Source organism: Oreochromis niloticus, linkage group LG3 (assembly GCF_001858045.2).
Source record: "Oreochromis niloticus isolate F11D_XX linkage group LG3, O_niloticus_UMD_NMBU, whole genome shotgun sequence".
NCBI classification, from domain to species: Eukaryota; Metazoa; Chordata; class Actinopteri; order Cichliformes; family Cichlidae; genus Oreochromis; species Oreochromis niloticus.
Window position 1 is genome coordinate 81,764,850 of NC_031967.2, and position 71,579 is coordinate 81,836,428.

General features: G+C 41.7%; 5 protein-coding genes and 1 long non-coding RNA gene across 6 annotated transcripts; 3 read left to right on the plus strand and 3 right to left on the minus strand.

Moving 5' to 3' along the window:
• Positions 1-7,165: 7,165 nt before the first annotated feature.
• LOC109201534 (uncharacterized) lies at positions 7,166-11,356 on the minus strand. Its single transcript, XM_019357251.2, has 2 exons — positions 10,883-11,356; positions 7,166-10,790 (listed from the first exon to the last, which is right to left on the minus strand). Exon 2 carries the CDS (start codon positions 10,452-10,454, stop codon positions 8,886-8,888), a length of 1,569 nt encoding a protein of 522 aa, XP_019212796.1. The 5' UTR covers positions 10,455-10,790; positions 10,883-11,356; the 3' UTR covers positions 7,166-8,885.
• Positions 11,357-16,389: 5,033 nt separating this feature from the next.
• Positions 16,390-16,915, plus strand: LOC102082080 (uncharacterized). Its single transcript, XR_268489.4, has 2 exons — positions 16,390-16,663; positions 16,747-16,915. It is a non-coding gene; the product is annotated as an uncharacterized LOC102082080 (long non-coding RNA).
• A 23,011-nt stretch (positions 16,916-39,926) lies between these two features.
• On the plus strand, positions 39,927-44,834 carry LOC109201538 (serine protease 48-like). Its single transcript, XM_019357278.2, has 5 exons — positions 39,927-40,034; positions 41,258-41,420; positions 41,585-41,850; positions 41,932-42,071; positions 44,375-44,834. The coding sequence occupies exons 1-5, from the start codon at positions 39,977-39,979 to the stop codon at positions 44,591-44,593; spliced, it is 846 nt and encodes a 281-aa protein (XP_019212823.1). The 5' UTR covers positions 39,927-39,976; the 3' UTR covers positions 44,594-44,834.
• Positions 44,835-55,052: 10,218 nt separating this feature from the next.
• On the plus strand, positions 55,053-56,715 carry LOC109201537 (uncharacterized). The gene is made up of 2 exons (XM_025905436.1): positions 55,053-55,653; positions 55,810-56,715. The coding sequence occupies exons 1-2, from the start codon at positions 55,530-55,532 to the stop codon at positions 56,613-56,615; spliced, it is 930 nt and encodes a 309-aa protein (XP_025761221.1). The 5' UTR covers positions 55,053-55,529; the 3' UTR covers positions 56,616-56,715.
• Positions 56,716-57,200: 485 nt separating this feature from the next.
• Positions 57,201-61,465, minus strand: LOC109197008 (uncharacterized). The gene is made up of 3 exons (XM_025905428.1): positions 61,438-61,465; positions 58,868-59,301; positions 57,201-58,630 (listed from the first exon to the last, which is right to left on the minus strand). The coding sequence occupies exon 3, from the start codon at positions 58,541-58,543 to the stop codon at positions 57,323-57,325; it is 1,221 nt and encodes a 406-aa protein (XP_025761213.1). The 5' UTR covers positions 58,544-58,630; positions 58,868-59,301; positions 61,438-61,465; the 3' UTR covers positions 57,201-57,322.
• Positions 61,466-68,841: 7,376 nt separating this feature from the next.
• Positions 68,842-70,459, minus strand: LOC112846152 (uncharacterized). The gene is made up of 2 exons (XM_025905457.1): positions 69,991-70,459; positions 68,842-69,222 (listed from the first exon to the last, which is right to left on the minus strand). Exons 1-2 carry the CDS (start codon positions 70,426-70,428, stop codon positions 68,896-68,898), a joined length of 765 nt encoding a protein of 254 aa, XP_025761242.1. The 5' UTR covers positions 70,429-70,459; the 3' UTR covers positions 68,842-68,895.
• Positions 70,460-71,579: the final 1,120 nt, after the last annotated feature.

The following is a 71,579-nucleotide window of genomic DNA, read 5'->3' on the forward strand; positions in this document are numbered from 1 at the left end:
TGTACACAAGTTGATCCATTCATGCACACCACCCTGGCTGCATTCAGTATGGGAGTGTATAAAACACTGTTTCTGCCTAGAGACACGCTCACTCTCACGTATGATGGTGCATACGTTGAGCAGAATAAGACGTTTTCAAACATCTCTGTTGAATATGTGTCACACACCACCAACAGTGGTAAAACACGCTCTCAGAGGAGGTGAAGAGGTTTGGGCCGTATTTTGTGGACGGCTTTGACCCCACAACTAACACAGCTTACGAATTTGCAGGATGTTTTCACTATGGCTGTGTTAAATGCTACCCCAAGAGTGAAGTAAATCCTGTCAGCAAAGCATTCTATGGACTGCTGCATCGTATGTTTTGTGACAAAGTGGATGCACTGAGTTCGCAATACAGTTTGAGCGTTGTTGTGTTGTGGGAGTGCGAATGGACTGCCTTGAAGCAGACAGACCCTGCAGTTGTGGCTTTCATGCACACATACAGAAAGCCAGAACGCCTGAATCCCCAAGACGCCCTTTTTGGCGGTCGCACAAATGCTCTTAAACTATACCACAAGGCTGCATGTGTTGAAAAAATATTTTACTATGACTTCACCAGTCTATCCCACAGTGCAGTCTAAAAAAAGATTATCCTGTAAGACATCCTCAAATCATTTACAGCAACTTTGACAAGCTAGAAAATTATTTTGGCTTTGTTAAATACACAGTACTGCCACCAAGAGGGCTTTTTCACCCCGTCCTACCCTACAGGTGCCACGGCAAACTGATGTTTCCACTCTGCATCTTGTGTGCTGAAGACCAGAACCAGCACACTGCATGCAGGCACAGTGACAGTGAGCAGGTGTTGAAAAGCACTTGGGTCTCATTTGAGCTTGAAAAAGCTGTTGAGAAGGGATACAGGGTTCTTTCTATTGATGAGGTGTGGCATTTCCCCAATAAGACCGACACATTGTTTGAAGACTATGTGAAAGCCTTCCTAAAACTAAAACATGAGGCCTCTGGGTATCCAGAACATGTGAAGACACCTGACGAACAGCAAAAGTACATAGCCGAGTATTATGAAAAGGAGGGAACAATGCTAGATCCGTCCAAAATGTGTAAATAAAGCTGTTCGAGACTGCAACAAGCTGTTGCTAAACTCGTTATGGGGTTTTTTCAGTATGAGGTCAAACATGGCGTCATCTGAGCTCATTACAGACCCTTCCAGTTTTAGCCAGCTAATGTTCAGCGACCAGTACGACAGTTTTGTTTCATCTCTGACGACATCGCCATGGTGCAGTGGCGCCATGCCGATGGTGGAGCATCCCACGTGAAGGATGGTAATGTCTTTGTGGGTGCCATGACCACTGCACACGCCAGACTCATGGTGTATGGTTTGTTAGAAAACTTGCAGCAGCGCGTGCTGTATTGTGACACGGACAGCGTCATTTTCACAGCACGCCCTGGCGACTGGATGCCTCCTCTAGGCCCTTTTCTGGGGGATCTCACCAGCGAATTAGCTTCTGGACAGGGAGGTGTGGAGGATCACATAGTAGAATTTGTTTCTGGTGGGCTAAAATGCTACGCCTATCACACATCACTGGCAAAACCCAGGTCAAATGTAAAGGCGTAACACTGAACGCCCAAAACTCCAAAGTCACCCACGAATCCTTGAAAGGTTTAGTCCACAAGTTTGTAGCCAATCAGACGCACACCTAGTGGCTGTGTCTGATAGCATCAAACGCGATAAAAAGAAGCTTCATTTGAAGAAACCGTTGTGAAAAAAGTTAGTTGTTTACAATAAGCGCAGTGTGCTCCCGGACTTTACAACCCTACCTTATGAATTTTAAATTATAACAGGGGTTTGATGCCCGGTTGCAGCACCCGTTCAGCGTGGTGGTCAGCGGTCCCACTAACTGTGACAAGACTTTTTTTTTTTGTCAAAAATGTCATTGAAATGCTTCCGGGATTATTTCACTCAGCATTGATAACATTGTGTGTCTATATATACACACACACACACACACACACTCATACTGGCAGCCTTTATATGACCAACTTCTTAAGATAAGAGCCATAAACTTTGTTAACGGTATACCCGAATCTCTGGCCGATAACACCCTTCTGCCTACAGACAAGAACAATTTGTTAATTATAGACGATGTAATGAACGATGCCGCTAACAATTTAGAAGTACAAAATGTGTTCACAAAGTATGTGCATCATAGGAATTTAGGTTGTGTATATATATCTGGTTCAGAACTTGTTTATTCAAGGAAAATCCAGTAGAACCTTTTCCTTGAACACTAACTACCTAATATTGTTTAAAAATCCTACAGATAAATATCAGGTTATGCTTTTAGGTAGGTAAATGTTTCCTGGTAATACTAAATATTTTTTAGAAGCGTTTAATGATGCTACATCCACAACATACGGGTTATCTTTTAATAGACTATAAAGCCAAGACCCCGGACTATTTAAGACTCAGAACAAATTTACTGTCAGACCGTCCGGTTGTTTATATCCCAAAACAAAAAAACCCCAAAAAACAGTGAAGAGGTGAAAGGATGTTGTCAAGAGATTTATTCTAAAGACACTTCTTCAGCTGAGAGTCTAAGAGTGAAGAGACACACACTGCAGATCTTTACTTGCAAGGGCGGTCACAGAACGCTCACAACAGAGTGGGGGCCCTGTGATCAGCGCTCTGTTCTTGCACTTGTCTTTATTTATATGCAAAAATAATACAACAGTGAATACGTCTATTCATAGGCAGAGGAAAGTTAGTGCGTAGGGAGTGAAGATAAGAGTGATTTAGGTGTATGCATGTGTGTTGTGGGATACAGAAAGACGCGGCCTCTCTTCTTGTTAGGGAGCGTCAGATAAGAGTGTCCAGCTCTTCCTCTTTCTGGCAGGAGTGAAATAATAACAGCTTATTCAGCTGTGAGAAAGAATTTATAAAACAGTACTGGACAACAGTCTAAGTCATCAAGAGGTCATCATGCAGTATTCTATCATATGCAAACTTATATCATTAAAAGCTTATACTGACTACTAAGTACAATTTTCCATTGACATTCCCTCCTGTTGTCAGTATAACTTTGAAGTGAGATATCAGTATGTAACATCTTGTTGTACATTTTCTGTCACACCATCATTAATCACACAAAGTCTTCATGTTCCAACAGGTCGGGGTCATCATCATCATTTGACACGGCTATGTATGCAGCAACAGTGGAAACAATTATGCGGTTAATCATGAGTTTCAGACATGGCAGTATACATGTTACAAAGACACAAAATAAAAGTAAAAATACTCCAACTCCAATGAGTAGTCTTTTTAGCACCTGTAGCCAGGAGCCAGTGTAAAGCCAAGAAAACCAGTCACTTGCATTACTTACATAGTCCTGATTTTGGGCCTGCTGGATCTGTCTCAAAGCGTTCAGGGCGTCAGTCATGTTTGATGAGTGTACATTGTCTGGTATGTAAGTGCAGCAGGTGTTGTTGAAGAGGACACAAAGTCCCCCTGTCTCTGCTAGTATCATGTCCAGAGCCACTCGATGTTGCATCACGGCAATTCGTAATGCATTGATTTCCTGGTTCTGCTGTTCGTTGATTTTGCATGAAGCATTCAGGAAAAGTCCAAAACGGTAGTCCAGAGTTTCAATCCTCAGCATGTTTTTTCCGGTTCCCACCCAGGGGAACAATGAATGGAATACTTTCTGTCCGGTAGTCCACAGTTTGAATTCCTTGGGTACGTCGCTTCCCCATATTGGGTCATGCGGTTGAATTTCAGGAGGCGTTGATCTTCTTTTCCGGCGTACTGTAGAAGTGGTGTTTACTGCGGTGATTCTGAAAGTGTGGTCTGACAGGAATATGGGAGCACATGTTCCTGTCCAGCCTGGGGGCAGTATGAAATACGCCCGTTGTCCACATAGCCAGGCCATTCCTTGCACCCAGTATGTGCCATTAGATGGTCCAGTCGTGTTCACAGGGGCACCTTCTCCTTCTCCAGCGGTCCGGTTGCAGTTGGTGGTGTTTCCAAGCGGCCTGTTACCTTTGCTTTGTTTATAGCACATGGAGTGGTTCTTTCTTGGAGTTTGGTCCAAAAACACTGGAAAGTGGATGGATATATTCCGGTTTGTCACATTGAAGTTGATCCAGAAAAGTTGATCACAAGTGCCTTTATCAAGTCCAACATCTTCAATGGTAATTTTCTTGTGTTGTAACCCTCCTTGAAGGTTGACGTGAAGAGTGTAAAAGATAGATGGGTTTGTCTCTTCGAGGATGATTTGGCTGTGTTGGAATCCAATGCCAGCGAAGCTAGCGGCACACTTGGCTTGAGTGTTGTTCATATACTTGCCATATAATGTGGGGTGTGTCGACGTGCTGGGCATATAAGAACAGACATAACAGTCTGTATTTCCCGACTCTGCTCTGGTCCTGTCGTGGATGTAGCGGTACCAGGCATTGTTCATCCAAGGGTGTATGTGGTCTTGCGTCATATCTCTTAGGTGGGAGTTGTCGTGCGTCCATCTTTTCTGTCTGCCTTGTGGTTCAGCTGGCATCAGCTGGGGTCCTGTAAGGGTGAGCGTCGTAGTCAAGGTAACCAAGAGGGTCCACCTTCCCATGGTTGCACACAGGTCCGTCACACCTCGCACTTGGCTGCCCTAGAGCTGATCAGAGGCTAGAGGTTGGAGTGCGAGCTTACCCTACGGGGGCCCAATCAGCACTCCCCCTCGCCACTGAAGCAACCAAGTGTGGGTGAGATTTCCCTAATGTGCTGTCTTGGGGGTGCCGGGGTCTCCTGGGACCTCAACCTTTTTGCAGTGGCTCTGATGTATCCAGGAGGGTCTTTCCGCTATTTTGCAGGCAGTTGGAGTGATCAGAAGCACTTGATATGGACCCTCCCACCGTGGCGAGCTCCAATTTTTCCTTTGGAGCACTCGGACCAGGATCCAATCACCTGGCTTCAACCTGCAAGAGATAGGTGAAAAAGAGTCTTGCGGCAGTTTATTGTTCAAAACAACTTCTCTGTTTGTCAACAATTGAGTCATCCAATCTGCCAGAGTAGTTTCACGGATTGATTTATCTAGTGGCTCACTAATAACTGGTAGTGGAAAAGGTCGCCCATGTATAATTTCAAATGGGGATAGTTTGTTATCTCCTTGTGTTATTCTCATCCACATTTTGACTAGGCCTACACATTCCGGCCATGGTCTGCCAGTTTCTTCCATTGTTTTCCTGAGCCTTTGTTTTATAGTGCCATTTGTTCTCTCCACTAATCCTGCACTCTGTGGATGGTAGGCACAATGGTGTTTTATACTGAAACCTAATGCTTCAGATACTTTGCTGATCACGTCATTTACAAAATGGGTCCCATTATCTGATCTTATCAGAGTAGGGATACCATATGTTGGAATGAAATGGTTACATAGACACTTTGCAACTGAGATTGCGTCTGCTTTTTTCACTGGGTAAATTTCTGGCCATTTTGAGAAAACATCTATAATTACTAGAGCATATTTTGAGCCCTGACACTCATTTAATTCAATGAAGTCCATGTGAACTGTATGAAATGGGTGAGGTGGTGTAGGGAAATGTCCTCTTTTTGGTCTTAAATTACCTTGGGTATTGTGTTTTTGGCAGGTCATACATGTTCTCACATATTCTTTTGCTGAAGTTTCAAAATTAATAGTGTAAAATTGTCGGTTTATTATAAGGACCATTCCTCCCGTCGAAACATGGCTTAAGCCATGGCTCACTAGAGCGGCTGTTTTGTGTAATGATTTGGGAAGAATGGGTTTTCCTGCTATTTTCATTATATCATCAGTGTCTAGTACTGCTCCGTGTTTTAGCCATTGTTTTTGTTCTTTTAATGGTGCTGATTTTTGTTCGTCCTGCAGTACAGATAGTGGGATGGTGTGATTTTCATGAGTTGTTAGTAAGACTGTGGTTGCTATGGCTGCTGCTTTTGCAGCTTTGTCAGCAAAATTGTTTCCCTTTGTAATTTCAGAGTCATCCTTCTGATGTGCTGCACATTTGCAAATTGCTAAATGTCGCGGCAGCTGTACTGTTTTCAATAGTTGCTTCAGTAGATCTGCATGTTGAACTGGGTTTCCAGAGGAGGTCACCATTCCTCTGTTATCCCATATTTTTGCAAAGTGGTGAACTGCTGCAAATACATACTGGCTATCTGTGTGAATGTTAATGTCCTGTCCTTCATGTATTTCACATGCTCTGATTACTGCAGTCAGTTCTGCACTTTGAGCTGAATGTGTGTGTGGCAGAGCTCTTGCTTCCACTATAGTGTTTGTTGTGGTTACTGCATATCCTACACAATTACGCCCTAGTGCATTTTTTGATGCTGAACCGTCAACAAAGATTTCAATGAAACCTTCTTGTGGCGTGCTGTAAATATCAGCACGTGGTTTAGTTTCTTCTTCTAGTTTTTCCACGCAGCAATGTGTTTTGCCCTCTGTGGGAGTTGGCAACAATGTGCTGGGATTTAAAGGTCCACATCTCACTATGTTGATGTGGGACTGTGAAAGCAGTATGCCAACATAGGAGAGTTGTCTCGCGTGTGTTAAGAAAGGCAAATGTGCTTGTAGCAGTATAGAAGTTACTGCATGTGGTACTCTAACAGTCAGAGTGTGTCCTAAAACTATGTCAGCAGATTTTTGCACTGCCTCTGCAGCTGCTGCACATGCTTGTACACAGGTGGGCATTCCTGAGGCCACTGAATCAAGTTTGCTTGAATAGAAAGCTAGTGGCCTTTGTTTTTCTCCAAATGATTGTGTCAATACTGCTTTCATGTGTCCCTGTGTTCCGTCTACATTTAAGTAGAACGGTTTGTCATAATCTGGTAATGCAAGCACAACATTAGTTTGGAGCATGAGTTTTAGTTTAGTAAATGCTCCTTCTGCTTCTGGCGTCCACTGTATTTTATCTTTTAAAGCAAGATTTTTTCCATAGATTAGGTTTTGCAGCGGTTGTACCCATACCGAAAAATCTGGAATCCACGCCCTACAGAAGTTGCACAACCCAAGAAAACTCATCATCTGTTGTTTAGTTTGTGGCTGTGGTGCATTTTGTATAGCCTCTTTTCTTTTGTTTAGTAATTTTTTCCCTGCACCTGAGAGGGTGTGCCCTAAGTATGTTACTTCAGGTCTCCATAATTGGAGTTTATTCAGGGACACTTTATGGCCTTGCTCAGCCAAGTGACGTAACACAGCCATAGTATTTTGTTTACACCCTTCCTCTGTGTGGCCAGTCACTAAAATGTCATCTACATAAAGTAGAAACTGTCCTCCTGCTGGCAGGAGGCAGGACATCATTGATTTCTTTAAAGCTTCAGCATAGAGAGTGGGGCTGTTTTGAAATCCCTGAGGTAACCTAGTGTAGGTGTATCTCTGTCCCTCAAAAGTGAAGCCAAACAGGTATTGTGAGTCAGGGTGTAAAGGCACTGAGAAGAAAGCGTTTGATAAATCTATCACTGAGAACCATTGTTCTTTTGGAGTGACTTGATTCAGTATAGTGTGAGGATTTGCTACTACTGGAGGTATCATTTTAGTAATTTCATTTATTGCTCGCAGATCATGTACCAAACGATACTTTCCAGTATCAGCTTTCTTTACTGGGAAGATTGGAGTATTGCAGGTAGCGGAATGATTTTTTATTAAAATTCCTGCTTTCTCCATATCTTTTATCACTGGCTTAATCCCTTCCATTGCTTCCTTAGATAAAGGATATTGTGGTCTAATGGGCCTGTGGGATGAAACAGTCTGTACTGTTACTGAGTCTGCATTCTTTATTAATCCCACATCAGTTGGTCCATTCGACCACAATGTAGAAGGTAAACTTTTAAGTGCTGGCTCTTCTTCCAGCGAGAAAATTTCTCATTCTTGTGTGCTGTCGTACAGATGAGCGTTGGGTGTAGTTCTCATCACCCAGCCAAGTGTGTATCTCATGCACCCTGTTCTTTTACCCCGTGCCCAACCCTCTTCCTCTGTTGGTGTATATTTATCATTTTCTACCTTTTGCAGGATGTTGCCTAATTGATACCATTGTGTATCTGCTGTTTTTGCCACTGACACATGGGGTTTTGTAATCCTATTCAGTTTTCTTACTGAGTCTGGTTGGATCACTGAGCATACTGCGTTTCCGCTTTTTGTGACATATAAATGTTGCAAAGTCAGATATGGGCTTTTTAGGCTGTGTACCTGTTTATCATACAGAGGGTCTGGGCCTGGGGTTTGTTTATAGCGCAGAGTGCTGTGATACTCAGTTGGCTTCATTTTTTCAGCACTTAAAGGGAGATGTTTTTCAGCTGCTTCTTTGAGCTGTGTAAGCTGTGGCAAATCTAATGACCAGTAGTAGTTTGGTTCTCCTTTTCCTTCCCTCTGATAGGGGTCTTCTTCTGTTAACATTATTTCAGCTGTCATGCTTGTTCCTGTGGGGATAACTCCTATCCCTAGTTTTGTCATTGCGTCTCTTCCTAATAAGTTTACTGGGCAGGTTGGGTCTATTATACATGGCATGCAGCAGGAGCGTTGGCTGGATTTATGCAAAAATGTCAGTGGCATTGTTAATGGCTGGGTTTTTACGTGCCCTGACGCTGTTTTTACAATTATCACTTCATTAGAATAGGTTGTTTTAGGGGGTTCTGTCTTAAGCACTGTTTTACAAGCTCCTGTGTCACACAACATTTGCAGCTTTTTGCCATTTACATAGACTGTAAGTGTTGGCTTTCCATCCAGTAAACCCATTAGCTGATGAACGTTATATACTTCAGCTTCATCTTGTTCTAAATTGTTTTCTTTGTTTGTCAATGCTTTTACTTCTTTTTCATCTATCTGGCTCTCCCTGTCATCTGTCTGGGTGGTTGCAGCCTCAGTGGTTGCAGCTAGTCATTCTGTGTCGGGCGTTCTCTGTGTCCCACAATCACGTGCAAGGTGTCCCCTTTTCCCACACTCCCAGCATGCAGAGTTAAAACCATTGTTTGGTGTACGTCTAAACCTGCCTTTACCTCTTGCTCCTCTCCTATGCATTTCTCTCCCTCTTTTTTGGCCTCTAAAACCTCCCCTGTAGTCACCACTCCCACTAAAAGCTGTAAAAGCAGTGTCAGTGTCTAGGGCAAAAACTGAGGTCTTCTCTTTATTTTTCACTACTGTCTGTGCATGATTAGCATATTGAAGCGCCTCATCTACTGTGCCTGTATCTTGTGTTACCCAATATTTTTCTACATGAGACCTAATACTTGGCAGTAATCCTTTAATAAAAGCACGTTTAAATTGTTGCTGATATGGTGATTGTGGGTCATCAGCATAATTTAGACCTGAGTTCTGTCTGAAAACGGGCCTCAGCCTGTCCATATATTCATGTGGGTTTTCTGTGTCACTCTGTTTAACTTGCCCTATTTTACCGTAGTTGGCTCTTGGCGCTAGTTGTTGACGGGCCCTGTCAAACACAGGTATTAATGCTGCTTGGAGGTCAACATGACCTGGGGGAAACGCTGTACCATCTGGTAGGGAGCCGGTAAAGTCTCCCCTAATCCTTCCCCAGGAGAGCCCTAGGCAGTCCTGGAATAATTGCATTACCTCGTGACCGTTTAGGTGCCACTGGGTAATTACTTCACGCACGGCAGCTTGCCACGGTTCGTATCCTTCCTGTATTAGTGGAATGCCTTTTATTACATTTTGTCTGTCTTTGTGTGTCCACGGGCGGTAAACGAAGATTGTGGGTCTGTTATCCCTGCCTCCTCCCTGACCATCACCTAAGAGTGTGCCATATCTGGGGTTTGCTACTTCAACTAATGGACATGCTAGTGTGGATGGCGGCGGTGGTTCTGGGCGTGAACCACAACCATCGCACCCTTCGTCAGAGCCATGATCATTCCCTGGATGAAAATCTTTCTCATGCTCGGTTAACATTGTTTGTGCATTCTCATATGCATTGTCAAATTTAATTTTCATTGCTCTTGTCACTATGGGAGATCGTTTAAAACTAGATTTTTTTGGTTTAGTGCTGGTTGTTTTTTCTGCAGCTGGTGTGAAAGGTTTAACGGAGGGATTTAAAAGAGAGTTATGTGGGTCTGTCAGTGGCGATCTCTGTTCAGCACGTGCCTGCTTTATAGTTTCATCATCAGGGGTTATTAAAGCTGCTGCTAATTGTTTTTTCTTTTCCTCTTTCTTTTTTCTTTTTTCAGTTCTCTTTTCAGCTTCAGTTTCCCATGCTTGGAAAAGTTTATATTCTTCCTTACGTTTTAATTTTTTCTTTGGGTCTATTGTTAATGTAATTTCTTGTTTCAGGGCAGCTCTCAGCTGGGTAACAGCTGAGGGATTGCATTTCCCTTCCCAGCTGTGGTTTTTAGCTTTTTGTGGATTTCTCCACCTATTTGCACTTATTCTACCTGCTCCGGTTTGCTGTTTTTCTAACCATTCCTCATCAGGCGTTAATTGTGCTTGTTTATTCCCCATTGTCAAAGATTTTGCTGGGCTGTCACTGGCACGCTTGACTCCAGAGTGGTTTACTGATACGGCCTTCTACTTCACCCTATAGGTGAAGCGGTACCAGTTTTATGAGATGAAACCCAACCGTTCTCCTTAGTCACCAGTACGTGAGCCTCAGCAAAGAAAACAAATAAAATAGAAGTAGTTCAGCAGCGTATTGTGCTGTAAAATCAACTTACTTCTAGACACATACACACATACACACAGATAGACATTTGCGCGCTAATTTGTTACGAAGTATTTAACAGCTACCTCTGAAACTGGTCTAAACTTAGTTCTTTTTGGCCTTTTGGCGAACTTAACCTATTTTACGCGTTTCTTAAATAATTTGTCACGAGATAATTTCGGCTACCTCTGAAACTGGTCTAAACTTAGTTCTTTTTGGCGAACTTAACCTATTTTACGCGTTTCTTAAATAATTTGTCACGAGATAATTTCGGCTACCTCTGAAACTGGTCTAAACTTAGTTCTTTTGGCCTTTTGGCGAACTTAACCTATTTTATCATTTCATTTTACGCGTTTCTTAAAACCTTCGTGGCCGTTTCACAAAATAGTGTTTCTCTCACCCTCAGACGTCTCACTGGTGATTCGGATCGTCAGACTGAATCCCACCGCCGTGGACCAGACTAAAAACACCGGCCTGGACCCGAATTCACACGTTCCAGGGCTTTCGGCCTCGTCTAAGAGGGCTGTGCACAGACTTCGGTGCTGGCTTCCCACGGCGTCAGGAATCAGTGCTGGATCCTGGAACAGAGTCACAGATAACAGTTCTGATGTTTCTGCCCCGGCTACGAAGGACCAAAATAAATGTCAAGAGATTTATTCTAAAGACACTTCTTCAGCTGAGAGTCTAAGAGTGAAGAGACACACACTGCAGATCTTTACTTGCAAGGGCGGTCACAGAACGCTCACAACAGAGTGGGGGCCCTGTGATCAGCGCTCTGTTCTTGCACTTGTCTTTATTTATATGCAAAAATAATACAACAGTGAATACGTCTATTCATAGGCAGAGGAAAGTTAGTGCGTAGGGAGTGAAGATAAGAGTGATTTAGGTGTATGCATGTGTGTTGTGGGATACAGAAAGACGCAGCCTCTCTTCTTGTTAGGGAGCGTCAGATAAGAGTGTCCAGCTCTTCCTCTTTCTGGCAGGAGTGAAATAATAACAGCTTATTCAGCTGTGAGAAAGAATTTATAAAACAGTACTAGACAACAGTCTAAGTCATCAAGAGGTCATCATGCAGTATTCTATCATATGCAAACTTATATCATTAAAAGCTTATACTGACTACTAAGTACAATTTTCCATTGACAGATGTCATCACGCATGCGGAGGAATCTGTCTCTGTTGGAGTTGATATACAAGTCTCCGCCGGCTCTACGCAGAGTTATTATTAGTAATGAAAACTTGGATTTTATCAATGCATTGTGTGAGATACCTTGCAATACGTTAAAGGCTAACATTCCACTGACCAATCAGCACTACAAACAGCTAAAAAAGAAAAAAAAAAAAAAAAAAAAAAATCTCTAAATCAGACTGATTGCCGACAAAAAAATAAAAACTTTGAAAAAGAGAGACAATCAACCAATCTGGAGGGTTTTTACTGCCGTTATTAGGGGCTGCAATCCCTTTCATAACCAGTCTGATAGCAAACAGGTGAAAATGGAACATGTGCAAAATATGTTTTTGGTGCCCCAACATCAGTTGGACTTATTGAAGCAACCGCAACAGTACTCCGCAAACATCAGACAACAGGCTCAGAATGACTTAGACAAGGAGATGCTTCATGTGTTACAAGAATCAGACATAGATGTGTATGAGAAAGCTAAAAATATAGCGATATTCTCCAAAGATACCTAGCACTTGTGAGACAAGGGGCCTGTGAAAAGAGTGTATTGTCTTTATCCCTACCGGAACAGCTTAACACAGAGGTGCAAACCCCTCCTGCAGACACCACTCCTGCTTATGACAATGCAGGGGTGAAGGATTTTATTGCAGAGAATGTTTTGACACACATATCTAAAAGGAGTAGGAGGAATGCAGAACTTATTCTATCAGCTCTGAACCGTTCGCCAAACATGATTTCTTACAATGACAAAGGCCAAATTGTTGTTGATAAACACACTATATCGGGTTCACACATTTATGATCTGATCAAAGCTGTCACATCTACACACACATCTTCTGAAGGTTCAGACCTATAGGCTGGACAGAGTTTTTAAAGGCTGTTTCAGATTTAAACATACCGTTATCAGCCATATCCAATTGTCGGCGTACGCAAGACCATTGCCTTGTATAAAACAGATCACACTGCCTGAAGACACTGGTTTTTTTTAAAACACACGCCTAAAAAGAACACACCGGGCGTCTCACTGCGTGATAGTACATTAAAGGGTGGTCCTTTCGAGTGGCTGGATTTTTGAATACATACCATTTCTTATCATAGCTGCAATGTTGTTTTGGAGTAGTGAAGAAGACAAGAAAAGAACAGTTGCTTCGGACACAACCCTCCACCCTGGAAAAAGAGCCATGTGTCAGGTCAAACACAAATGCAAGAACAATCATGCCACTGTGCGATGTGTTCACTGCGACAGATACCATGGCAGTCCCAGGATTGTGAGTGATTGCTGAAAATGTTGAAATGTACTCACTCACATTTTTATTATTTGTAAATATGTGTACAAATGGTTGTATTTGTTTTTTTGTACTGTTTTTATCAATAAATCTCAGCAACAAAGGAAATACACCCATGTGTGTTCATTTCTCCCTAAGATGGTAAACTGAAACACAAGTTTCCTTGTGGCTCAGGAAACTAACCACTCCAAGTGGCTCAGCATGGCCCCACCTTATTTACATAACAAAAGCAGCGGTTCACAGGTGATTAAGGATATTAGCTAAAAGCCAGCCGGAAGGCGGGTTTTAAAGGTAGAAAACCCAAATGGCGGCTCTCTGGGACTTCCAGTGTTAATATTACCAGCCATTCCCATGTTATTATGGTGTATTCATATAAATGGCCCACCATGTACATAGAGTGCACTATATAAGTCATCAGATGTTCCAGATGGGCTTTATATCCTCCAAAAACTGCTCACACTGTCAAGGTAATATACCAGACAATTACATCCATGCTCTCTGGTTCTGTCCACATCTGGAGAATCCCTAGGGACGTTATCCCTGGAGGGCTTAACCCGGGGGTTGTGGTCATAACCTGGTTAGTGGCTCTGGTTGCTCTTAGAGAGAGTGTTTTCCTCGTGGCTGCGTGCAGCAGGGCTGGGGGAGGGTCTGTGCTGGCGGACGTAGGTTACTGGCCTGGTAGCCTGGCTGCATGACAGTTACTGCGCAGGTCCATGCTCCACCTGCAGCGAGCACTAACCATGGCTACAGTGGTGACCATACTGATCCCATCAGAGGTGACAGCTTACCCGTCATAGAGAGAGGGGGAGGAAGACAACGACCTGAGACCTACTACCCCTCGTAAAGATCCCCGTGAGACAGAGCCCGAACTAACGTCACCAAAAGACCAGAGGGTGAAAAGAGTCCTCACCGTGCTCCATGTGACTTCCATTGGTGAGAAGTCACCTCCGCCCACCCAGCCTCCACAGCCTTCGGGGCACATGGAGATCGAGGTAATGGACGTCATGCAGGGGGAATCCACCCCCACCAAAACCAAGGGAGGGAGAACAACAGTGCCCAAACCTCTGATGGCTTCACACTCCAGCCTTCAACGCATCAATCTGGATAGACTGAGATCCAGCGTGCAGACCCGCCTCCAAACAAGGAGAGTTGAGGAATCCTCCTTGTCTCCTCCCTCTTCACCGGTTCAACAAGCGCACGCTCCAACGAGACACCCGAACAAGCAGAGAAAGCTTCAAGACTGGAGTCTTCACATCAGGGAAACATCGCTTATCGTTGGTGACTCCAATGTGAACAAACTCCCATCCTTTTCAGCACGGGGTGTGCAAATCAACAGTTCTCCCGGTGCAAAATGGTGCCATGCACAGGCCCTGCTGGAAAAAGCAACCTGCGATGAACCAGTGGAAACGCTGGTGTTATCCTTCGGCCTAAACAACAGGTCACAAAGGGACAAGAACACACCAGTCACACAGCTGAAAAAGGCGTTGAAGACAGCCCAGGAAAAGTTTCGTGATGCTGACATCCGCATCCCTATTGTTAACTTTTCCTCAGCCCTGCCCCAGAATGAGCAGGAGACATTGTCCAAATCTGAAATGAAAGTGTTCAGGTGCAACAATCACATCCCTGCCCTTCCTGCCTCAATGTTCAACACAGAGAAGGACAATATCCACTGGACTGATAAGACAGCAATGTGCATGTTGACACACTGGATTAATTATGTAAATGGGGGATCCCCATAAGCACAGCTAAAAGGGAGGGGGTGAGTAGTGGTGTTATTAATCTCTCAAAACTTTCAGCCTTCCACTTCTCAGCGGACCTTTTTGAATAGGGGCCTCAATTTTATTCCCACAAAAGGTTATTATAAAGATTTATTGTTGAAATGCAAATATGATATCCAAAAATACCACAGAAGAGTAAAATTGGCTATACATTATGGGGACAAGTCTGACACAGAACTCCAGCCTTTCATTCCCAAATCTGACTGGTCTCCTTCCATAGGTCAGCTTCCACCTGAGGTATCCACCTTGGTGAAAGTCGATTATGAATATTTTCAAAATCATTTTCATATTGATTGCATCAAACCTAATTTGACGGGAGAAGAAACTAAAGCTCTAAAGGAGCTAAGAGAAAAACAAATTATCATAAAACCGGCAGATAAAGGGAGTGCTGTAGTCATGCTAGAGAAAAAAAAAAAAAAAAAAAATCTCAATACTTTATATCAAAAGAAATTCATTAATATGAAGCAAAAAAACAAAAACAAAATACTATTTATTAGGCTCCTCTGAACCAAGAGGAAGGCAGTTTTATAGTTGCCCAAAATCCAGTGTCCCCCCAGACATTGTGTCCGATTGTGAAAGTGAAACTTACCACACAGCAGAATATTTGGACTTTTTCTTGAGTCCTTTGTCCACAAAACATGACAGCTACATTAAAGACACTCATGATTTTGTGGAAAAGGTGAAACAAATAGGCTGAATGGGAAACTGCAGCCCTTGCGAAATGTGATCCTGCATTATTGCAGGTTTCTTTATGATATCTGGGGATTGTGGCATCATTCCGAACAGGATTTTGAAATGTTTCTGACCACTCTGAATAACCATAATGCTTCAAACTCAAATCTACAATTAACAAAACCACAATTGACTTTCTGGACACAACCACCTTCAAAGGCCCAAATTTCTCACAAACCCATAAATTGGACATTAAAGTTTTCTTTAAACCCACGGACACACATGCTCTATTGTATAAAACAAGCTTCATCCAAAACACACGTTTGCTGATTTAATTAAATCCCAGTTATGAAGGTTTCATAGAATTTGCACCCAGCAAACTTCAGAGCAGTGACCAAAACTATTTTCAGCTCTTGCCACTAGAGGGTACTGTCGCTCTTTCCTTAGGAAATGCCTTAAATCATTCCTACAGACCAAACCCATTGATTTTGCTCCTTTTTTGCCAGTGGTTGTGACATATGCCCCATCAACATGCAAATTGGTAAGATGATTAAGAACCACTTTCAAAATCTGTTCCAGAAAACCCAAATGCTGGGGGATTATAAAGTAATTGCTGCCTTTAGAAGGAACACAAACCTGAGGGATTTTCTCATCAAGGCAAAAGTTTCACCTTTCTCTGAGCCCAAACTCAGAGACCAGGGGCATTTTTTCCAGCACCAAAAATGGTTGCGCAGCTTTTCAAATGGCAATGTGTTCCTCTCACAGTGTAACGGCACGCCACGCTCTAAGAACTGTGTTTATTTGATTACTTGCTGTCAGGATCTGACAGCGCCCTGACCGGTCTACCTGCCAGTGTGTATTTGTGTGTGCGTGTGTGTGTCTCTCCTATCGCCCTGTCTTCCCCTCCGGCCCCGCTGTGATGTGTTAGGAGGTAACCTAGCAACAGGCTACCTCCGACCCGGAAGTGCTGTCGCCCGGAGCTGCCGCACCTGCAATCAATCCACCAGCTGCTGCCAATCAACTACCATCTTCAGCAGGGCTACTTAATGGTGTGGCTGAGCGACAGACAGCGCTGGAGTATTGCACTAAGCCTGGTAGTGTTTTTGAGCCGCTAAACATTATTGAAGTACTGTCTGGTCTACGTCCTCATTTTGCTGTCGTGTGTATGTTCACCCAGGGATTGACGGAGGATTTACGGACACAAAGGAAGCACTTGGAGGAGAGACGGGCACTCACTACCACGCACGGGCTTACACGGAAGGAGGGACGCACGATCACCATTGTTGCACATTTGAGCTGTTGTCACCTTGCTGCACTGTAAATAAATGCACTGTCCTTATTTCTGAGCTCCGCGCCTGAGTCCACTCTTTAACAACCATGACACTTGCAGTAAATGTGGTATCCAGTATGTTGGTGAGACAGCTAACATACTCCTGACCAGACTTACCCAGCACAGATATAATGTGTTAAGAAAAAAGTGCGCACACACACACACACACACACACACACACTTTCTATCACGTGGCTGGGAACCTGCCAGAGCCACAGTGATACAGGCAAGTCCCAGATGGACAGCTGAACAGAGGAGGAAGGCTGAGAGTCTGGATTGCCAAGTTAGACACTGTACACCCTAAAGGGTTAAATGAAAAAAAGTTTTTAAAGGGCATAAAGTCCCTATAATGTATATAGTTGTCTCTGATTACTTTAAAAAAAAAAAAAAAAAAAAAAAAATTGTTGCTGTGGTTTTCATCATCGTTATCATCGTGATTCTGCCTGTTTGTGTATTGATTGATGTAACATCCTGACCCTGAGGTTTATCCTAAACTTAACCAGTTTTAACCCTATGCTGTACTTAACCTTCTCTGTGTGTGCCTGTTTATCTGTGTCTATATGTCAGGTCGGGTCTTAGACTCCATACTTTGGAGGACCTGGGAGTTCCCAGAGAGGTGGAGGCCTATCTCCCCTCACCACACTCCCTGCCGTTTGGCATTTGCCCCTGCAAATGCCAACATATTCATGTTGGAATGGGAAACTGCGGCCCTTGCAAAATGTGTCAAAAAAACATTGCATTATTACAGGTTTCTTGATGATATCTGGGGAATGTGGCAGCAGCCGCCGCCGCCCCAGCAGGGGGTAAAGAAGCCAACATCCCGGGATCGAAGGGGCAAAAGAAGAGCTCCCGTTTGAGATGATGCTGTGCAACCAGCAGCAGCTGCTGTGCCCCGATTCAGCAAAGATGATTAAAAAAAAAAAAAAAAAAAAAAAAAAAAAAGGCAAGAGAATAAACCAGTTGTTCTCCACAGAACCAGCCAAGGTGTACTCTCAGTGGCAGGGGAACAAGAGGGCGAAATCTATTTATATCAACTACAAGCGGGTGAAAGTTTTGGCCCGCTAACACCTCGGATCGCCTTTACTTGCTCTGACTGGGCTGTTTTGACCCTCATCGCCACCCCTGAAGTGCAGAAGAGCCTGCGGGAAACGAGCTCGCAACAACCGCGAACCAGGGACCAGCACACGCAGATGCCTCCGGTTTTTAAAGAGGCCCATGCTTTTCCACCATTCAACCAACAACCCCATCAGCACCGGCCTTTAAACATGGCAAGAAAAACCGTCACATACACGCAGTGGGAGACCAAGACCACGCCATTTTGCAGGTGGATCTGCAGAGCTAGTCGTCAAACAGATGACGCTCGCATGGATGATTTTGTGCTGGACCTTACAAACACCCAGTCCGGTGTTTTCAACACCATGCTTTGAATTCCCAATCAGAACTGGCTGAAGATAATGGATGAAAAGAATGGGAGAATATTAGAGCTTTAAGCTAAGTAAAACTACCATTGAGTTGGTTCTGCTTGAAAATAGCCCCCAACGTTCTACATAGCCCCACCCCTTATCCGGTCCCCTTACCCCCGCCTCCCCCTTGCCCAAACCTTTTTTAAAAACCGCAACGTCCGTCTCCTTCACATCATCTAAAACAATCATGACGAACCACAGCTTTGGGACGCCCTCTGCTCCATCCCCATCATCCCTCCGGCCATCATCTGATTCTATGCCACCAGCAAGCCCTCCGATGGCCATGGATACCCCACCTCAGAGCCCACATCAGGCCTCAGCGTCTCCGGCCGCTATGCTTCCAGATACTCCGCCCCCGCCCTCATCACCTCGAGGCTGGAACTCGCCCAGCCACCCTCAACTCGCCGCTCTCAGTTGGCAATCACCGGAGCAGACCCCCGCAAACACTTCAGTTTCCGGGGCCTCGGCCTGGGTGACCCTGTATGCCGGGCCCTTTTCCGAGAGCCCAAAGACATCCATCCCCACCCCCGCGAGAGCCGCGGACAACTTTCAGCCGTAGACAGCGATGAGGCGGCGACTTTACTCCCCACGGCTGTTATGGAACTCAAAATTAACTGTAAAGTACCTTATTTACTCGCTAATCCAGAAGCACCGGCAGGATGTCTGTCAAGGATGTGAGGTCTCCCACCCCACCCCTTACTTTTTCAGATACTATGATGAAGTCTGCAAAAGATTATGGAATGGACATTTCACCAACACATTATTGCAGATTTTATGTTTAGATGGTTTTTCCACCACCAGCGGCTCAAGTCAGAGGCGTTGCCCAGGCATATCCGTTTGAACTGAGAGATGTCCGCGATAGAGACCGTGCTGCAAGAAATTGACGCCAGCGTCACAGAAGTGACAAGGAGTGTGATTCATGAAGTACTAGACAAAAATTACTCACTCTGGCTCTCCTAGTAATCATTTTCTTCTCTTCCCTATTATTATTTTTCTTAACATGTTTTATTTTTCTTGTTTTTAGCCTTGTTGTTCTTTCCATGTTTTTCTTACTGTTCAGCGTTGTTTTTACCAGTTTTTAAATGTATTATTTTTTTTCATTACAGCAAATAAAACTGTTTTGGAAAACTATATACACATGTTTTGAACAAGCTTGTTGACACTGTTGTGTGGGTTTATACATCCTTGCAGTCTCTATATTCTGAGCTTCAAGAGAAAAATGAAAGCATTAAATTCATTGAAGGTTTCCCTGATTCTTTTGAAGATGAGAGCTTGTTTCCCCTCACACCAGAGTCATCTCATTGTACTGGATGATGTTATTTTTCAAGCTTCAAATCATGCAGAAGTGGTCTGGATTTTCCACACAGTACAGACATAATATGAGTGTCCTGATGTTGACTCAGAATAGGTTTCTACAGGGTAAACACAGCAGAAGGATCAGTCTAAACAGTACTTATCTGGTGTTATTTAAAAACCCCTTGTGATAAATTACAAGTTTATACACTAGCTAGACAAATATGCCCAGGACGTCTGCAGTTCTTCTTGGAGAGTTTTGAAGAAGCCACACAGATATTGATAGCTCTAACCCCGACCTGTCCAGGGATATTACCGGGACAACAGCTTTGCACTTTCTTGGAAAAGTAAAGCGAAGCAAACAAATCAAAAAACAAAAAATAAGCAAGCCCCACCACAGTTTAGTTTGTCTCATATGAAAAAAGACAGAATGTGTAAATTTGCAGATTCACAAGTCATGGAAAACAAAACAAAACAAAAAAAAACTACAACACCAACACAAGCTGTCACCGACTAGCAGTCTGATAATACTCTCCAATTGATGATTGTTCATGATTCAAGAAAAAAGAAAAACCCCAAACCTCTCAGTAATAATCAACCAAAACTTGTCTTTTTGAATTGATCTCGAGAATTGAATCGTAACAAGCAAAAATGATCAGCATCGTTGTGTGAGGCAGCGAGACTGAAGCGCATTTCACGTCTCAAGATGCCATTTATTATCGGTGATAATGCTTGGCTGTCATCCGAAGGACTCGTATTGAACACAGAGTATATCCTTGTTGAAATTCCTGTCTGTCAATGCAAAGGGACAGATCTTTCAGGTTTCTACTGGTAGCTGTGTACAGGCTGTAGAACCTTTTGATGCACCATAAGGCTAAAAGCGTCGCTGGCTCTCGTGACCTCAAATCCACATTATTGAGCAATAATCTTTCACAGAGGGGGGGAAAAAAAAAAAAAAAAAAAAAAAAAAAAAAAAAAAAAAGGAGGGGTCAGAGTGTAAGGGGCCATAACATGAAACTCGTGAACGCTCGCTATACACAGCTCTGACTAATCCTTTGTAGGGCCGTTAACAACGAGAGTCATGGGCGCCAGCAGTATCTTTGTAAAGAAAAGACCTGCGCTAAATTGATTTTTCAGACTGTCTTCTGAGTTATTTAAATATGTCTCGATTATGGCGCTATATGGGTCATAATTGAGACCCATATAGCGATGGGTATGCAAAGCTAATTAGTTTATTAGACAGTTGCATTCAAAACTCTGATGGTTGAACCTCCTCAGTACTACTGCTCCTGTGCGACTTAACGCTTTCTCTTGAATTACTCATTCCAGAAGAGGTTCAGGGTTGTGTATGATAAGAGGCGGCTGCTTAAAGGACATTTTGAATATTGAAATATTTGACCCAACTTCAGCTGTCATATTCACTTATGGCTATGGGTCCGAATGGCAGTGGGAAGACGCTTGTAAAAACGTGAAAGAGCCAGAAAAGCAGCAGTGGATAAAGTCAGATACTCGTGTAACAAACCTCTCTTCATTTGTGCCAATAAACCAAAGCAGCCCTTACAACACAAATGCAGTACTTTTCACTAACACTTCTACTGCTGTGCCAAGAGAAGTAGTCATTCAAGTAAAAGGTATCAAGATCAAAACTTCTATAAAACCAAAGACTAATGCTGACATTTTAGTTACAGCCTGGTCCTGATATTTTGAGTATTTTGGTCCTTGGTTACTTCATTTCTGGAAATGTTCAAAAGGATGTGTTGGAAATCATGCCATGTCAGATCTGTTACTTTATATAATTGACCAGGTAATGGATTAAATGACACAATGATAGCGATTAGGAATCATGCTACAGACTTAACAACACTCCACTGCATGGATGAAGTCAGAGTCCCAGTGTAAAAGGAAAAGCTGGCTGAAGGCTGTCATTATTATTTAATAAAAACTGCAAGACTCAAACACATTTGAATCATTTCTCACCAGTGATAAAAGCATCAGAATGATAAGAATAGAAGAATAAGAATGGTAAGTTAACAGTCGAGTTTATTCTAGTGTCCTTTCATACTCATGGGAAAACCATGAAATTTAAAGTGTTTTATCGGTCGTCTCAGATAAAATTAACTTTGACAGACTTTTAGTCGAATGACTAAAGAATGAGCGATTAATCTTTAGCGGAGCTTTGCAGTATAAACAGCTCAGACACCTGACGTGAACTCATGTAACAGTGTGAGACGTTTCTGCTTCTTAACTCATGTCAGTTTATGAAGGAACTATTCAAAAATAAAAATAAAATAAAAAAAGCAGAAGCATATACTTGGACTCTTAGGTTCCATAGGAATGTTTCTGTGTAATGCTTCTATGGACAGTTCTCATTGTTAATTTTTATTATTCACTAATCTGGTGGACACTTTCTGGCTCTTTGTGCTAAACATTAATTCCAGGACCTTTCTGACCATCAGACCTGCTTTCAGGCCGAGTGTCACCAGCCTGCTGATGACTGATGATCACTAAGAATGAAGAATATTGGGATCAATTTGAAGAAACCTCTCCAGCTGTGACCCTCAGCTGATTCAAATCAAATCTAACCTCAAAACATCCGTCTAACCCTCCCTGATGCTTTGTGCTGTGTTACAGCTGGAGGGAAAGCCTGCAAACAGATTCCAGGTGAAACCACGTGGGTTATGTTTCTCAGGGCCACCTCCCACGGCCCCTCTGAAAATCAACACATTGAACAAGTCGTTGTTTGAACCCTGTACTCGTTAAAACTTTTAGTATAATCACAAAAACACCATTAACAAAAACTAAATGATTCAACTTGAATTAGAGTCCCAGGGGGGCCCAGGTATTAGGCCAACATTTATCATCCAATTCCTCATTTTGGACTCGTTTCTCTGTCTCCCCATTTGTGCTTTGACTTCAGAGCAGGTTTGCATGATTGATAGTTTAAAATAAATGTTTGAGCTCAACTTCCATCAAAATTTTAACCATCTCAAACTGAAGGTTAGAACAGCAGATCTATTATTAGTTTTTATGAATCAAAGGTGGGTGGGGAAACCTAATGAACTGCGTTTAGAGCCGGGTGCAGCCGCTTCAGGGTCACAGGGACATACTCTGATTCTGACATAACCATTTGCCACTGGAAGACGCCATGTGACAAAATAAGGCCCCTTTCAGTTTATGGGAGCAAAGTAATTGAAGAGTTTGTGCAGAATTTTCTTTAGCTTTGAGGAACATGATCCGCTTTCTCAGCATTAAGCTTTCATTTTCACATTTCCTCTAAACGTGCAACAGGAAGCATTAATCGTCCAGCATGTCAGATCATAAATTTGATCTGAGGTTCTAGCCAAACTCTGAATGTAAACTAGTGTGAAATGTTTTTTCCCCCATCTGAATGCACAAATTGTCTTTCACTTATTTATCAGTTTATTTTAGACAAACTGCCTAGAATTGCAAAATAAACCAATTCAGTTGCAAGCTGATTGCAGTGTTGGCGTTTTCTCTTTAGAGTGATCGTTCAACAAGATCAAGAGCTCATTGCATGGTTTTGCTGCAGTCTTGGTGGTTTTCCTGTAATGTTTGAAGTTCTAGTAAACCCATCATGACTGATCAGGAAAAGCAGGTTACCATGCAAAACACTGCAGCATGCATAGCCCCAAGATAGTTCACAATATTCCCCCCCTAGCTAGACCTGTGATGGGAGATAAAGACTGAGTATCAAAATGAGGCACTGACAAGGCCCTAGAGCAGAGTCAGACATAACCATGAGTGTGAGAAGAACAAACTGAAGACCTCCCAAAGGACAGACCTATAAACCATCGGTGAACCAGCCGCGAACAGGTGAAGGCAATCACACATGTGATGCTAATGAGGGCGGGGCAAGCACTAACCTTCAAAATAAGATGTGAAGTAGCTACAATAGAAAAAAATAAGTAGAAATAAAAGCAAAAAAAAAAATAAAAAAATAGATACATATTAAAAGGACATTTTATTGTTCAGCAGAGCATTAAGAATATTCAACAGAAACTAAAGTATTGAATCTCCAGACCTGAAAATCTGCCCACCGATCACTTCAGGCTCTCAGATTTTGAGCCACTAATAAAAGATGTGAAGAGAAACAAACTCCGCCACTCAGTTTTCATGTACACACAGTGAAAAAGCAGTGGAAATCATTTATTAATACATTTTTTATTAATTGATTCTGAACCCTGCATGTTTTCCCTCTTTTTTCTTTTTTTATCCTGAAGTGGCTTTTTGGACTTTCCCTCCTTGTTATTGTCTTTTTGGACCCACCTGAGCCTTGTTATCCTCAGTGTGAGTCAAAAACATTAGATTATGAGAGCAAGGATAAAGACTTGTGGATGTTTTGCATCTATATTGTAACTTAGATGCAAAACTACACCAGGTAACCAGTGTTTCCCCTCTCAGCATCCTCCTCTTCTTTGTTTGTTTCTTTCAGATTTCCTTTCTGTTTAGTTTTGTTGTTTTTGTCCAAGGGGAGTTTCTCGTGTGGCTTTCTGTGATTTTTACTTCCCTCTTTTGCAGGGAGGCCCTCGTTATTGTCTTGGTTGGGTTCACCTGTGCATTGTTATCCCGCCTCCTGGAGCCTGTGTATTTAGTGTGGCTTCTCTCTCTATCAGCCTTCAGTAGGTTGTTGTGCCTGCTGTGTCTTGCTGTTGCTTTGGGCCTTTTAGTCAGTATATAAGTTGGTGGTCTGCAGTGTCTATATGAAGGCTTACTCCCTCCCCATCTGCAAGCTGACAGCTGGCTTCCCCCCCCCCCCCCCCCCAAAAAAAATAGATCCGCCTGTCCATAATTAGCAGGGGCATAAAGACACGCACGGCTTCCTAAAGTTTGTCTGCCAGCATCAGAGTGAATCAAGACTATTTTACAATACGCTATGCCATAAAAGACAAAACACAAATGTGACCTACTGAGATATTAGCCTTAGAGATAAAAATAATCTGAACACTAACTCTGCCACTATACAACATTAAAACACGCTGCTTGTTTTACTAATGACTCCTATTTTTGATAAAATTTAAAGCGGATGGCATCTACTCCAGATCTTCCGTCAAACATTGCGCACTTGGCGTCTGCGCTCCATGCAGGGCCACAAACTCTGGTGCTTTTTTTTTTTTTTTTTTTTTTCCCCCAAATAGAAGCATTTCAAAGCCAATGCAACGGTAGACCTTCCCTCTACTTCGAGGGCCAGCGTCCTGAAACTTTTACATGTGTCCCTGCTGCAACTCACCTGAATTTAAAATTTAGTAGCTCATAAGCCAGACTCTAGACCTTGACTGCATGTTGAGGTGGCAGTTCAGCATGTGGCAAATCAAAGGAGTGCCAGAAGGCTTCATCTCGCTGGTGTCACTGGTTCCTAATCGCCCCACATGCGACATGGATCACAGATGATGTACACCTCCCAGTGACTCTGCTGTCATCACTCCAAGGTTCTGGTGGTAATGGCTGCAGCAGAACCACACACAAGAAACTTGTCTAAACCAGTTCTTGTTCATTTAACTACTTTAAAAACTACCATCTGCATAACTGACAAAGGCTAACAAAGCCAGGGGAAGGACTATATACACAGACTAAAAATGTATCTAAAGTCAGTTATTTTATTTCATTATTTGTGCTCTTGCCTCTACCAATGAGGACAGTTTTTGCCCAATAAAGGGTAGCGCTACCTCGATTTTAAACTGTAAGACTAAGTTTTTGTCATTTTGCTCAAAGATGATCGTGACACTCGCTCTGAACAATCAGCTCACGTGGAGTTGGCACATATCTGTCTCACTTTGAGATTTTCCTTTTTCAGATTAAACACATTTTAACAGGGTATGCAGGCCCCCCCCCCCCATCCCTCATCCATGTTTGAGTGCACACGTTGTTCAATATGTTCGAATAAAGAACAAAGTTCACATGGAGTCACTTCCTACCAGCTTCAAGGCATGACACATTGCTCCATATGCATTTCATCTCCAATATCAGAATACTTTATTCCCTAGGGAAATTATGTGGGTTACAGTTGCTCCAGTAAAATGACATTAACAAAAACAGACTAAACTATTAATAATACAATATGTTTAGATATAAGGAATGGCACAATATATGCGATTTACCAAATAATAAATATCCAGGGTTGGCAGACGTGATTATAAATGTCACGACAATAGACAGCAACATTAGAGTTTGTGCAAAAGGGTGTAACTATTGCAGTGTTTACAGTGTATTGATGAGCTGTACAGGAAAATGGCCACTGGCAGGAATGATTTCTTGTGTCGTTCAGTGGTGCATTGTGGGTAATCTCAGTCTCTCACTGAACGTGCTCCTGTGGCGAGCCTGCATGTCATGGAGTGGGTGGGAGGAATCTTTATCCTGGATAACATTCGCCTCTCTGACACCAACCTTAAGCTGGACTCTTAAGGTCTCCATTCCCACAACACTGCTGGACTTGTGGATTAGTTTATTTAGTCTGTTGGCATTAACAACCCTCAACCTGCTGCATTTCTATGAGTTTGGCCACAACAGACTCGTAGACCATCCTGGACATTGTCTGACAGATGTTGAAGGACCCCAAGGACGACTCTGGCCCTTCCTGTAAAGTGCAGTTGTATTTTTAACCCAGCCCTGTTTGTCTGTGTACTCAAAGGTATTTATAGTCCTCCACAATGTCCATGCACGTTGACCCTGTGGATTGAAACGGGTCAAGGGTTTCCTGGTCTTAAATCCACAATCAGTTCATTGGTCTTTGTCACGTGGTGTGAGCAGAATCATCTGCAGCTCAACGTGGCAAAGGAGTCGACTCATCACCCCTGCTGATGTATCCAACCACCGCAGAGTCATCAGAAAACTTGACCCTCAAAGTGCTCGCCGGCTGGTCCAGATGGGCGTAGACACGATTGAGCAGATAGATGATGGCGTCCTCAGCTCCAAGACGGGGCTGGTAAGCAAAGTGAAGGGGATCCTGATGTGGTCTGACTATGGGTCGGAGCTGGTCCAGGATAAGTCTCTCCAGGGTCTTCATGATGTGGGAGGTCAATGCCACAGGCCTGTAATCCTGGGGGCCACTGGGACGTGGCGTCTTCGGTACAGGGACGAGGCATGATGTCTTCCACATCACTGGTAGCCTCTGCAGACTCAGACTCAGCATGAACAGTTTATGGAAGACTCCACAAAGCTGGGGGACACAGGGACTCACTCCATCTGGTCCAGCAGACTTGCCTGAGTGGAGTCTCCTCATTTGCATCTGAACCTGGTCTTGAGTGAAAGTGATGGGTGGGGGAGGGGTGCCAGGATTCTCACCTGAGGCAACAGTGCTATGTGGACAGAGGCAGGCACAGTGGTGTGACTCTGGATTCCAGTCTGACTACAGGTGAGGTTGTGGGGGTGTGAGCAGTCACTGCAGTGTCAAATCTGTTGAAAATGGTGGTTGGTACCCCATGATGAACTGCCAACTTATCTAGGGTGTACCCTGAGTCTTACCGGTAGTCAGCTAGGATAGGCTACCTGATAAGGAAATGATGGACAAAGGATATCTCCTCAGCAGGTGTTCATAAAGTTTCCTCATCTTCATGAGGATCTCATGCGCAGCATCTTCCACTGGCTCGATGTGGGTGATCAGGTCTCCTTCAATATGACCCTTATGGTTATTCTGGCCAAGAAAGAGAATAGGCTGGTAGCACAGAGAATGTAGTTTTGAAACCTGCAAGAACGACAAGGAAATCTATGCAGCCAGCCTGGTTTGAAAAATTATCTTAACAGGGGATTGGTTTATAGTGTGGGCATGTATAGGCCAGGCTGATCAGTACCAACTCAGGAGGTGCAACAACATAAATATTAAATCAGTGTTTTTGTTTTTTTTCCTAGCTTTGATCTGTTACAAGGTTAAGAATTTCCTGAAATGTATCCTCTGGAATTTACAAATCATGAACAAATGAAGTTGCATATAAGAAAATTGATGCATAACAAATCATTTTTTTTTTTTTTTTTTTTTTAATTTTTTTTTTTTTTTTTAAACAAAGGGATATCTTATTCAAGACTAATATGTACAGTGCTTATCTTGGTTGTAATGATGCCATGGTTTGCCATTTTGTTAACAAAATAAGGCCTGGTGGTGTGATAAAGACACGGCGGGTCCAGAGTTTTGAGCCATTTTATTTACTGCGGCTGCAGCTCACAAGCTGCCAGCCGCACATGCATCACACCACAATAGAACTACTTGCAACTCCAATTCCCCGTGTTTTCAGACGGCGGGCACGATTGCGGATGTCATAGAATAGAATTCAACTTTATTGTCATTGCACATGTCACAGGTACAAGGCAACGAAATGCAGTTTGCATCCATCCAGAAGTGCTTTAGCCATGATATAGATATATTACAATATATATATTAGCAATAATATAGATATGTAAGTATATTACAGAAATGGGTCTATTATGGTATGTTATAATGTACACGGTATGAAGGTATGTTATGAAAATGCTATAACTATAAGAATGTACAAGCTATGAACAGGATATAAATATGAAAAATATACAGAATATGAAATAATAATAAAAAAAAAAAAAAAAGGAAAAAAAAAAAAGGAAAAAAAAAAACTATACAGAAATATGAGATACAGCTATACAGAAATGGGAACTATGCAAGTTATAAACAGTTGTAGAATTATAAATTATCGTATTGTACAGAATGATTATTTACACAGAATTATACAGTAGTGCGGTTAAGATAAGTGAGATATGTGGATAATTTCTACAGAGGCTATATAAAGTGTGTGTGTGTGTGTGTGTGTGTGTGTGTGTGTGGTCCATGAGTTTAATGTGGGTCAGATGCAGTGTTGGTCAAGTTACTTGAAAAAAGTAATCAATAACTAATTACTGTTTTGGGGAAGTAATCAGTAATCGCGTTACTTTACTGATGACTTATTTTCAAAAGTAATTAATTACTTAGTTACTTTTTAAAAACACGATTTACAACCTGAATAGATAAAGCAATAGATCTTTCAGCCCAATTCTACTTTTTCTGCATAATCCATCATACAAAATGTAATCAAATGGAAACGTCTCTTTTTAAAACTTTAAAGTTTAAAGTTTAAACTTTTAACTTTATGCATCAAGCAAAAATTAAATTATATGCAACATTCTCTGACTGGAAGAAATTTGTTTAGCATTTAAACCTATTTTCTGCACATTCCAGCACATAAAATAAAATAAAATAAAATATTTTTTTGTGTTTACACTCACTTTCAAATAGATGCAAGTAAAACACAGCAGAAAATAAATAAAATCAAAGACTAGCGGTCCTGTTGCTCTATTTTCACCTGTAAAGCAGGAGTGGGTTAGGCAGAGGTTTACCCTGGTGCAGGTGTGCCGCAGCGGTCAGTGGAAGAATCCGCGAGTTTCTCTGTGAATTTCACATTACGTTGTAGCGCACTCGGTGCTTGCTCGGAAGTTTATGGGGTTTTTTTTTTTTCGCTGTAAAAAGAAGTTTTCTTCCCACGCACAACGGACACTAATGTTTTTGTCACTTTTTATGGAATCAAACTTAAAGTAAGGTCAGTACTTCCACGCTTTAAACGCTGCATGCTATACTCTCTCCCGCACTCGATATATTATCCATTGTTGATCTGCACACAGCTGTTGTCACGAATGTCGCACTCGCTTACGTCACTGTCATGAGACATTCTCGCAAAAAATCACGGTTTTAGTAACGCAGCGTTACTACGTGAAAGTAACGGTAATCTAATTACCGTTTTTGCAATAGTAATCCCTTACATTACTCGTTACTTGAAAAAAGTAATCAGATTACAGTAACGCGTTACTGCCCATCTCTGGTCAGATGTCAGGAGGCAGAGTTCAGGAGTCTGACAGCTGTGGGGAAGAAGCTGTTCCGGTACCTGGTGGTCTTAGTCCGGAGGCTCCTGTAGCGCCTCTCATAGGGCAGGAGGGTGAAGCCTCCATGTGATGGGTGACTGGGGTCTTTGATGATTTTCCCAGCCCTTTTCAGACACCGCTTCCTGTAGATGTCCTTTATGGCAGGAAGTGGTGCTCCGGCGATGCGCTGGGCAGTTTTCACGACCCTCTGCAATGCCTTCCGGTCCGAGGCAGAGCAGTTCCCGTACCAAACTGTTATACAGTTGGTCAGGATGCTCTCGATGGTGCAGCGATAGAAGTTCACCAGGATGTCTGAGGACAGGTGGTTCTTCCTCGGAGTCCTCAAGAAGAAGAGGCGCTGGTGAGCCTTCTTGACCAGCTTGGAGCAGTTGGTCGTCCAGATGAGATCCTCGGAGATGTGGACTCCCAGGAACTTGAAGCTGCTCACACGCTCCACAGCCGTCCCCTTAATGTAGATGGGTGGATGTGGGTCAGCATTCCTCCTGTAGTCCACAATGAGCTCCTTGGTCTTCTCGGTGTTAAGCAGCAGGTTGTTTGTGTCGCACCACTCAGCCAGACGATCCACCTCCTCCATGTAGGTGGCCTCATCGTTGTCACTGATGAGGCCAATCACCGTGGTGTCATCTGCAAACTTAATGATGGTGTTGGAACCATCAGCAGGTCTGCAGTCATGGGTGAAGAGGGAGTAGAGGAAAGGGCTCATCACACAGCCCTGTGGTACACCGGTGTTCATTGTGATTGTTGATGAGCAGCGGTTATCCAGCCGGACATGTTGGGGGCGGTTGGTCAGGAAGTCCAGTAACCATTTGCAGATGAGGGAACTGATGCCCAGGTCTGTCAGTTTCCTGATGAGTTGTGAGGGGTGGATTGTATTGAATGCTGAACTGAAGTCTATAAACAGCATTCTGGCGTAGGTGTTGTTGTCCAGGTGTGAGAGGACAGAGTGCAGTGCGATGGAGACTGCATCCTCTGTGCTCCTGTTCTGGCAGTATGTGAATTGGTGGGGGGGAGACAGGATTTGAAGTGTGCTAGGACCAGCTGCTCTAAGCACTCAGTGATGATGGGGGTGAGTGCTACTGGGCGGTAGTCATTGAGGCTAGATGGGTTGGAGTTTTTGGGTATCGGGACGATGGAGGTGGATTTGAAGCAGGCCGGTACCACAGCGTGGGCCAAGGACAGGTTGAATATGTCTGTCAGCACTCCTGCAAGCTCCCCAGAACACGCTCTGAGAACACGACCGGGGATGCCAGGTGCGTCCGCATGGCACCGCAGTCCACGCCTCACCACAGGACTGTTTCTGTAGGTTTTGAAAATAAGCTGGTGTACACCTCAGATACTGATTTTATGTAAACAATGATGATAGGAGAGCATAACTTCATTTAATATTTCATCCCTTAGTAAAAACATTATGCAATATCAAACATCCACAGTAACAAACTTTAAAACATCAACTAGTACATAAAAGTGTGAAACTGTCATGATTAACAAAACCAATATACACAAGTTCAACTAGTAAGGAAAAAGGATCAGTTCAGACTAAAAGGGGTATTTATCTTAAGAAAAAAGACTATTTTAAAGGCTTATCAAACATTTACCCAACTGTCTGCACTGTCTTGGATTTTTTTTTTTTTGTTTTTTGTTTTGTTTTTGTGGTTAATGTGATCACTCAGACAGTTTCCTGTCTGTCTTCTGCAAATCACTGTGTCCCATTAAAACCTGTTTCAACACTCGAGTTACGATTGTCTTTATACTTTACTCTATCAGAGGTCGATATAGTGTTCAGATAGCTGCTCTGCTCTGTGTTGGTACAGGGCATTGAAGATGATAAAAGTGGGTGGATTATAATCTTAAACTTAGTTACAGCACTTTCAGAAAGACCTATTGTGACAAAGTCTACTCTCCACTGCTGTGTAATCAGTTATTGTAAATCTAAATGTTATCAGGAAATGATCAGACAGCAGAAGGTTTTCAGGAAACACTGTTAAATGTTCAGTTTCTATGCCATACGTTAAAACAAGATCTAGAGTGTGATTAAAGTGGTGGGTGGGTTCTTTTACAGTTTGAGAGAAGCCAATTGAGTCTAATAACAGATTAAATGCCATGTTGAGGCTGTCATTTTTAGCATCTACATGGATGTTAAAATCACCCACAATAATTATTTTATCTGAGCTGAGCACTAAATCAGATAAAAAGTCTGAGAAATCAGAGAGAAACTCTGTGTAAGGTCCAGGTGGACGATAGATGATAACAAGTAAGACTGGTTTCTGAGTTTTACAGCTGGGGTGGACGAGGCTAAGCATCAGGCTTTCAAATGAATTAAAAGTCTGTCTTGGTCTTTCGTTAATTAACAGGCTGGTGTGAAAAATTGCTGCCACACCGCCCCCTCGGCCTGTGCTTCGAGATTTCTGGTAGAATGACTCGGGGGTGTTGATTCATTTAAACTAACATACTCATCCTGCTGCAACCAGGTTTCTGTAAGGCAGAGTAAATCGATTTGTTGATCAATTATTAAGTCATGTACTAACAGAGACTTGGAGGAGAGAGACCTAATATTTAATAATCCACATTTCACTGTTTTACTCTTTGGTTCAGATGTGGATACTGTATTGTTCTTTCTTTTTGATTTTCTATGTTTAAATTGTTTATTGCTGGTTTTTAGTTTGTTTTTTGTCTGTTTGGGAGCTGACACAGTCTCAATGGAGATGGGTTTTTTGGGGGGTAGCAGGAGGAGAGAAGCTGCAGAGAGGCGTGTAACACTGCAACTCTGCTTCCTGGTCCCAACTCTGGATAGTCATATTTTGGGGGGTTTAATAAATTGGTCCATATTTCTAGAAATGAGAGCTGCTCCATCCAAAGTGGGATGGATGCCGTCTCTCCTAACAAGACCAGGTTTCCTCCAGAAGGTTTGCCAATTATCTATGAAGCCCACATCGTTTCTGGGACACCACTCAGACAGCCAGCAATTTAAGGAGAACATGCGGCTAAACATGTCACTCCTGGTCTGATTGGGCAGGGGACCAGAGAAAACTACAGAGTCCCACATTGTTTTGGCAAAGTTGCACACGATTCAATATTGATTTTAGTTTTGTTAAATGCTCAGTACTCCAGCCGAGAGGTCTTTTTCACCCCATCCTTCCCTACAGGTGCCATGGCAAACTGATGTTTCCACTCTGCAGCATGTGTGCTGAAGACCAGAATCAGCACACTGCATGCGGGCACAGTGACAGTGAGCGGGTGTTGAAAGGCACTTGGGTCTCATTTGAGCTTGAAAAAGCTGTTGAGAAAGGATACAGGGTTCTTTCTATTGACGAGGTGTGGCACTTCCCCAACAAGACTGACACATTGTTTAAAGACTACGTGAAAGCCTTTCTAAAACTCAAACAGGAAGCCTCAGGGTATCCAGAATAGATGAGTATTATGAGAAGGAGGGAATAATGCTGGATCTGGCTAAAATAAGTATAAATAAAGCTGTTCAAAACTGTAACAAGCTGTTGCTAAATTCGTTATGGGGTCGTTTCAGCATCAGGGCAAACATGCCCTCATCTAGCGACCAGTACGACGTGCGTCAGTTTTGTTTCATCTCTGATGACGTCACCATGGTGCAGTGGCGCCACTCTGATGGTAGAGCATCCCGTGTGAAGGATGTTAATGTCTTTGGCGTGTGCAGTGGTCATGGCAACCACAGACTCGTGCTGTATTGTTAGACAATTTGCAGCAGCGTGTGCTGTATTGTGACACAGATGGCGTCATTTTCACGGCACACCCTGGTGACTGGATGCCGCCTCTAGGGCTGTTTCTGGGGGATCTCACCAGCGAATTAGATTCTGGAGAGGGAGGTGTGGAGGATCACATAGTGGAATAGTCCACAAGTTTGTAGCCCATCAGACGCACACCTAGTTGCAGTGTCTGATGGTATCAGACGCGATAAAAAGAACCTTCATTTGAAGAATGAAACTGTTGTAAAGAAGATCAGCAGCAGCAGCAGCACACAGGCAGCATCAGACAACAGGCTCAGAATGAGTTGGAGAAGGAGATGCTTCAAGTGTTCCAAGAACCCGGCACAGATGTGTATGAGAAAGCTAAAAAATACTGTGATATTCTCCAAAGATACCTCACGCTCGTGAGACAAGGTGCTCGTGAAAAGAAGGTATTGTCTTTATTCCTATCCGCGCAATTTAACAGGGATGTGTAACCCCTGCCAGTGGACCTGTTTACGGTGCCGCAGGGGTGAGGGATTTTGTTGTGGAGAATGTTTTGAACATCTCTGCAGTACTGCTACGCGACGCAGCGCTAACAGCTGATCCCTACTGTAAACAAAGGATCCCTGCGCAGGGTCCCCAAATACAGGTGAAAAAAGTGGGGAAAAAACAGAGGAAAAACGACCATGACTAGCACAAAACGGTGAAACATGATTGCGGAATGGCCATCCTAGCCATTTCACTAGTGCCACCTTTTTCCGCCCCACTTTTTTTTTTTTTTTCTAGCCAATATGTTTTCAATTCTAAATGTTTTATTTTTATCAACAACCACACGTTGTATCTCAGGCTCATAAAACGTCCCTTTTAATATCTCTCCTGCGAGGTCCACTAGTCTGTACACTGGTGGCTGTCTCCCAATGCGTTCCTTGACTTTAAAGATCTCATCAGTGTAGGTCTGCTCATATCCTTCTCGAAAAACTCCTCTCAGTTTTGATATTTGTAAAGTGTCACCAACTTTAAATTTAAAACGCAGTTTCCTATGAGGCTTCGTTTTGTACAGCTTGTTAAAGACCAGCTTCTCATTATCCTTATTCACCTCTGTAGGGGCCATTTGGATAGACCTGTGATAAGCATTGTTATATGCTTGTGTGAGATCTGGTATGACATCTATATATCTCCGGGAGTTGGCAGATGTTAAGTACTTCTACATTCTACCCTTGAAGCTACGATTGAATCTCTCGACAATACTGCATTTAACCTCGCTAGCTGTTGAGAAATGTTTGATATTATATCGCTTCATTAGCTGTTTAAATGCTGTATTATAAAACTCTTTGCCTTCATCTGTTTGTAGTTTCATAGGGATCCTTCCCTCAGTAAGTATATCCTCGAAAGCAGCTGATACAGCAGTCCCTGTCTTGGTTGTGAGGCATCTAACCCATGCGTGTTTTGAGAATACATCTACTCATGTTAGCAGGTATCTCATATTATCATTATCTGCCACATATTCACACATGTCAACCAGAATGGCTTGAAACTGTTTGTTGAGCCCATTCACCAATTCTCTGGGAAAGTGAATCCTGACTGGAGTGTGTAAGTGTCATCTCGTTCTAAATAATGTTTGACCTGAGATAGTGGCGGTGTTACACCTGATGCCTCCCCCACCGCTATACGTAGCTTATTTAAACTGGCCAGCCAGACAGGATGGGCAGGATCATGATATATTTTATACACGGTGTTTTCCATGATCAGTGCAAGACACAAATGACTAAGATGTTGAGGTTAACACGTCTTTTTATTTAATTCACACACATTGCCAGGTTTCTCTTGGAAATGAGATTTTTACCTGGATAAATAAAGGACTAATAAGTCAATGAATACTGAACAGCATACATTAAGCCAAGTGTCTCCCAGCCCAGTAGTTTCCAATCATGTGAAACATGGCTTGTTTAACACGACGGACATAACGACTTGGTTCTAGCAGGTGTGCGATGTTGTCGTTGATGGCACATACTATATGGTGCTCTGATCTCAGCTCACACGTGTTCACTGATGGTGTATGAGTGTACAAACAGGCAAATGGCTGGGATGAATCGGTTTGTCTGGAGCCTTAGCATCACATCATCATAGTAGGTCTCGAAGAAATACTTAGGCAATTCAAGCAAGCAGCTGTGCTGCACCTGACTGGGATGGCCTGTTTGACATCCGTAACATTACACATTCCACATTACAATAACAATGACTGTATATGTCTTTGTTTAGTTTGTATGTACTTAATAATCAATTATGAATAATTTTAGGCTATAATATAGTCCAGACTGGTTGATATTTTTATCGACAGTGCATATAAAAATGTACTACATTCAAAATCAACAATTGATGGGTAAAGGTTCACCAGAGCACGACAGACAAGTCCAATCTTATCAATGGTACAACAACCATCATTATCTTTGCACATCAAGAAATCAATTGGGAGTATTCACTCCAAAATGGTATATATTTCTGGTGCACGCTATCAATCACAGGCTCAACATGAATCCTGACGTGGGCAATTTTCCTTTTGTTTTCCAAATCAACAGGAGCTAAATGGGACCTTCCATGAGTGAAGGCTAGAATTTTTACATGAGCCATTCTACAACCTAAAGTGGCCTGAATATTAAAGCAACAATCAGCAGGAACAAGATCACCAGGAACTATGTTGTCCAAAAAGCCACATTTTTCGGTTATGCATTTGTAAATGAATTTGCAAATGAATGTTTTCAGTTCTAAGACTTTGAAGTTCACTTAGCCTCAATGAAATCACCAGTCATATCAGTTTGAGTCCCTATGTTGCACAAATTACTGCTGATGTAATCACTTGTCAAATGGTTATCGTCAGTCCCAGCAGCAGGAGCAGCAGCAGCAGCAGCTTCATCCTTCAGTCTCTGCTGGGTTCTATTCAAACGACGTTTGTTGCGTGATGTCTGTGTTTCTTTGCTGACCTGTCATTCCAACAGATGGCAACCAATCTGGGTCATTCTTTTGGTAAAGTTCAGACCTTTTACCTGTAATACAAGTCAAAATCTTGATATGAATTATATTATCATCTGTCATATGTCTGTCCCTACGTTGGGTGAGTGCTGAGTGTTTTGTATATGTGTGCATGAGGGTGGGAAAGCATGTTTATGTCTGTGTGTGCCTGTTTGTCTGTGTCTATATGTCAGGTCGGGTCTTAGCTTCCACCTCCCTGGGTACTCCCAGGCCCTCCAAGTGTGGAGGCCTATCTCCCCTCACCACACTCCCTGCTGGTAACTGATGCCCTCAGGGGTTGGTGCATTGGTGGTTCTTGGTGTCCGGGGCTGGGCGCTCAGGTATGCACCGGCTCACTCCCGGTGGCTACTTGGCGGGGCCTGGTGCCTGTCGCTCGGTCAGGCCTCTTCCGGGGCAAAGGGGCCCTCGGGCCTCCGGCCTCGGGGCCTGCAACTCTGTTCACTCTGGCACAGCTGGCTGCCGGCAGAGCCGGCGGGCACGCCAGTACAGCCCCCTCTGGCTTCTGCTCCGTGGCTACTGGGTGACCCCCTCGTCTGGGGATCTCCTCAGCCCTTCCCAGGAGGGTGGCACGGATGCCCCTCCGGTGGTACTCCTTGGGCTCTCGCACTCTGGGGCCTCTGGATGTCTGGAGCCTGGATCTCCTCCATGCCTGCTTCATGCCCTGGGGGACGGGGCTATGGCCCTCCACACCCTCTAGCAGGCCGTTACATGGGGAAACCTTTTGTATACAAGCGCGTTGATCCACACAGGTGTGCACACGGGTGTTCACTGCTCGTAGACATAAACTACACCTTTCTTAGCTGCTACTTCAAAGCACATTGTGTGCTGTCTGTCCTGCGTGCTGCACAACAACTTTCAATATTTAGTATTTACTGCTGTTCACACTTAGCTAGATTAACGTGATGGTGTTGTGTTTAGTATGTTGCTTTGTTTTTGTTTGGTTTTTTTTTTGCTTGTCTTCTCTTCTTTTTCTCTCAACAGGTGATCCAGGAGATTTTTTTTTTTTTTCTTTGTCTTTATAAGTGCCCTTTCTCACTGTCCCTTTTCCCTTCTGTTTTTCTTTTCCTTCCTCTCTTTCTTTCTCCCTTTCCTATCCCCCAGTCATGTCTGTCCCATCTGTAACAACTGAAAATAAAATAAATAATAACAACTAAGTTTGATCAAATGGACCAATACGGCAATGCCATGATGATCCATTTGGCAAAATAAATCCATTTGGTATCCTTGTTGGTCTTCAGACAACAATTCTGACGGCTAAAGAACCAAATGGGACAGACAAAAAAAACAAAAAACAAACAAACAAAAAAACAAAATTATATTATCATCGCACTAGAAAATATGCTAAGAACTGCTGCTATCAACAATTCACTACCTGATAAGAAATAAGCCAAACAAATTTGGATGTTGTCCAGATTTTTGCCTTGTAGATCCTGCTTCAGCTTCACTAACCACAACCGCCTCCTTTCCTCTAATAACTTTTGGCATTGTTCTCCCTGATTTGTAATAACTTGTGACAGTCTGAAAAACATTTGCAGCTTTATACGGTCTGACCGATTGGTACAGGCAAAAACACGGCAATAATTCACCATTTCCTTTCGTTCGACATTTGAAATCTATTTAAGTGCGTGTGCTTTGTTTACCTCCAGTATCTCCAATATGGCGACTTCTGGTTTGATGACACGGCAATGACTCACCGTGAAAACCCACTATAGTACCCAATGTTTTAAATGCAGGTTTGAGAGTGTACACTTTATCAAAAACCTAGTGACAGTTTACATATCTTTGCCAGTGCTCTGCTCTACCGCCTGAGCTACAGGCGGTAGCTCAGGCGATCACCTACTGATTGGAAGGTTAGCGGTTCGATCCCTGGCTCCTCCAGTCTGCATGTCAAGAATGTAGTTAGGAAGCACCCAGTATAGAGAAAATGTGTGAGTGTGGCATGTTATATAGAGCACTTTGAGTAATCTGGGAGAGTAGAAACGTGTAATATCAGAACCTGCCCATTCACTGTATGAACACAGTTTCAGTGATCATACAGACCACAATTCAATGTCCAGGCAACGAATCTGCTCTTTGATATGTGAGCAGGCTACACCACTGGTTGTTAACAAGAACAGCACATTGTTTTGCATGTTGTTAACACAGCCAAATGATGGCAAGGAAGAACTCTGAAAGTTCCAAGCAAACATTTCTTATCTGTGTTGCCTATCTGCAGAACCAGCCACTCCAGATTTTTTCACAGGTGTGGTTGAAATATTCCATGTGCATCAGTTGGCAGCTTTCATTTACTTCCATATTAGTTTGGTATAAAAAAAAATATCAAAGCAAGACTGTCACCTGCAAGTTTATCCATCTGTGAGTCAGTCCCATTGGAAAAACATCACCAACATCAGTACTTTTGTCAAACATTTAGTTTTTTGTAAATCCCATGTGAGTGATTACACAAACCGTGTACTTGTATGTATTCATAAAAATGAAGCTCCATGAGAACTACAGCCTTTCTCAGCACTGTCCTCATCATCCTTCAATAGATTATGTTACTCAGTCAGTAATTTCACTCAGGCTGCTTCTCTTACCACTGTTTAGGCTTTCTGCAGGTTTCTTTTCCAGGTATTTACCCTGCTGTGCAAACTCCATTTCTGAGAGCGTTATTGAGAGTGAGGTTATCGGCAAATCATTCAGAGGAAATTTAGTTTGGATTTTTTCACTAATTGAAGTTTGATGGGACACGTCGTTTTCAAAATTTTCAGAAGGAATTTCAGGAGAAACATCTGTTGTTTAAAATGATGTAATTTGCTTTGGTAGTTGAAATTACATATAGTGCTGGACTTTTGCATGATACAATAGTCTGCCTCACAGAAAGGATAACCCTGACACAGGCAGTACAGCTTTATATACTGAGACAATAACAAAGATTATCTTCTCCCAACATGGACGTGGTAGTCCTGCTGTCTCCTTACGAATCCTCTCCCCATTCACATCCGCTCACTTCCTCGACCTCCCATCTGCTCCTTTTCCTGGAATCAGAGACGTGGACACAAAACACGCCCTATGTAGCCTTGATTACCTAATTTTATTATTCATTGTTCTTCTACTGATTCTAAGGTCTGGTTCAGTATATCTTGTTCAGACTCCTGACCCAGAGACTTCTAGAAAACCATTATCATGTGTATGAGCACAACTGCATTGTGTATAAATAGAATAATTATTAATGAAACAGATTTATTTAATAATTTAAATCAAAAATCTAAATTTTTAACCCTAACAAACAGCAAACAAAGATATTGGTAATGATATTGTTTTATGAAAACTTTTCATGTGTCTGCTTTTGAGTCCTTTTGAAAAACAAAATTTACTCAAATTATAGAACAAAGCAGCCTTAATTTAAGAGAATAATATTAAAATAATAATATTAAAAGTAAAAGTTTTGTTTCTTCTAAAGTGAACATACAGAATGTGACACATAAAAGTAAATGTTGCCAAAGACAACCTCGTTAGTGGCGGTAACAAATTGTGCGTTTTATTTTTCCAGTACGTTAAACCAAATTCCACAACTGCTTAACAGACTGTAATGAAACCTGATCAAAGACCAACAAGTCTGACTGGATGGTTTGCTAATGCCCTGATAATTTATAGAAATGGGGGCAGCTGAACATACTGTTTAAATATTTAGTCTAAGACGTCACAAAACAGGTGCAGTTAACGATGGCTCTCCAACAGTTTGTGCGCTGTTTCATTGTGGTGATCATTTTCTTATGCAAAGGTGAGAAAGTTTTTTTTCTTCTTTAGATATTTTTGTTATTACTAAGGTTTTATCAGGGTTGGAAGAAGTACGAGATTAATTAGAGGTACAAATGTTGACTATTCTAAACCAAATGTTGCACCTGGATACAAGGAAAGAGAGAGTAACTGTATATATCAGTTTATTTTGATATATGAGTAACTGTGAGAATATTTGTGAATTATTTGATCAGGAACAACAAGGTAAAGGTTTTATGTCAAAAATAACAACAGAGGTGACGTTGATTTGGCGTTTGTCCCTAAAAGTTACAGATGTTGTTACATACTATTATTCTTTCAACTCAAATTTCTGTGTTTTCTTGTGTCCTGTCTGTGACCCAGCATTTTTGTCTTATTTATATTTTCTTTTCTAATTATATATTGAGGTAATGTTAAGTTCTACTATTATTATTAGTTTATCTTACTAGTGTCCTAGTCTACTTTATGTCTCTTGTAAGTTTTTTGCCTTTATTTCCTGTTCCTTCGTTTTTCTATCAGCCATAATGGGCTCGCTTTTTCTTTAAACCTCAATTGTTTTGTCCACGTCAGCATTTTGGTCCGCTGTACAAACACACCAGCCCGCCCGGCCGTGACATAAAGATTAACAAACAGGTTCATATTTACATGTTTCAACAACAGTCAGCAATAAAACCTTGTTTTTAGAGTGTGATCATTTCTTCATCTTACATATATTTGCGCTCAACTGGTTTAACTCTGTGTAGTTTCTCAGTCATCCAGGTCATGGTGGTCTAAGGAGCTTTAAATTCGTTAAAGACATTTCACCTCTCTCAGATGAGAGGAGGTGAAACATTCACCTTTTTTCAAGCTCCTTGAAAAGTTTTTTTGCTGGATTCCTACCCTGCTGATCTGAATAATCACCTGAAAATGAAAAAACAAAGACATTTGTATAAGTTCTTTTACAAGTTTTAAGCTTGATTTAACCTTTCTGTCCTTCTGTCAGCTGTACAGTAATGAGAACATATACACAGTAATCTCCACATTTGTTGCAGTGACAGAGTGCACTGACTTATGGTTTTTCTTTACACTGTGAAATTATTTTGTGCTGTAAAATCTTCAAGTCTCCTGACATAGAGGAGGAACTATCTGTGCATCACATCTCCCAGCAGAGTGTTGCACTGATCAGTGTTATCTGTCATCTCTGAGTGGTTTTAATGTGTTTAACTGTGCTCTCTTTTCTTTTCTCAGCATGTAGCAGCAGGGCTGTGAACAGCAGCATCATCACAGAAGGTCATGATGCAGCAGCAGGAAGCTGGCCCTCATATGCTGCTGTAGTTATAGTTGGATTTCAATTTGGTGCGTCCTTAATCAACGAGCAGTGGGTGCTGACAGCTGCATCTTTCATTCCTCTGTGAGTCACTGCTGCAAGTTTACATTTTTGTTGATGAAAAAACTCAAAGAAATTGAAGACATAAAAGTAAAAAGAAAAAGGAAACTCATGACATTGCATTGTCCTGTGATAGAGAGAAAAGGTGCCATTTAAAAATAACGTTTTGTGTCCATGTGTGTGTGAAGTGACACATTGACACGGTGGGATCCAACAGTCTATCTGGGAGGCTACAGCCTGTCAGGTTCAAACCCAAATGAAGTGAGTCGGACGCTGGAGAAGATTATCTGCCATCCTGAATTCGACTTTGCAACTCTCAAGAACGACATTTGTCTTCTGAAGCTGTCGGCTCCTGTGAATTTCACAGACTACATTCAGCCGACCTGCTTAGCCTCAGAAAACAGCACTTACAACAATGAGACCAGCAGCTGGGTCATCGGTTTGGGTTATAATAGTAAGTTGTAAAACATTTATTTTCGGTTACAGCATTGTGTTGGTGTTTCTGAGGCCTAATATTTAAATTCTCTCCAATCAGATGATGGTACTTTCACCAAAACCCTGCAGGAGGCCAAAGTACCAATCGTTGGAAACAATGAGTGCAAAGGCATCTTTCAAGGGAGCTATCCCAAGATCACAGAGAACATGATCTGTGCTGGAGAAAAGGATTCATGCTTGGTGACTACAACCTTTATTTTTTATTAAAAAATATGTGGAGCTGTCTGTTGTGACAACCTCTTGTGTTAATAAGGGAGCAGCTAAAGCAGGCTTTATGTGTAAAAGTATGCATAGACTGTATTTCAATAAGGACAGATGATTAGACAGAATAAACATGATTTATTGGTGAAAAGACAGTGAAAAGGCTGAGAGATGGCAGAGGCCAGGAGAGAAGCAGAGCCTGGGTTAAGGCTCAGAGGTAAGAGCCATGATTGCACCGGGCTGCTGATAGACAACAGAACTTGTTTTTGTTTTTTTATGTAAAGGCTCATTATACTGGGCTGAATGGACTTTTGTATAAATGGCCCTATGAGAAACATGGTGTTCCACATTAAACAATGACATAAAAGCGGCTAAAGCTGTGGTAAACCGATACCTACCTGAAAAGGTCACTGTGGAATTCAGTTGAACTATGCAGTTAAACGTGACATGTTTTACTAATTCATAACTTGCTAGCAAAAAACTTGAAAGCCCTTAGTCGATGGTTACTGCAGTTCAGTGGCTTTGGCAAATACTCTGCTCAGTCAGTTTAAAGCATGACCCTGCTGATTTCTAAACAAATGAGTTTTGAGCGATTGCTGAGTGCACAGTTAACACTTTTGTAAAGAGTTCGTTATGAGTGAACATCTGTAAGGTTTGAATAGCAGAGACTTGAGGCGAGTTTCACCAGTTTTTCTGGTTACTCAAACAGAACATAACTTACTGCCAAACCTGAAAGAGGAAGATCACCTTCTGCTTAGAGGGGTGATGCAAATCATGAGAATGAACTTTAATTTACTCATGTTGGATGTATTGCTCCAGCGCCACGAGCTTAGAAGAAGGAAGATGCAGATGGTTAATTGATCATCGTTACTAGAATGACTTTTGCACAATATGAGTTTAAAGAAGTCAAAAGATTCTAAAGAAATCTAAAGAAAATACTGAGTTTTAGCCTCACAGAAAAAATGAAGGACATAATCATAATTCAAACAGAGGTCTGAAGAAGTAACAACCCAGCACACAATAGGCTAAATGAAAAATTAAGTTCTACGAGTCTCGGAAATGACCTCCACGTCTGGTTTGGGATCAACAGTGCTTTTATAAAGCAAACTTCTATGCATTTTGAAACCTTACAACCACAAACTTAAATGTTTTTTTATTTAGATTTTCTGCCACAGACCAACACAAAGTAGCACATAATTGTGAGGTGGTATGAAAATGATACAGGGTTTTTTTTTTTTTATTTATAATATTAAACAAATGGAAATCTGAAAGGTGTGACATGCCTTTGTATTCAGGACCCTTTTATTCTGATGCCTCAAAATAAAATGAAGTGCAGTCAATTGCCTTCAGAAGTGACCTAATTAGATAATAGAGTTCACTTGTGTGTAAATTAGTCACCTACACCGGCTCTGTGAAGGCCTCAGTGGTTTGTTAGAGCAGCGGTCCCCAACCCCCGGGCCTCGGACCGGTACCGGTCCGTGAGTCGTTTGGTACCGGGCCGCGAGAGTTGAGGCTCAGGTGTGAAATGTATGGTTTTCAGGGTTTTTATCGGTTTTCAGCGTTATTTTGTTATCGTTTTTATCGTTAACTCGGTTTTCCTGGGTCTTTTCACGTGTGTTATGAATAAATCTTCTTTTTTTCGGTACCGGCACTAGTTTTATTTTGTTGTATTCATCCGCGACACCTTAAAGGCCGGTCCGTGAAAATATTGTCGGGCATAAACCGGTCCGTGGCGCAAAAAGGTTGGGGACCGCTGTGTTAGAGAACAGAATACAGCCCTGCAGCTCTTCTTGTGTAACTTCCCATTTCATGTTATCTCCAACAACTCTTTGGACTGTGCTGGAGACACAGCAAACCTTGTGACGGCATGTATGGATGTGTCATCCTGGAGGAGCTGGGTTACCTTAGAAAGCAGGTTATGCCTCATGCAGCCAGCTGTGACAAGGATGTTAACAAAAAGTTAAACTAGAGGAAAATCAGTCAAGAGGATTAAGGAGAGAGAGAAGGCCTGTGTAAAATCATTCCCTCTGTGGTGTTGTCCTCTTGCTGCTTCTGCAGTGCACCTGTCGTCACATTGATGGGCTCCAAAGCAGCTGAAATGGATTCACAGTGGTTCATGTTTGCTAACTGGACAAAGTGACATTTACTGAGTGTGTGTCATACTGCGACGAGCAAGCGTTACCCAACACAAATCATTGTTTAGTAGGTGGATGTTGCTGATGGTCGACCTCTAAGAGTCTGTCACATCTGTTGTAATAACTTTCATCAATGTCTTCCCACAGTTTACTTATGGAGCACCACTCATGACCAAAAGCAGATCAGTCTGGCTCCAGAGTGGAGTTCTGAGTGTCAGTGCATGTGGTGCATTTCCTTCAGTGTTCACTCGTGTGTCCCAGTACCAGAAATGGATCAGCGACACAGTTACAGGGACACCACCAGGCTTTGTTACCTTCACCTCCCCAGATGGTTCATCACCACCCACGACTGCCCCCAATGTGTGACGGTGTGTTGCAGTGGCGAAAACCTGATCCGCCTCACTGTGTGTTCTCGTTGTGTTGCTCCATGTGTTTACATTTACTCAGGTTCAAGTACAAACATGAAGAACTCTGCCTGACATATTACTTCACAACTTTAAGAACCTTTATTCCACTTTATTTAGGGACATCAGGAGGGGTTTTTTTTTTTTTTTGCAACTTGCTTATTTTTAATTAAATTTTGTGTTGTTTACTGAAAATCATATGCAAATTAATTAAAATCTTTTCAAATAGTCTTTTGATTTTTTTTTTGTTTTTTTTATGTTTAATACTTAAATAATTATATATATATTTCTTGAGTTATATTTGTTTTTTCACACTTTAAATTAAAGTAGAACCAGCAGAAAATGCTTCGCACATTGTTAACAGTTGAAGTTAGGATAAATGTGTTCTTTCTAGTCTCCAGCAGCCGGTGGTTCATATTATACAGGAGACAATAGGAAGATGACACTGCTGATGATTTGCTCCGTGACCTGACGCGTTTATGGTTTAAATTTTCAGCGTCTTGTTTAATGTAACATGATGTTATCTATTAAAACATGATCCCCCATAGAGTCAGAAAGGAGCATAAAGAGGGTAAATTTTACCCCGTGACTGACAAGTCGTTAGCCTATAAGCTGCCTCGGTTTCTCAGTCACATCAGTCCCTCATATGTCATGTGTGCTATCAAAAGCTGCTTGTGATGCAAATTGGGGATCCAGAGATAACTTTCTCAAAATTGAAGTGTCTGCCAAAGAGAGCACCAATACATTAGAAGATTACAAAAGCAAACATGTCCACTAATGACCAACCATCAGCGAAAGCAATGCAGGGCAAACACACTGCTCCCTGCGTAGATTAAAGGGCACTCATCGAAATACATGGAAATTGAACATTTTTCTATTATTGGAGCAAATTACGGAAGCTTTTTTTTTTTTTTTTTACTTGTGTGACCTTTTGTCACAAAGCATGTTTTACAATGCTTTGCAACTCAGGTGATAAGTATCTCCAATAAGATACTGTGGCACAACATTTAAGTTCATTTACAATTTACATTCACTGAACTGAACATGTGTATACACCCAAATGCAGGCTCTAATATTCCATGGTAATATTCCAGAACTGCCCATTGTCAGAGACATATTTGGCAGCAGATGCTGCGGGTTGGCAGTTTGTGTTAGCCTGTATTTTTCTTGGTCGATTATCATCTCTTCTCACCTCATCTGTGTGAACGTCAATAAAAACAATTAATGTTGTTGGACTTGTTTTATTTGACTGCCAATGGTACCTCTATGGAAAAAAAGTGTTTCAGAGAAGCTGAACACAACGTGGAAATTATAGTTTTACTTTTCCCAGAATGAACGTTTTAAAATACAAAGTCTTGGACACAGTGCACACAGCTCTGTTAGGAAAAATGATAATGCAACTAAGACTTCAGGCCTTTGCCTCTTCTCATGCAAAAGGCACTGCTTACGGTCAACATGTATAATTTTCCGTCAGACTCTGCAGGGTCATGGTGGACAAAGATGATAATGACACAGGAAAGAAGAGAGCTAGAGGTATGTAAAGAGAACAGATTAACACTGTGAGGCTGATTGCAGCCAAATATACATTAGTCAAATGCATGTTTCTAGTGATTTCGATGAACACCATGGGTGTGCTTAACATAACATGCAGTAACACTAATTAAATCTGACTTCCGCTTTAGCCAATTGAGCAATCGGTCACATCGGGGAGACACTCTCCCACCTTCTCCTTGGAGTATGGAATGCCAGGACTGCCATAATGAATTAATTAAATACACCATTAAATAATTAATTAAATGTGGCAATAATTAATTAAAATTGGAATTAATTAATTAAATAAATAGTTATGACACATGTAATTAATTATTGACACATATATTTATTTATTTCATTTTGGCAGTCCTGGCGCCTGGCTCTCATCATGAATTAATTTTATCTGTCAGCCTCACCCATCAAACTCAGGGGGCGGGGTTAACGCTGATCGAGTCAAAACCATTGCTTTGGCCTGGTGGCCATTGTTTTTAGCACACAACAACCAGCATGTGGAAACCATTGGAAACTAACAGAACTGAACTTTGAAAAATCCTGTTTGTGTGTCACCAAATACAGTTTTAATATTTTTTTAGAATGTAGTGGTTTAATCTTCATATGTCTGGTCGGTTTGTCAAGATACAGCCTCTTTGCAAAAGTGCTTCCATGATTTCGAAGATGTCTGCCCAGTCTCACGGCAAAGCTGGGATAGACCCGCTCGCCTCGCAAGCAATCGAGCTGTTATTACCACCGACAAAGCGCAGGCCCCGGTGCACAGCTGTAATAACCCCCGCTGACACGGACTTCTTTTACTGTTGTTACACCCATCCCTTAACCCGAGGATCACCACAACATAACCTAACAGACCTACACCTTAGTTCACAGATTCACTTTGTCTAAGGTGTATTTCTGGGATTTCACACAACTCAGGGTTCAAATCATGAATACATAATGGGCTTGGATTTACAACATTATGAATGAAATGTGCTCTATTTGGAAGCAGCCAGCCCCTCCCCTTTCGACGGGTTGTGTGTGAGACTTTAAATAATCAAACTGTAAATTATGAATTTTAAATTGTTATTGATCCCTTTACCCCTAGTCCTAAAGTGTATATTTATTTTCTTACTCTTCTTATATATTTTTTTTGTTTACTTAAGGTCGTCTCGTCTCTCTCTATACTGAACTGTATGTAACGGAGATGACAATAAAGTTTACTTTGACTTCAGCAGCAGCAGGCACACCGAGGGCTCTCGCGCTCACTTCTCGGTATAGAGTTTTGAAAAAACATCGGTGCAAATTATAAGTCTGTATCATGATGTCTGGTGTTTTCGTGTTTGTTGGTTTGTTTTTATTTTGTTTTATTTTGCGAGTTGATTATTAGATGCTGCTCCAGCCAGCCAGAGAATCCCCCGCCGCCCCGCCCTCTCCTCCCTGTGCTGCAAGCAGCAGGCGCACCTCGCAAACGGAGGGCGCCCTTACTCCCAGCAAATGGGCGATAGAAAACCGATCGGTGCCTATGACATCCCCAATATGCGCTGGCTGATGGCAGCATGATTACGAGCATTTTTTTTTTTTTTTTTTTTTTTTGCCGATGCCCGTGATGCCGCCCCCCACCACGATGCCGGCCGTGTCGCCCGTATCAAAACCCGCCACTGATTGGAGTGGTGATGAGGCGGAGTTCAGGATTATCCAGCTAGAGAGCTGGGCTGAAGAGGTGACAACGGCCCTCGGCACAAGGTTGGAGGAGGCGGAAAAGTCTTCAGCAAAAGAAAACTGATCTGAAATAAAGGTCATGGAGAAACAATATCTGTTTATTCAGACTGTCAGAAGGGGAAGAAACAAAGCCTGTACCACAATTAATGGATATCTTCTTTAAGACTCACCTGCAAATACCGGAGGATATTGACCTAAAAATTCAACACACACTCTGCTCTCTGGCAAGTAAACCCTTACCAGGGCCCCTCCGAGACCTGTCATCATCAACTTTCAGGAATACTCAACAAAAACTATGCTCTTGAAAGAAGTATGGAAAACGAAAATCAAAATGAGTGCAAGTTTCATTTATTTTGACCCTGAAATATAAAAAACCCCGCAAAGAATACACAGCCATAAAGAAACTGCTCAAAGATATATATATATATATATATATATATATATATATATAAAATATGTTTCCAAATTCCATTAACAAACATTTAGGAGAAACATTTAGGAAAGGACAGCAAAAGCCAAGCTGTGAAGTCAGTTATTTAACGTTTACCTTATTTCTGTTGCGTTTTCGGGGCCACTGTTCCATTTGTACATATTTATACTATCATGAACAATGCTGAATACTCTAAAAATAACTTTCCTAAATGTTAATGGCTTGGGTAATCCACTCAAAAGGAAAAGAGTTCTGGAGAAAATTGAAAAAGGATGGCTCACACGTGACTTTTTCACAAGAGACACATTTATCAAAATACGAACAAGCCAAATTTAAATACTCCAGATATTACAGTTCTTTCTACAGCTCCTGTAGCAATAGCAGACAAACAGGAGTAGCAACTCCTATTTCAAATCTACTAAACTTTTATCTCCTTGATGAGTTTGGTGATAAGGAGGGCAGATATTTAACTGTTAAAGAGAGGATCAATAACGTAACCATGACCACATTTGCTAATGTTTATATCCCCCCAGAATGTGATAGAAAATACTTCAAGTCATTTTTTGATGCTCAAATTACAGTGAGTACTATTCTGAATTTCACCCTGGATATGAAGAATTATAAGAGACAAAAAAAAAACAAAAAACAGAAGGACCTTAATATCTGAATATTTGATGAAACAAACTGGTATGTTCGATGTTTGGGGAGCACTCCATCCAAAAAATAGCAACTTTACCAGCTACTCACTTTTACACCAAGTTCATTCCAGACTTGATTTTTTTTTTTTTTTGACGAATGCTGTTGATCGACAGAGTGTGCAATTGGTATTTCAGATATAGCAGACCATAATATGATTTCAACTGTTCAATTGTCAAGTTTTGCAAAATCAACAAAATGGAGATTAAACATAAGATTCTCGATAAAAAGACCACAATAAAGGAGTTAAACAATGAAATAAGTGATTGCATAGGAGACAACATCAACGGTTGGGTTAAGTCAATTATGGTATGGGACACAGAGCAGTGATGAGGGGTAGACTGATCTTGAGGACTGCTTACCTAAAGGGCAAAATATGATAATTTTGAAAAAGACCTGACAAATTTGTAAATTAAACTACAACAAAACAGCTAAGGTCAACTAAAAACAAAATAAAAGTATTAGTGCAAGAAGAACTGGAAAAGAGATTAAGATTCTGCAAGCATGAATAAGGCCCAAAAGCATGCTGTCCTTGAGATCATGGACACCCCGCCCCCATGTTAATTTGACGAATAACGCTGTAGAAATTCCTACAATTTTTAATGCTTACTACAAAATGTTGTACTTATGTGCGGCACCAATAGCAGAAAATGTTATTATTCAATATTTATCTTCTTTAGACCTTCCTTCTTTAGGATTAGTACAGAAGCCTTAAGGGTGTCATGGCGGGGAACTAGTGTATTTATGATGCGGACAGGGAAGGAGACGAAACTGAGTGTAAACAAAAAGCGAGCCGTTTATTATGGCTAATTAGGATGAATACAAAAAATAAAGCAAAAGGCAAACAGGGACGAAAACTAAACTAAAACCTAAACTGGGAAAAACTAGACTGTGATGACTATGAAAAAGAAATGAACACAATTCAGAACAGGAGCATGTGGGAAACTATGAGAATGAAACATGAGCATGACCTGAACGGAATCATGAATCACCTGAAACTTGACATGAAATGAAGGGAGGAAAACATACAGCCTGACAGCACCTACATCCAGTCGTACACGGGTGTTTTTTGAAAACTTAGATTTGCCTTCTTTTTCTTTTTTTTAAATCCCATCCACACGTGTAGGTTTGAAAAAATATCTCCATCCACATGTAAACACTAAAAATGAAATGTTGGCAAATCAGAAGTCTAGCCTGGGAGGGAAAGACTAAACAGGGTTTTCTATCCTCACAAAACTTTAAGTATTTCCGAAAAGTGTTTCTTTTTCTGAAAAGGCAGAGAATTGTGTTACTTTTCATCATTTCAAATATTAATAACCAAAGACAGTATTTTGGTTGGTGTAGACTCACACCTTAGAAATGAACAAATGGTAAATGGCCTGTATTTGTATAGAGCTTTACTTAATCCTTATTATCACCTGCTTTGGGCACAGCTGCTTAAAGTTGTGGCGCCCAGATTACTTACGGCTACTTCCGTGCAACTGATATAAAATGCGGTAAGATGAACACAGCTTCAACCGTCTGTTTGTTGAAAAATAGTAACGGACCGCACCGCATTTTCTTACTAGTAATGGTAACAGCATTGTAACGATAAAGAGAGTAATTAGTTAGATTACTCGTTACTGAAAAAAGTAACGCCGTTATTCCTATCACTGGTTCAGTGATCAAAAACGCTGTTTACGTGTGGACGAAAGGTGCAAATGCATAGAAAAATCTGCGTGTTTAAAAAATTTTGTTCATACGGTTAATTATTAGAGTTGCCAACCGTCCCGTAAAAAACAGAATCGTCTGGTATTCAGAGAAAATATTACGCGTTTCGTACTGAGGTGAAAAGGAACACAGTTTGTCCCGGACTTCAGCTACAATGAAAAAGACACAAAGCTGAAGCTGCACAGCTGCCTCTTCTTCTCATTCTCTCCTCTCCTGTTTCTACTTCAATCACGAACAGTGTTGGGAAGGTTACTTTTAAAATGTATTCCACTACAGAATACTGAATACATGCCCCAAAATGTATTCTGTAACGTATTCCGTTACGTTACTCGATGAGAGTAACGTATTCTGAATACTTTGGAATACTTAATATATTATCATGCTGTTTACAACTACGTGAATGTACTATTGCTGTGATTTATTACTGTTACTGAAGGTACGTAGTACGAAACGTAGTAAAGGGACCTCTGGCTAATACGGTGGGTTCCGTGTCGGGCTGGTAGCCGAAAATAGCTTTACTTTGTTGTCTGGGTCAACTTTGCTTGCGGGAGACAGAGAGAGGCGTTGAAAGGCTGCTCCAACGGAACTTATTTTTTCCGGAGGAAAACACGAACACGGTGTACAGTTGAGTCTTAATAGCTTACTTACAAATGGGCTCGTCAGGCACTCTTCTTGGCTGCGGTGGTTATTATTATATTTACATGCTTCCAGCTCCCGTTTTTGCTCCGTGACAGCTCGGACTTTTCCTTTCTCTCCCTCCCTCGCTCACAGACACATAACGGGTATGGCAGTCCATTCTCGCTGCAGCACGGACTACACTGCCCATCAGGCTACATGCTTTAGGGCCATGCCTGTAGCATTCTGCCTTTTAGCTTAGCACAACAACAACAACAAAAAAGCGCTCTCTCACCCAGGAAACACGCAGAGAGAGAGCGTCACCCGGTAACCATGGCAACCGTAACGCTGCCGCCTGGAACAACAGAACGTAGCTGTCAAACAAACCCAAACAATCCTGACCCGCGACAATATGAAACAGGAAAGTACCGCCGTGTATTCCATTTATTTCAGCAAAGTAACTGTATTCTGAATACCACCTTTTTAAACGGTAACTGTAACGGAATACAGTTACTCATATTTTGTATTCTGAATACGTAACGGCGGTACATGTATTCCGTTACTCCCCAACACTGATCACGAAACTGATCAATGATCAGCTGATCGGCTTCTCTCTTGTTTATTTATCGCCCACTTTGCGCCAGAAAGAAACCAGCGGATGTCGCATTAAACAACAGCAGCACGTTTAAGCTTGATCAGCTGTTGTTAGAATTTATTTAATATTAATTTCTAGTATCAGCTGATGTTTGCTGGAGCCACAGCTGTAAAGCTGCTGGTCATGATATCAGTTTGGTTATCTGGTGAGAAGGAAACATGAAGATGAAACCAGGAGATGTCCTTACTGAATCATCAGAGCTGAACAGGTGATGGAGAAACAGGTTTACCTTTTAGGTGACATGAATGAGTTGAAGGGAAGTTATGAACTGTTTCTGAGAGACAAATAACACCAGGATCCTTTTCTACGTAGCTGACAGCTGGTAACTGTGCAGGGGCGGGTCTAGCAAAGTTTTGCCAGGGGGCCAGGTAGGGCATTAACAGGGAAAGGGGGGGACAAGGAAATACTTTTCTTTATTATTCTCATTTAAAATGTCTTGCTTTTAAAAAAAATAATTATCTGAGTCTTACAACAAACAATTGATAGATTGATACATATATACCATCAGAACAGTGTACATCACTGTCACAACAGTGTTTGTTTTCATTCAAAGGCTTTATGATTTTTCCTATAATGGTGGGCCGGTCTCTAGTCAAAATGCCCGGGACGATTTTTTTGTCCCAGTCCAGCTCTGTATGCAGCTCATCTGCAGTCTGGTGTTACCTACATCTTCCTATTCAGAAGGCAGAATTTCCAAGTTCTGAGTACAATCAAAAGCACCACGACTGCAGTTTTTGTGTTGGATGTAAAAAGCAGGCTAGAATCATGGCGGCGGTCAACGACGGTCCAGGCGTCGGATTTCTCTTGTGGAAATGTGCACATTATTTTTTCCTTTCTGTTGGTAGGTGGCACAGTGCACTTGTGGCAAGTAAGCAAGCTAGAAGACTGGCAATCTTGCTGGGTATCCAGTTACGGAAGCAACACATTAACAAGAGAATTCTGAGTAAAACCAAAGTTACTTTCCCTACTAACTAGTTACTTTGAAAGTAACGAGTAACTTGAAGTAACTGAGTTACTTTTTTAGAGAAGTAACTAGTAATGTAACTAAGTTACTAATTTAAAGTAACTTACCCAACACTGCTCATGAATCATGATTCACAAGCCCAACTGACTCACTGACTCATCCCTGTTGCTGTTAGCAGCAATATATCCAGCTTATAATTAAAATTGTGGAGAAAAACACAACATCCAGTATCTTAACAAAAACATTTCTGCTCTGAACTGGAAGAAAAAACCCTGAGTAGAAGCTCACATCAAGACAATGGCTGTGTCCGAATTCAGGGGAAGGATGCTCATAAGGACACTACCTACCTACGTCACAAGGTAGTGTCCTTAGACGGACGGGTAGTCAGGAAGTGAGCGGCTTGGACAGCCCCCTTTTTTTCTCCATAGAAACTTTATTGAACAAAAGACCTCCGCCTCACTGACAGTGGAGTCTACACCTGCACAGTCTACAACAAGAATGGACACATGCTGCTACAGAGAATAGTGATTCTCAGTGTCAGAGGTGAGTGAACAAGTCACAGGTCTCAGTGAGTATTTGCTAAATAATGCAATCAGACTAATAAATCATGTGGGTGTTCAAATTCATGGGCTGCATCCTCCTGAGGCCGCATTTGTAGGCCGATTACGTCACAGCGACGCGCCGAAGGCTGTCCAAATTCGTAGACTCCTCCGAATGCAGCCGACAAATGCGTCCTCCTTTTCCCCGAATTTGAAGGATGGGTCGGGTGTGTCCTTCGTGGCCCACCATATCCCAGAATTCAGAGCGCGGCCCAGCCAAACTCCAGTTTCCGGCAATGGTGGCCGCTACTAAGTTTTAAAATTACTCTTATTACTCTTTCTCGGTCACAAAATAAACTTTTAACACATTTTCAGGTGAGAATGTAGCTGTGTAAACTTCAAATATCTGCTCGGTTTATCAAGGTATCGCATATTTGCAAAAGTGGTTCGACGTTTTCGGAGACGTCTGTTACCCACCAGCTCGATAGCTAATCGAGAGCTCGAGGGTCACTGAAGCCGCCGAGAACGGCACAACTCCCGGCACATCATTTTCAGATCACCGCGGACTTTCGCTACTCAGGTTAAACGTAATATGTAAGTCACTTAGACAACCTAAAAAGTATATTGTTTGGCTTTTTTCAGTGTTTTATTTGTTCGTGAGTAAATCGGTTTGGCTGAGATTAAAATTATTAGATTAGATTAGATAAAATAAAACTTTATTAATCGCCCGGGTGGTTTTAACACAGCTGAATAAACGTCAAACAGAAAACTGATTAAACAGAAGTGTGAGATGGTCGAGAATTTACGCCAGTGTCCTGTTATATTTTAGATAGCAAGGAGCAGACGGCCTAGTTTATTAAACTCCACCGAGACAGCGGTGACGCTAATCTGAAGGCTAGACCGTCCAATTCCACGGCTGTTTACTTCCGGCCTACCCGACCTTCTGAGGACCCGGCCCACGTAGACCGCTAAGGCCGGGTCCTCAGAAGGAGGATGCAGCCCATGAATTTGGACACGACCACTCACCCCCTCCCTCCTGGCTCACAGCTTCTTCTTCTTCTTGGTTGGCAACCAATGTTAAGGCGCATTACCGCCCCCTGGCTCACAGCTCAGTGGACATTTAGATGAGAAAACATATATTTGACACATTTAAGGAAAATACTAATAAAATAAAAATAAACAAAATAAATGTTCCCTTTAGACATTTTTTTGCTCTTTTTTGCTATATAAAATAGTTGTTTTCTTTTAGAATCACTCATCTTAGCAGTAGGATATACATGAAAAGAGAAACAAATTAAGTTTGATTGAAAATGTACATTTTTTGCATTCTCTGGTCAACTGACTCAGTGAATCAAATGACTCAAAAAACCCGATTCACTTTGGTGAGTGACTCATTAAAACTCGATTCAGTAAAAAGAATCAAATTTACCATCACTAAACTAAAACCAAGTAAATTTATCATAGAAACACAAGACTAAAACATTAAACACAGAGAGACGTAGACATGACAACACAAGCTTGACAATAGGGCTTTGGAACGTGATGTCACGGGGGTGGGCGTGGAAAGGATTTTGGCCTGATCCGCCATTTTTGGGGTCTAAGCGCAAGCGGCGGGCGAAGGAGGGTAAAGCACAACCATGGTTCGTACTTGCTGTGTGATCGGCTGCAATGTTCGATCTTACAATTGGCACGGGATTAAGCTTGGGTTGTCTTTTTATGCTTTCCCAACCTGGAAGCAATTTGAAGGAGCTCAGGTATCGGATGTTTCCAAACGAAGGCGTCGAGCCTGGATAGCAGCCGTGAGATGAGCTGATATCAAGTTCTGTTCCATCTCCCGGTATCACTTGGTGTGCTCCAGACATTTTCATTCCGGTAAGTGCTAAATATGTTCATATCACACTTTATAGCTGAATAATATTATCGTTGGTGGTCTCGGAAGTTATAGAAAATGCGATCAAACATCGAATGGAGTGACTTTGCAGACATATGTGCTATGTGAAGATTCGCTAATTCTTTTGCACAACTGTAGGGAAGCCTGCCTATGAAATGGATCAAACAAATCCAGACTGGGTACCAACGCTACACATGGGGCACTCCGAAATCCGAACATCACATGCAGACCGTCACAGGAGGCGAACACAACCGGAACAAAAGAAAGTACTAGTAGGAGGTAAACAACAACCGCACCCCCCACCACAATCTCTTATTTTAAAAGTTGATCTTAGTGTCCGTCAATCAACACATACATTTTTGAGTATTCATACGGCCTTAATGTATAAACCACTTAAAAATTTCCTTGTGTATTTGCACTCTTTGTATTGGACAGGCTTTCACAATGGAGCAGCAAAGTGTGAAGAGATGGACACCACAGAAGAGCAACATCATAACAACCCTGTGATTTTGTCTGAGGGCCAGATTTGTGACGGACACGTAGAAGCAGAGGTAACAGGTGCAGATGCAGAAAACGCTGATCTCAGAGAGAGACAGACAGAAGATCAAAGACCGACAACTGATTGTGTGCGCTGTGTACAGAGCAGAGCAGAAATAAACCGGCTGCTGGAGGAGAACAGAAAGCTTAAATCACAGTTGGACAAGACAGAGCTGAATGAAAACTTTTTACAGGGTGACACGGAAAAAGTGAATTATTACACTGGTCTTACTTGTTTTGCTATTTTTATGTCTGTGCTAGACAATGTAAAAGCTTTCCTACCAGCATCAAAGAAACTGTCGCATTTCCAAATGCTTTTACTCACACTTATGCGACTTAGACTTGATCTTCCTGTCCAGCATCTTAGTTATCTATTCAATGTCTCCGACAAAACTCTTTCTTCTGTCTTTGCTGATACAATTGACGTTTTGTATGCCCGCTTAGGAATACTTGTACACTGGCCAGAGAGGCACTGTTTGCAAGCAACAATGCCTCCACAATTTATGGAAACTTTTGGAAATCGGGTAGCCATCATTGTTGACTGTTTTGAAATTCGTACAGAACAACCATCTAATTTAAAGGCTCGTGCTCAAACGTACTCGCATGACAAGGGTACACACACCATGAAATACCTGGTCGGGATTACTCCCCAAGGTGCAATTTCATTCATTTCTAAGGGGTGGGGGGGGGCGTGCATCAGATAAACACGTCACAGAGCAATGTGGCATACTTAACAAGCTGTTACCAGGGGATGTAGTTTTGGCTGACAGAGGCTTTGACATCAGAGATGTGGTGGGAATGATGTGTGCGGAGGTTAAGATCCCAGCATTTACAAGGGGCTTCTGTCAACTAGATGCCAAGGACATTGAAAATACACGAGCCATTGCACACCTAAGAATCCATGTCGAGCGAGTAAGTGGCAGTTTGGGCAATAAGTTCAAAATGCTACACACCACCATGCCAATCCGTTCTCTTCTTCCATGTGAGGGTGAAGACGTTACCTTTCTTGATAAAATTGTGCGTGTGTGTTGTGTTTTGGTTAACATGTGCCCCAGTGTGGTAGTGAAGCCAGACACACATGAGACTTGTTCTTGTTAATTAATGATTGTGAAAACTGAGTATGTCTCTGAGGAAATACTACTAGGAAAACCTTTTTTTTTTTTTTTATGTGTAATTGTATGAACACACTGACATTACATTATGTAACCATTTCTGTATCTATATACTATAATTGACTGTTTATTATAGCTTTATACTCTGTGTTTCACTAAAATAACATTATAATAAAAGCCAGGTAATGACAAAGATCTGCATTTGACGCTTTATTTTACACTTTGACAATTGTTACATGGTAAGTGCTGCAGTGTTGAAATCAAGTTATACATATTTCAATGCACTTCTGACATAAAAACTACACACCAGAAAGAAAAACTCTGTGACCACTCAGGGCTGCATTTCGCATAGAGAAATGTTTTCCTACTAGTTGAGGAAGGCACACCTTCTGAAAGAACTCCTGAGCTTTCTTTAAACGCGATTCCCAGAAGTGCACATCTGGGAAGATGCGTACAACTGCCATGTCTTTTTGTGTCCAAACCACGAGGTCGCAGTGCTTTGCGTTGGACACAAACACCTGTGTTTGCACTTGAGAGTAAAAGTGGTGTGTCTTCTTCAAGTTAAGTCCATTTGCTGTCAACTCGAGGCAGAAGTCTTTGTCATGTGCATCCAATGCTTGCTGAATGCTGTCAGATCTGTACTTAAATGGACATTTAATTTCCAGGCACCCCTTCCCACAACATTCACTCGTGGTTAGACCGTCAGGAGATGCACCTACTTCAGGAAAAGCCGTGTTAACAAGAAAACCACACATACGCACCTGTAGGTTTTTGCGACACGCTGACATTTTCTGGGTGTAGGCGTGGCGAGCGTCCAGTTCATGCTCCAGTCCCCAAGTTGTTTGCACAGTATAGACAGAGGTCACAGGATAGCAAACACGATTAACCACAGTAATGGCGGGTTTTTCTACAGTGGTGGCACACACAGCGTGCGTCATTGAAGCCGTGATTCTCCCAGCACACCAAACATACCATTCTGGGCTCTTGTGTTGCAGTCTTGTGCGTACCTCGATAGCTTCTGCCTGTTCTTCAGTAACTTTTGCTGCGTTTTCGTACTTTACACAGTGCAGTTGTAGCTCAGTAAGGCCAAGGGACTCTGCTCCTGTGTTTTGCAAACACGCCAGAGACAGTGGTAATGTGGATGACTTGACAGTGTGTGATGTATAGTATTTCTCCAATCCAGACAAACACACTCCTTTACTGTGTTTTTGAAGTGTGTCTAACACTGGTGACAACTCCTCAAACGTAGAAGAAGGAATCTTTCTTTTTGAAGGACGGCTTCTTCTGCCTTTCACCACAGACGGTCCGTTTATATTTTCATCAAGAGTCTTTTTTTGTGCTGCTGAAGATGTAAAGTCAATGTTATGGCCAGCCGCAGGCAGTATCTTGGTTGTGTTCCCCGGCAAAACCCAGTAGGCTGATTCATCTGTGACAGTCTTTGTGCCACGGATCCTCACTGTTGCCTCCACTTTAAACAGCAGTGCAGCGACATGGGTGCAGGTCTCTGCAACTCCGGCCATACAGGTGCAGTGTGCGGCTTCGACCTTCCCCGTGGTGCTTACAATTACCCATGGCCGTAATTCATTCAATCTTTGGGAGTGCAGTACCTGGAACATACAAGGACAAGGTTGATGTAAAGACAATAAATGAAATGAAATGAGACAGGGGGGACACAAATTGGCGTTTGATAATCAGGTAATAATTTGCCTGATTATCAATGTGTTTGCTTGCATCTACTTTACAATTATGGGCACATAATAGGATAACGACATTTTAGCAGTTCAATGATACATGTATAACATTAATTATGGCAGGGGGTGGACAATGCACTCCAGCCGACTTACCTTGGTATGAATCACGACGTACTCGCAGTTTGGCGGCTTGAAAATAGCCAAATCCTGCACCCAGCCGTTTGTAAATTGTATGTGCGCCTCCAGTGACTTGTAATTACGAAACTGGTTCGCTGTGTAGGCGCTTACTCCACAAACAAGATAGGTGAAGATATCGGGGTAGGACAGTGGCGGTAAGTCATCTGGGTCTTTACTCCACTGCCGTATTTCATATGGGTCCAGATTTGCGATGCACTCTATTTTTTTCAAGTACCGCTGCTTCGCCTCTGGACGCAATCATTCTCTATACCGTCCGTTTTCTTTGGAGCTGCTTTTAAGCATGATTCTTGTCATCATCGTTCCAGCACAGTGTCTCTTTTTATTCGTAGACCCCGAAAATGCCGCCGCGCTCCCACAATGCATTGCGGCGTGACGTCAACTCCAAAGCCCTATAAAAAAAAAAGCAGACATAAAACACATGACAGACTTACGGAAGAGGATTAGGACCACTGAAAAAAAAAAAAAAAGTGGGCACGTCTTTTTTTTTCTTTTTTTTCCAGAATTCTGAGAAAAAAGTCAGAATTCTGACTTTAATCTCAGAATTCTGGAAAAGAAGACAAAAAAGGTAATATAAAAAGTAAAAAAAACAAAACAAAAAACTATTAAATCTACTTTACTTTGTATTTTTAAAAAAAGAGGCTAATACTGTTTTACTGTTACAATGCCCGCGGCTAGTAGGCAGGCAGCAGGTGAAGCAAGGGAAATCCGTATTTTTCAGCGGAGGTGAATGTGAAGCTGCCATCACTTCATACAAAAATGTCCTAAGTGAGGCGGTGTCAAGTCTTTTAGCAGACTGATCAAGGATTGCTGTTAGAACACTTCTGATTGTCCTTATTTGCCTCTCCCAAATTCCTCCCATATGGCTTGATGATGGGGGATTCATTACAAACTCACAGCCATATTCCTTCAACTGCTCATGATCCAAGTTCTTCATTGAGTCCATGAACTCTCTTTTTGCACCCACAAAGTTGGTACCTTGATCACATCTCAACTGCCTTACATTCCCATGTATTGCAATGAATACGCGCAATGCATTGATGAAAGCATCTGAACTAAGGTCATCAAGCATTTCGATATGTACTGCTCTGCAACACATACAAGTGAAGAGAAGACCATACTTCTTCAGTTCCTTTCTTACATCCCTCCCATAGAATGGTCCAAAGCAATCCATGCCACAATATGTGAATGGTGGGGTCATTTCCATTCTGTCCTCTGGCAAATCTGCCATTTTTGGATCTTGTGTGTTCCTTCTATACTTTCTACATGTGACGCACTTTAAGATATGTGAGGCAACTGCACTGCTGCATCCAATCACCCATATCCCATTAGATCGCAATTCATTTACAGTCATACCTCTTCCTTGATGCTGTACTTTCTCATGATAATGCTTGATCAATAAAGAAGACACGTGACTTGTTTTTGGCAGAATAGCAGGATGTTGAGAGTGGACTGCAAGCTGACCCATCACTCTGTGAGCAGCTTTCTTCGCACCTGCCCATCCCTGAGTGGACAAGTATGCATGGCACTGAATTTAAATCAATCACACAGTCATTTATGAGACAACCAAATGAGACTCAATAAGCACAAGAAAGACATTTTGAATAGCAGATGATTGTTACAGTCTGCTTTGAAGTTGTGTGGGAAATCTGACTTCACCTTTTTCACAGTATTGCTGTAAATGCATTCCTTCACTCCACTCAAGCACAAGACAAACAAATGCCTGAAGCTTTCTTGTAAGGGTAATGCTGGTTCATGTTCAGGTCCATCCCCAGGTGAGAATTGAACTTGTTACTATGATAATATGGCAATGCCAGATTGGTCCGCTTGTTTGATCTATGTTGTTATTGTTTAGTTATTTATTTTATTTTAAGTAATTATGAATTGGACAGACATTTAGACAGAAATGGATAAAGAGAAACAGAGGGGAAGGGGAAGAGAAGAGAAGACACTGAGAAAATATGTTGGCTCACCTGTTAAAAGACGAAAAAAGAAAACAAACAACGAGAACAACACAGTACAGAGATCATAGCAACAACCTAGATATGCGTAAGCAACAGTAAATACTAAACCGACAGTGCAAAATATGCTTTAAGGTAGCAGCCAAGGAAAATAAAGTTTGTGTCTGTGAGCACCCGTGTGAACACCTGTGTGCGTGAGCACACTTGAGTTCAAAAGGTTCATCCATGTGTTACCCACTCCTGCATAAGTACACCTCACTCTAGGTTCGGGGTGGAGCTGGACATGAGTGTGAATAATCATAACACACAGAAATTTCAGTTAACTGTGACTTTAGTTTTCAAACAGTAACAGCTTAGTTAGAAAAATAACAACCAGGTCCTTTACAAAATCAAATAAGATGCGTTGCCCTTTAAAGGTACTTTGTTAGTTTGCAACCTTATATTTCAGTTTGTTCCTCAAAGTTTTATAGAGTAAAAGTAACATCTGCAACCCACAAAGAAAAAACATGAGTGCAAAATGTAATTACTCTCAGTGCGATCGTTGAACATAGAAGTTAGGTAGCTTACCGAGACACGTGGATCACCAGTAACTTAGCTGCCACCTCTGCTGATTGCGTCAGCTCTGCCTATCATTCACCTCACTATTGAGATGGTAGTGAAAAACTTCTGAACACTTTTTCCCAACTTTTATGAAGCTTTGCTTTCGTAACCAAGGAAGTTTCTGCTGCTAATCAAGACAGCGTCAGCGTTTTCTTTTTCCTTCAAATGGCTGGTGACAACACGCTATCTTAATACACAACTTACAGTAAAACTTAAAAATAAAAGCTCCTGCTAGGCACAGCAGGAAGTGTGGAACCAAAACATTTTTCACATTATCACTTCTTGTGACAATAAAATATAGTAATTTCTCTATAACTAAACAAATTACTTACAAAGCGTATGTTATCTTTACATAATCTTCAATTTGTGTGATCTGAAACATGTAAGTGTGACAAACGTGCAACAAAAATAAATGAGGCAATACTTTTTTACAATGCTGTGTACACTGACTGGTTTTTGGAGGACTGCAGGAGCAGATTTGCCCACGGTGAAAATGCTTAGGTATGTAACTATGGTAGAGACACAACTGCAGGACCATGAAACAAGTAAAGCAGCGAAGTGAAGAACAATCACCAGGATTTAACAACATTGTCATTGGAAAATGTAGCCACTTGTTTGACCCTGCTGATGTGTTTGTGTGAGTGGCTGAAGCACCTGGACCACCTCAGGTCCGTGAGCAGCTCTGTAGTCTTCTGGACAGTGAGCTCACACTCTGCTGCCACCTAGTGTCCATGTGTCCTCACTGCAGCTCTGCTCTCCTGATGCCGTTTGTCAGTCGTCCTCATTAGAAACCTTCAATCCAGCCATGGTGTGACTGAAAAAGTGTTCTGTGTTCACAGTAACAGCCCACTCTCCCCACTCTGACATGTTAAATAATATTTAATAATCTGAATGGAAGTTTCTCCTGCTCTGATTGGAGGTTCTGTGAGGTTCGTGTGCACAAATCAAACTGACTCCACTTTTCATTCAAAATCTTTACTAAAAAGCTGCTCACACGAAACCAAATGCTTAATACAGTTGTTGATTGGTTGGCCAGCTCTCCTGACCTGAACCCCTCACAAAATTTGTTATTATGAAGATGAGAAACAGCTCAGACACCATCACCTTCCTCAAAGATGTCCAATGGAAGAATTGAAAAGCAGAATTCATGAGCACATAGGTTTCATGTGAAGATGAAACAGACCGTAAAGTTCCACGGGGCAGCACACACACAGAGTCATCGTCACAGATAGATAAACAAATGTACTGAATGCACTGTGACTAAAATCCAGTGAGGTTGCATTTCCTGTTACACTAATGTGTTTGATTTCATAGCCTGTGTAGTTTGTCCATTGTGTTTAGTTCCCCTGTGACTCATTAGTTTCATCCTGTTCACCTGTGTCTCATTTTCCTCTCAATTTTTTGTTAGGCTGAACTGTTTGGTACTGATTCTGTTGTTGCTGCTGTAGTTTGGATTTTTGATCATCAGTTTTCAAACCTTTGTTGTGGATTTCCTGCTGCATAAATACAAGTCAGTTTCTATTCATCACGTTTCAGTCCGCTGTCCCTTGGGACCACTTCCTATTTAATCATGACAGCATAATTTCCTTCGCTGCAGTTTGTTAAAAGTCAAAAGCTGATCTTGTCTCAAGCTCTGATGGTTCCTGACAGTCTGCAGCATTGGTCTGAGGAACAACATGCTCTGCATTGTCATCATTATGAGGTTATAATGTTAGAGAAACATCTGGGTCCTGTTCCAGACAGCAGGTCAAAAACCTCTAAGCTGAGTTTCCATCTCACAGTCACCTCCTCCTGACCAATCATTTCTTTGGAAAATGGCATCAGAATTCCTGGACAATCGCTCAGAACTCAGTGAGATAACCCGGGGCTAAAGTTTGTATCTGATGAGCATCAGTAACAGATCCTGAGAGGTTATTTTGTAAACTGCTGAATTCTTGTATCAGACTAAACACAGAGCTCATATTTTAATTGTGAAGTGTCCACTCAGTCTCAGCCTGGTGTGAATGTTTGAATGGATCTTTACTGTCAGACTGGTGAACAGGCTTCCTCTCACACTGTACTCTGTGCTTCATCTCATTCTGCAGACAGGTGGAACATGTTCCAGGTAGAACATCTCACTGAGGCTTATTAGTTAGCTGTTAGTAAAGGAAGAACAAACATCTTCAAGCTCGTGTTCTCAGACCATCACACTGCAAAAACTCAAAATCTTACCAAGAGTATTTGTCTTATTTCTAGTCAAAATTATCTCATTACACTTAAAATAAGACAGAATCAGCTAAAGGGCAACATTTCAGTAAGCTAAAGGAACTTGTTCCATTGGCAGATTTTTTCACTTATTTCAAGCTAAAATATCTTGCATTAAGTAAAAAAATCTGCCAATGGAACAAGTGAAAATTGTCTAGTTTTAAGATTTACTGTCTTAGTAGCTTGGTACTGCTGATATTTAAAATTCAATTCTTTTATTATCTGTTCCACAGATGCATAAATGACCCACAGACAGTTCGATCATGGTTACGGCTTGAAGATATGCGTAGCTTATTTGTGAGTTTAAAAATGTGTAGGTAGGATGGAGAATTGTTGTAGAGACACTGACACTGCCCTGGATGCAATAAAGGCCTGAGTGTGTCATGAATTTAGGAGTAGATTTCTAGGAGGCCCTCTCCCACTTTGAACTCTGAAAGTAAGACAAAGAGAAGTTACTGTTGAGTGGAAATTCCCCAGGGAAGACCTGGGTGGGGGTCTCAGTGTTTGTAATATGTTAACTCTGTTTTCTCTGTTGTGTAGAGGAATTTGGTGTAGCTTGAGTGAGGAGATTACTTTTATGACCCCCAGGAAGTCACGTACACCGAGACACACACACACACACGTGCTTCAACTGTTACACTCACTCACACATACACACAGGTATGCGCATACATTCATTCACGTGCTCGTGCATACACACAGACAGAGTTTGCAGCACACCATGGGGGTTTTATGATGGGGTCACTTCTATAAAGCTGGCTGTAACTAACAAAGGGGTGAAGATTTTGCAGAGGGACACCGGCCTGGCAAGTCTTTCCTTCTAGAAGATGCATGCTTAACCCTCTGGGGTTGACGTGCCGGCGCGTCAAAATCACGCGACAGAAAGCGGGCGAGCGAAAGAAAGAGAGAGCGAGTTTTCATATGTGAGACATTAGTGATGCTTAGCGTGTTTGGAGGCTATAGTTAGTTTGTTGTGTAGTTATTGTTTTGTATTGTGTGTCAGTTTGACTGCTGAATTTCATATTTTCTCCAAAAGAAGCTGTCAAAGGCAGATTCCAGTGTAAACGCTGTTCCCACATGAAAAACTGGACTGTTGCACCTCCAGTTGTCAGACCTGCAGGGTTTAGGCCTGTGGTGTTCTCCTCTGTCTTATACTGAACACAAACTACATTTTTTGGACTGGCACAAATAATTTGTGTGCCTTCTTATTTGATGCAGAACACCTGATTGTTCTGTAAATAGATTTAAATGGTTATATAAAAAACGCCTGAGGCCTTGGCTGCATTTTTAGGTAAATAGTACCATATAACTTTGTTGTTGGCAAAACTTGTGCATAATTTTTTAGAAATGTACAATTTCTATTTGCATTTCAAGTTATGAAAATGATTTATTAAACAGGTTTGTGGGTTTTACAGTAAAAAATATAACTTTTTTCTACTCCGATTTTGAATTTTTTGTCTGAATTTAGATCAACTGTGCTAATATAGTATACCAAAATGAAAAAAATAACTCAAATTTCAGATATTTGAGGTTGTGCTGAAAATAATGATACCAAACAAGGCAAGAAAAACATATTTTAAAGGTGAAATATAGAAGTAAAATCAAAAGTAGTCAAAAACGGCCAATTATACCCTGGACCCCAGAGGGTTGAATAAAGATGAATATAGGTTTTGTGAAATAACTACTGAGTTCCGGTGCCGTCTCTGGATGCCCAAGGAATAAAAAGAGCCGGGGTAAAACTGATTTCCCAACAGGCTATGGTTTCATCTTTGACTGGGTCATGAATTTCCACTGGCGAATCTGATTGTGGAAAAGACAGCCATATGCGTGGGTACTGTATCTCTATAAGAGCGACCTCATACGGCTGATCCAAAACAATAGGTTTTGCTAGCTTTGTTCTAAAATTAGATATCTTATTACCTGGGTAAACGTGCTGAAGCATTTGAGAAGAGGCTTTATAGAAGCCTGCATTGTTCTTTTTATTCATGCTTTATCAGTCTCTGCTCAGTGTTGAATGAATGTGTGTAGAGCTGCGTCATCTGAGTTAATCACACCTCAACGATGTCTTTTTCTGGAATCCACCAATTAAAGCTGTCGGGCTATCCTAGCCATTTCACTAGCACCTGCTTTTTCCGACCCACTTTTTTTCTAGCCAATATGTTTTCAATTTTAAATGTTTTGTTTTCATCAACAACCACACGTTGTATCTCAGGCTCATAAAATGTCAATACCTCTCCTGCTAGATCCGCTAGTCTGTACACTGGGGGCTGTCTCCCTATATGCTCCTTGACTGAAAATCTCATCGGTATAGGTCTGCTCGTATCCTTTTCGAAACTTTCCTCTCAGTTTTGATATTCGTACAGTGTCACCAATATTCTACCCTTGAAGCTACGATTGAATCTCTCGACAATACTGCATTTAACCTTGCTAGCTGTTGAGAAATGGTTGATATTACAGAGAGAGATATTATACCCCTTAAGTCAAACAGTGATTTATGGCCCCAAGTAGTAATAAAGTAAAGGAAGTAATAAAAATATGATATTCATAAATAATACAACATTCATCCAAAATATGCTAGTTCGTATCTCATTGATTTCTCCCCCCAAAAAAGAATTGATTATTTAGAAAGTTTTTATACCAAATAGCATTCTTTTATTTTTAAACCATTAAAAAACAGTTTTTACTTTTTTTATGCATAAAAAAGCCATCTGGTGGTGGAGCTTTTGTTAAGCTTTTGTAACGTTCAGTATGGCCAGAAATACAGGTTGCATGCCTTGCGGGAAGACTTTCATTTTATTTGCATTTGTTTAATCCGAACAAGGAGATTTAGAATCAAACTTCGAGTGACAAAAAACTCTCGCGATTCCCCCTGAGCATAAACGCACCACGGCTCCCAGCAAAAAACCCCCCCAAAAACCTGAAAAACCCTCGGTGTTTTCTCGAAAAACGCACCACAAAAAACCCTAGAATAACTTGTAGTGAACCCTCTATACCCAAAACCTTATATTCAATTTCAGGGGAAATCCTGAAAAAATCCTTAGTCTTTTTTCTCCAAAACCAGCCCTCTCACTAGCTCCGTCTAAAATTCAGCGCAGAGTCTAAGTTCTACCTCGCTCTTACTCGCATAGAACTGCATCCAGCGCACAATTGTTTCCCCTGTTACTCCACCAACTCCGCCTCGCTGCCAATCACATAACAAAGGGGCGGCTCCACTCGCACCCCGGTTAGCCAGTCGCACTCAGCTCGGATTTTTATGATCTCCCGCAGAGGTTAAGACTGGCGCCGGTCTCTCACAATACACCTGGCTTCTGGAGCATGGACAGCTGGCGCCGCTCAGACTCTTTGTGAGTTTGCATAAGACCCCTGTCTCCAGACCGCTTCAACAACTGGCGCCTCTTTCCTTATGTGCATATCAATCATTAAATGTTAAGCATCCTTTCTAAACTACATTTTGCACTTTCCTTTTCACGGAGCCCCGCAGGGGACATGGGAGAAGAAAAAAAAAATTAAGACGGACTTTTGCGAGATCTCGCAAAACAAACTCGGGATCTCGCAAAACTTTTGCGAGATCTCGCAAAAGATCCCGCTCCTTTTTGATAGCAGTTCAGTTGAAGGGTGCGGACATGGAGGAGGATTTAGAACAAGAGAGGTCCCACATGATGACATCGTGCACATGCAACACGACAAAGTACATATAAACAACAAAGCATTAAACACCGTGGTTCAAAAGGCGAGTAACTTGTTGAAAAACCGAGGTCGTATATGCATGCCTTTAATGTTAACACTTGTAAATATGTTCAGTGATATGTGTTGACAAAATTTTGGTGTGCTTTAATGCTGAAACTGGGCTCAACAGAAGGCCTGTTGCTCACACCTGTGGAGCTACCCTTGAAGTGCCATGCACTTACAGTTCTTATCCTGAATTTCGCACCGAGTTTGACAATATCCTTTCCAGCAATTACTTTGAAATGGACATCATTTGAACTTGATGAGTGTACTAATGGTTACAGCTGTAATTGTTATATGTATGATTATCCTTGAGTTCATAAATTCTGTCTTTTCTCATTTGTCATTGAAGCATTTGATATATTCAGCCGTATAGTAAGCAGTTACACATTTAATTTTCTGATGGCTTAGTTGTATGTTAGCTCAGATTTCACAAGGACTCTTTATTGTTTAAAATTCTTTGAAAATGACTGCATCTTTAACTTCTGTTGAAAACAAGGTTTGAGTTTAGCATTAGAGGGACCGATCACATCAAAATCTGCTGTCCATATTGTCATGGTTTTCCTTTACTCCTGCCATCAGCCAGAATAAAGGCTCGCTTTTGTTTTAAGTTCAGTGTTCTCTCTCTCTCATTGTCTGCTTTTGGGTACGTTCTCTCAACACACCTGCATACCCCGCAGTGACACACATTGGCCTGCTGTTTATCCATCTAGAATGTTTTGTCGTGAGTTGCCTAGTTTTGTGAGATATTAGCTGTAGAGATCTCTTCCTTGTTGAAAAACTACATGAAGCTACATAAAGTCTACATAAAGACATTGCTACTAAGCATTAAGTACCATGGGAAACAAGAGAAAGGTAGGCTTGTACAGTCACTCTCTCTAAAATTGGGCAACTCACACTAAAACTGGATTAACGAATACTACAGCTAGCGAACAGAAAAATGTGTAAATTTGATTTTAGGGTGAAATCAACAACTAAACATTCCCATCATTAACAAATAGAGATGTAAATAAATACCAACTCACCATTTAAAAATTATTACAAAATACTCAACATAAACCACCATTATCCTAGTAAACACTGTACATTAAAACTCCTAACACATTAAATTAAGACTTCTCTTATGTTTTGATCCATGTATCAAGCCAAATAGACAGGTAAAGTAATTTGAAGTAATACACATAGACATAGAACTTGATAACATTTGACAGAAGATTACAATGTTTTTGTGCTAAAGAACACTCAGAATATCATTAACAGGCAGAGACTCCCCTTTATACTTTAGTTCACTGACCCTCCTGGAACACAACAAATATTTCTATATAAGATATTCTCATAAATGACTGTGTACAAGAAAGCTTACAGTTCACAGTCTGTTTAATATCCAGAAGTTGGCTTTCTCACATATAGCACAGGTCAATTTTGAGAAACGTTCTCTGCTGCAGTGTATGCAATTTACACTAATGCCATGATGTTCTCTCTTAGATGCATGTACAAGTTCACAGCCTGATATGGGTCTGTTGGTGGAGTCAGATGGGACTCGGTCATGAGGATATTGCATAGTTCATACACATCAGGGTCACATGGTTTGGTCAGTCGAAAAACACACTCAGTTTTACACATTTCAACATGTTCTTCTTCAGTGGGGCAAAGGAAGTCTCTTGTTCCGTAGAGCTCAGGTAATGTATACATTACATTAGGTCGACCACTGGGGATATTGATGTTTGTTGACGGCCTGATGGAGTGTGCATTCCAAACCTGTGCAGTGTCATCCAGCTCATCCTGTTGAAAAGAATACAGAAATTTAAGAAATGCGATCGCATGTATGTATATACATATACGCAGATCACGATGAGACAACTCAGTCACTGAGAGGAAGGTTTCTTATATTTATGCAATTTATTATTTTTAAACAATCATGTGAATTTTTGTAATCATGTACTTTACCTAATGTCATCTGTACAAGTGTTTCTCTCACACACACACACACACACACACACACACACACACACACACACACACACACACACACTAACTCCTGTTACTGTTATGCTGTGATATTTTACATTAGTACTATTACTCTTATTACTACCTGCTTGGCTCATCTACTCCCCTTATAATAATCAATTTGTTTTATGTCACTGATCATTGTATTTTGTATTTGAAAGTTATTTGGATATTCCAATCAAAATAATTCCAAATTGTAAATAGTTAATATTATAGATGAGAAATTTTCATATGCCATGTCAACATCTTCAACATAGATGTTACTGTAGTCTTGGTTGTTGAGCTCTGCCTTAAGGTGGCCAATTGCTTAAGCCTAAATTATAGTATTTACACAATTTTTCAATTACTCCCTGCTCCTGTCAACCTCTTCTCCCTGTCTTGTCTCTTTCTTCCTGCAAGTCTCCATTCCCTAAACCTGGCACAGATCTCATCTTTCACAATACTTCGTGTATTACCTCTCTATCACTTCCTCGGTTTCCTTTATCTCTCACTCACACACGCATGCATCCATACATGCAACAAAAGATATTTTATTAAACTCACCTGGATGAGTCCCATGCAACAAAACTGAAGGAGGTTTTTGTCCAGAAACCCACCATCAAAGTACCCGTTGTCTCTGATGTCTGCAAATAAGGATAACCAGAACTCCAAACACTGGCTGCGAAGAAAACGCCACCAGTATTCAATCCTTTGATTGGCGGTACTTGCTCCCTCCAAGTAACTCTCAAGGGTGTCGTTAGGAGCCACGGGCACAAGGAAACGCTGAAAGCCTCTAACATGGCCATTTTCAGTTCCTATATCCCCCCTCACAACTCTAGGGCAGCCCTTTAAACGCTGCACCGCTTCTATGTAATACCCCCCGATCACTTTCGGATTACTATTTGTTGTGTATGCATTAAGCCAGATTATTTTTCTCGAGAAACAGTCAATACTACCATTGATACAGATGCCATATGGCTTCAGTTTGTCATATGAGTCCATGTGCCAGATGAAGTTCGGCCCTTTTGAAAAATAGTTCCTTCGCCTGAAACGTCTTCCTTGCCTCAGTGCGACACCTCGGGGAGCCAGCTCCTTCAACACCAAGCACACATCCTCTTTCCGCACCCGTAGTCCATGTTCCCTGCATTTAGTGTACATCCATTGGTATCCGTGAAGCTGCCCAGAGTACTGCAATTGGTTATCAATAAATTCAACCAAGACGGCCAGGTCAGAGTACGCTTTGTGACAAGTGTGTCCCCTTGTGCTAAGAACTCTCTTCAGATGTCTTTCGCTTAAAGCTCCAAGCTCAAAGTAAAAATCTATGAATCGCTCAAATGGGTGTGTGTCCTCCATCGCTGTGGTTGTTTCTAAGGTTTCAGTGCTGATTTGGAGGTGTATGGTACGGACTTTTGCGAGATGCCGAGTTTGTTTTGCGAGATCCCGCAAAAGTCAGTCTTAATTTTTTTTTCTCCCATGTCCCCTGCGGGGCTCCGTACCCTTTAACCATTTCTCTCAAAAATGCTTTTTCATCTTCAAAAACCATGCAAATAGGTTTTCTAACACCTGGAAAACACACACACACACACACACACACACACACACACACACACACACACACACACACACTCTTTCTATCACGTGGCTGGGAATCTGCCAGAGCCACAGTGATACAGGCAAATCCCAGATGGACAGCTGAACAGAGGAGGAAGGCTGGGAGAGTCTGGATTGCCAAGTTAGACACTGTAAATGAAAAGTTTTTAAAGGGCATTAAGTCCCTATAATGTATATAGTTGTCTCTGATTACTGTTTGGTTTTTTGGTTTTTTAAATTGTTGCTGTGGTTTTCATCATCGTTATCATCGTGATTCTGCCTGTTTGTGTATTGATTGATGTAACATCCTGACCCTGAGGTTTATCCTAAACTTAACCAGTTTTAACCCTATGCTGTACTTGACCTTCTCTGTTTGCGTCTGTGTGTGCCTGTTTGTCTGTGTGTATGTCAGGTCGGGTCTTAGACTCCACCTCTCTGGGAACTCCCAGGTCCTCCAAAGTATGGAGGCCTATCACCGCTCACCACACTCCCTGACGTTTGGCATATGCAGGGGCAAATGCCAACATATTCATGGCTGAATGGGAAACTGCAGCCCTTGCAAA

Coding starts and splice junctions, on each gene's coding strand:
- LOC109201534 (XM_019357251.2), bottom strand. CDS start 10,454: ATGGGGAATAAACAAGCACAATTAACGCCTGATGAGGAATGGTTAGAA.
- LOC109201538 (XM_019357278.2), top strand. CDS start 39,977: ATGGCTCTCCAACAGTTTGTGCGCTGTTTCATTGTGGTGATCATTTTC. Junction 41,851..41,931: donor CATCGGTTTGGGTTATAATA/GTAAGTTGTAAA, acceptor CTCTCCAATCAG/ATGATGGTACTTTCACCAAA. Junction 42,072..44,374: donor GAGAAAAGGATTCATGCTTG/GTGACTACAACC, acceptor GTCTTCCCACAG/TTTACTTATGGAGCACCACT.
- LOC109201537 (XM_025905436.1), top strand. CDS start 55,530: ATGGATCAAACAAATCCAGACTGGGTACCAACGCTACACATGGGGCAC. Junction 55,654..55,809: donor AAAGAAAGTACTAGTAGGAG/GTAAACAACAAC, acceptor TGTATTGGACAG/GCTTTCACAATGGAGCAGCA.
- LOC109197008 (XM_025905428.1), bottom strand. CDS start 58,543: ATGGCCGGAGTTGCAGAGACCTGCACCCATGTCGCTGCACTGCTGTTT.
- LOC112846152 (XM_025905457.1), bottom strand. CDS start 70,428: ATGGACTCATATGACAAACTGAAGCCATATGGCATCTGTATCAATGGT. Junction 69,223..69,990: donor GTTGCATGGGACTCATCCAG/GTGAGTTTAATA, acceptor TCTTTTCAACAG/GATGAGCTGGATGACACTGC.